Below are 56020 nucleotides of genomic sequence, written 5' to 3' on the forward strand. Positions count from 1 at the left end.
AAAAGAACGGCATTGACTCACTTCCTGTTTCTAGCTGAAGTCTGAGTCAGTCCAGCAACAGCAGGTAGCTGTGGCACCAGCCTCACTGTGACCCCTCAAAGGTCCCTCTGCAGCTGCATAATGTCCCCTTGGTGGCCTGAACATGGGTTGAACCCCGCCCTTCTTGAGAGTTCTAGCCCCATTTGGTACATGGTCAACTTGAATAAAAACTAGTAACACATTTTCCAGATTTTCTTATAGCTACATTAGGTCATGTGATGAAGTTCTGGCCAATGGCAAGGGAACAAAAGTGATGTGTGCAGGTAGAAGTAGCTTGGTGGGCTGGGCATGGGTGGCTCACTCTGGGAGGCCGAGGCTGGAGGATCGCTTAAGGTCAGGAGTTCAAAACTAGCCTGAGCAAGAGCAAGACTCCATCTCTACTAAAAATAGAAAGAAATTAATTGGCCAACTAAAAATGTGTAGAAAAAATTAGCTGGGGATGGTGGCACATGCCTGTAGTCCCAGCTATCCGAGAGGCTGAGGCAGGAGGATTGCTTGAGCCAGGAGTTGGAGGTTGCTGTGAGCTAAGCTGATGCCACAGCACTCTAGCCAGGGCAACAGAGAGAGACTCTGTCGCAAAAAAAAAAAAAAAAAAAAAAAAAAAAAAAAAAGAAGTAGCTTGGTGCCCATGTCAGAGATCCAATATACTACATAGGTTATACTTGCACTCATTCTTAATAGAGAGATGTGAACTTTTACTCACTAAAGCCAGGATTACTTTGAATCACTGTGAGAGCAGCTTGAATCTGTATCCTAACTAATATGTGGGACCCATGATAATTAGATGTGGTAGCCCTGGTTCCCAAGAGTGTCACACTCCCCGGGAGCTGCTCTTGCTGAGGTCACTGCTATGCTCCTTCATTAAATCCAGTGGGTACTTTTTTCATCTTACTCTCTCAGTGGCATCTGGCACTTGTTCCTTCTTGAAACCCTTCCTTCTGTTGGCTCTGTGGCATCCCATGTGCTTGGTTTTCTCCTTTGTCTGTTTTGGCTTTTTCTCCTGCCTGTCCCTTAACCATTTCAGTATGAGTGTCGGCTATAGTCGACAGCCACAGATGAATGCGCACAGCGACTTTAGCCAACAGCTATGATATGACTTTTCTAGTTTTTCATTTATCAAAATAAAATTGTGAGCATTTAAAAATAACATAATAAAAACATATATGTAAATGTTACCTATTCTGATTTACATTACAAGTAAAGCTGCCTGTAAAGTAAAACAAGCTTTCAGTGCTTTCAAGCTTTCCTCATCACACAAGAGCAAAACGGATTCATCGTCAATGCACAACACAAACTATCGTGCGGACTCTGAGTGCCGGCTGTGGGCAAGGTTTCGCGGCTGGTGAGCGCCGTACGGAAGTGGTTAAAAAAGTGGGTAAAAAAGGTCATGATCCTTTTTATTTCAGTCTACACACTCAGAGCCTGAGTGATTTAATTTACCATCTTGATGCTAAGAACTTCCAAAATGTTTGTCCAGCCTAGATTATTGTTCTGAGCTCTAGACTCTAGCCAATGGCTTAATGGAACCCCTTGGGATGTCTCATGGGTCACTCAAGCCCAACTTCTCCCTCATTGAACTTATCATCTCTCTTCTGTTCCTTCCCCTGTGTTCCCAGGCTTGGTGGTTGCACCATTGTCTATGCAGCTGCTCAGCCTGAGACCCGGGTCCCTCCTAATTCCTCTCTTGGTCTTATGGCCCATGTCCAGCCAAATCATCAATTCTATTGATCTCCTTACTCTCACAGGTGTCTCTCAAATCTGTCTGCATCTCTCTGTTCTCACTAGCACTACTTTTGGCGCCCCTCCTGCCACCCCCTTTCCTCCTCCAGCCCTGCAGCCTCAGTCCTCTTCTGTATCACAGGCATCCTTTTTTTTTGAGACAGAGTCTCACTCTGTTGCCCCTGCTAGAGTGCTGTGGGGTCACCCTAGCTCACAGCAACCTCAAACTCCTGGGCTCAAGCAATCCTCCTGCCTCAGCCTCCCAGGTAGCTGGGACTACAGGCATGTGCCACCATGCCTAGCTAATTTTTTCTATATATTTTTAGTTGGCCAATTAATTTCTTTCTATTTTTAGTAGAGACAGGGTCTTGCTCTTGCTCAGGCTGATTTTTGAACTCCTGACCTTGAGCGATCCACCTGCCTCGGCCTCCCATAGTGCTAGGATTACAGGCATGAGCCACCACGCCCGGCCTTCAAGCATTCTTAAAGCACCTCTACCAGCTCCCCATTGTCTTCAGGATTAAGCAAAAGTTCTTTGCTTTGGCTTACAAGGCCATTCATGATCTGGTCTTTCATCACCTCCCTTCCCCTGCAGGCTCCAGTCCTGCAAAACAACATGCAGTTCCCCAAACAAGCCCCCACTTTGCTTTCCACATGCTGCTCCTCTGCCTGGAATGTTCTTCCTGCTCCTGCTGGGCAGGCTCCCTGCAGCTCTCTCTCTCAGGCTCAGCTTGGACAGCTCCTTTTGAGAGCCTCCCCTACCTGCCCAGGCTGCCTGTGGACACAGAGCCCTCAGCATGCTGCTCTGCAGTGCCCTGTCTCCTGTCAACTTCCACAAGCCTGGAGTCCAGGGCCAGCAAAAGCTGCCCCATCTTTCTCACCCTGTCTCTCTAGCCACAGAGGTGGCTGGTCCTAAATTGGACAAGTTACTTTGATCTCTCTGACTCAGGACAAAATGGGGAGAAAGCTGCAAATTACCAGGGTTAGCGAGAGGATTCAATGAGATAAATATGCAAGTCTCTTGTCCAGGGGCCCGGTCTGGTAAATATAAGTCCCCTTTACTTATCTCCTTGATATAGTCATAGAAAGGTAACTGACCATAGAAGGAAGAGGGTTGACAGTCCATCCGTGGATCGCCGGTTGGGAGTCTAAAATGTCATAGAAATCACAGTCCTTAGAACTTGAAGCTGAGTATCATCTGGACAACTTCATGTAGATAAAACACCCACCTGTGTCCACTGCACAGCTAGAGACCCCAACAGAGAGGGGAGCTGGTAGGCGACCAGAATGCAGGCCCCTCCACCACTGCAGCCTAGCTAATGGGTTTTAGCTGGAAGCAGGGTAAGAGGAAGCCCTTTTTCCAGAAACATTGTAGGCCAGTGTTTTTCAAACTGTTGAGTATGATTCATAGGCAGATCATGAAATCAATAATAGTTTTGACCAGCATTAAAACAAAACAGAACCAGAATGGAAAACAGTGCATGGCCTGTACAACACATCGTGTAAGATTCTTACTCCATTTTGTCGTGTGACATCACGAAAGCCCCTGTCGTAGACTGAAGAGGGGTGGCTCATGCTTTTGGGTGGCTGTGGTTGGCAGGAAGGGAGCACCTCTCATTTACTTCTCCTAAGGCTTCTGGGAGGAGGGAGGATGGTGTCATCATCCCATTTTAGAGATGGGGAAACGGAAACTGAGGATCAGAGTGAGCTAGGTGACTGCCAGATCTAGAAGTAGCTGGGCGTGGTGGAGCCTGCTGGTAATCCCAGCTACTCAGGAGGCTGAGGTGGGAGGATCGCTGGAGCCCAGGAGTTCAGGACCAGCCTGGGCAACATAGTGAGACCCTGTCTCAAAAAAATAAAAAAGATGACAGATCCAGAAGTGGAATTCAGATGTCCTGGTTTCTAAATACTCTTTCCACGTCACCATAATCTGAGTGCTCTGTGTGTATAGTGTGGGTTCATCAATACCCATCAGAATCCCTTCAAAAATGTGCCAGAGCCTGCCTGAGCTCCTCAATCCAGTGAAATCAGAATTCCAGAGTAGAGCTTGGACTTTAGGATCTCTTCCGGCTCCACATGGAGAGTCTAGTGTGCAGCCAGGTTGGGTCCATCTCCCGGCTCCCCTAGCCTAGGCCCAGTCTGGCCAAGCTGCCCCCATGACCCTCTGGTGCCCCAGGGTCAGATGGGTGTTACTGTTGTTTTGTGGAATAACTTCCCAGTGGAGCTACCACCCAGGCCCAATCCTGGAAGCTGAAGTCTCCAGGGCTCTTGAGAGGAGGTGTGAACAGGAAGACAGGGAGGCAGGCGGCTCTGACAGACAGAAAGCAAACATCTCAAAGGGGTGGCAGGCTGCATTTTATTCATCGTTAATTTAAATACCCTTCAAGTCCTCTCGGAGTGCTGCTCAGAAAAATAGATGTATTATTTAAGAAACCCTGCAGGCTTGCCCAGCATGCTCTAACCCCCCTCCTGAGAGAACACAGTAGCATAAGAATGAGTTCTAAAGCAAGGGGGAGCCTACTTAGGGAAGAAGGGGGAAGGGGGGAGGCGGAAATAAAGGGGCAAAGGGTCTCAGGCCAGGTTAGTGCATCTTATCGCTTCTCTTCAATGCATGATGAGACTAGCGTGTGGGTGCAGCCAGTTGTGCTCTGGGGTGCCTAAAGGTGCCAGAGCTGCTGGGGGTAAGAGTCCAGGCCCCAGGTCCGTGCTGATCAGCCCACCTGGGGGCCAGGAATGGATTCAGCAGGCCCTTCCTCTGGAGTCACCGGAGAGCAACCCCTGCAACAAATAAAGCCCAGCGCCTCTTCTGGACTCAGAAGTGCCCTAAGCTGTCTGTCTGGATGTGTTTTCCAGACAGTGTGCATGTGGAATTGTGCTTTTTGTTTTTCAAGAATGTAAAAAGTTACAGTAAGACCGAACTGCATGGCTCGTAGTTCCTATGGTTTCCACCTAGCTGGGCTGTTGTCTGCCTCAGTTCCCCGGAAGCTTCTCTTTTGGTGGTGAGGGCTCAGTCACCCCTCGCCCCAGAGCCCACAGGAAGAAGAGCTCTGCTGGGAGGCCTGTGTGAGGGATGGAGGATCCTGGGTCAGTTAGCAGCTGTTTTCCAGGTGCCGGTCGGGTTTGGATGCTGGCTTCTGTGTAAAACAAATACATGCAAATTGGACATACAATTCCCCCAAGGAATTTCCCAGACCCTAGTAGATCTCTAGAGCGTTAAAAATGGGAAATCTTTCTTCTTAAAGTGGCCCAGACTGGGATTTTTTTCCTTGAGGAAAGGGCTAATATCTCTTTGTAAGGCTGGTGTGTGTATGTGCATATATGTATCTATGCACACACATATACATGATGCTGTGCAAATGCCCAGGGCTGTCTGGCATTTTCTACAAACTGAGAGCCTGAGACTGCCTAATCCTTTGACTCCTTCACCAGGCCTGGAGACTCTGGCTTCACTCAGAGACATAAGGGCCTGACCACCTGGCTTTAGCAAGCTTGGATACCAAGGGTGAATTTTTTTTTTTTTTTAGAGATAGGGACTCACTCTGTCACCCTGGCTGGAGTGCAGTGTTGAGATCATAACTCACTGCAGCTTCAAACTCCTTGGCTTAAATGATCCTCCTGCCTCAGCCTCCTGAGTAGCTAGGACTATAGCTGTGGGCCACTGTGCTCAGCTGATTTTTAAATTTCTTTTTGTAGGGATGGAGGTCTTATTATGTTGTCCAGGTAGGTCTTGAATTCCTGGCTTCAAGTGATCCTCCTGCCTCAGCCTCCCAAAGCCCTGGGATTACAGGTGTGAGCTACCACACCTGGCCAAGGGTGGCTTCTTTACCTTTCTGCTCAGTTCTGAGAAGGCCTGGCTGTTCCCCTAGACACTGGCTTCCCCAAGCCACACCCCAATGACAAGGGCTTCTTAGAGCCCATTCTACCTTTAAGGGAGCCCCACAGCCCTAGCATGAGATGAGTGAGTGTGGGCTTAAGGAAGCAGGTCCTGGAGCCTGAGGGAGTTGTGGATTGCAGTGAGCTATCAACTGGGCAGCAGACTGAAGCCCCCCCAACAGTGGGAGAAGCCCTGAGTCTGGGAGGATGGAACTCTTTCTTAGCCTGAGGCTCAGAAGAGCCTGTGCCAAAGAAAGGGGTCCCTCTTAATGTCATTGTTCCTGAAATGATGGGAGGACCCATCCCTGCCTCTCAGGGCTTACTCTCAAGCAGGGTGTCAGACCTCATGTCCTGTAGGCATGGGTCTAATGTTCCATCAAGTCCCCTGACTTTGGTAGCCCCAGCTTTTCAGGGCAGCAGCTGCTGGCATCTGGGGTACTGAGCCCTTCGGGCAGAGGTGAAGGATGATGACATGTTGTATCACGACAATGTGACTGAGATTGGGTCTGAGAATGGGGACCAGGGGAACACTGGCAAAAATACACATGTCCCATTGGGTCCTGAGCTATCATTGTACCCTGGAGGACTGGCATTTCTCTGGGAAATTGTGGGGAGAGAACGGAAAGGGTCTTCCTTCCCTGCTCCTCCAAACCATGTTTATGGTTCCTTTACAAGATTGCTCAAGCTGCCTCCAATTGCCTCCTTCCAAAGCCAAAGCGTAGGAAAAGTGAAAACAGCTAAGGCTGCAGCATAAGCAACTTAGCATAGACCCTAGGAAGCACTGCTGACAGAAGACTGCCAAAGAGTGTTTTGAGTTTTTCTTCTCCGGAGGCAGGTCCTGGTTCCTCCCACGGAGATAGGATTGCATGCGGTCCCATGCGCAGGTCAGGGGATCACCTGGCACCCTTTAGGCCTATCTAATTCATGGAGTCTGGATGGCCAGGTCTCAGGTCTCCTGTGTTAGTCCTGTGGGTAAGCTGCTATTCTGTCTGCAGCATAAGTCCTCACCATCTAGATGCCTCTATCTTGGGGATCTCTGCTTCCCCCTCTGGATGGCTCAGATCCCCAAGTTATTTCCTGTTGCCTAGGTGACACCTCTAATTGGATGCTTTTTAATCGTTCCTTCTTTTAAAGGGATAAGTGTGGCACTTTACTTCCAGGTCCTGTCAGAGGCCCCTGCCCTAGAGAACACATGCCCCTCTGAGTGTGCAGTCCCTTAGTGTGACCAGAGCCATTGCTCGGATGGGGGCTCCCAGGCCTGGCCTGACAGTCACAGTGAATCCCGGAGGTGTGGCTCACAGAGGCTCCGGGCCTTCAGGATGTAGCAAGCCTGAGCTCTGTCCTGGCTAGCCCTGCCTCGCCGGCTTCACCTCAGATTAGGGCCTGTGCTTAAAAACCAATCCCAACCCAAATTAGAAATTGCCCAAAGCAGCCGGAGAGTCACTGAGATCCCCAGCTAATGTTTTACTTCCTGCCATGAATTGGAAGGGGAAAGAGGAGTTTGACATTCAAGCGTGACTCTTCCTGCTGAGCATGTGCGCGTGCGTGCGTGTGCATGTTGTGTGCATGTGCGTGTTCCAGGCGCGTTTGCCAGAGAGAGATATTTCACAGCACGGCTCGGGCTGGCAGCGGAGAGGTAGTGCTTTTCTAAGACTTCCTGTCAGAAGCTGTGCATATTGGTGGGTCACACTGGGCCTGAATAAACTCTGGCATGTCAACTCTTTGGATGACAAAAGTGGGCAGAAAGAGTGTTCCTTTACAGTCCCAGACCCGCATCTTTTCAAAGAAGCCTGGGTATCTGGCACTCGTCCAGGCCGGGGACCCCTGTGCTGCAGAGGGCAAGTCTGGGCAAACCTGTCCCCTCAGCCTGCTAGTCACCCAGAACAAAGCTTTCAACCTAAAGTCACTTCCATCCACCAGTTCCACCAACTCCTTTCCTCTTGCCTTCCTCTGCCTCCAATAGACTGCATAGAGAAAACACATTCACTTGGCAAACAATAGTTATTAATAGAATAGGATTCTGCCATTCCTGACCCCTAACCACTATGGGCTCTGGAGCCAAATGCCCTGACATTGCAAGGTGGCTGCTTTGGGGTTCCTAGTGCTACAGGCCCTGGTTAGCTGAGGACAGAGCTGGCAAAGCCCTGACTCAGAGGAGGAGGATGGGCTCTGTAAAAGGGGAAAATGTCTGAACTGATCAATGGTAGTTAACAGAAAAGTAGTCCACACCAACAAAGAAAAAGCTTATCTGAGAGGACTCACATATTCCTGGTTAATAATGAAAAGCATCGCTGTGGGTGACACTTGTGGAAGAAAGGAGGGTTAGGGGGTTCAGGATGTGCAGGAGCTGGGAGATCAGCAGCTGAAGCAGAGTAGGTTCCTGCTGCCTTCCACTCCCCTCCCTGCAGGCGCCCTGGGCTTTCTGCCGCTGCAAGCAGCTGCCCCGTGCGCTGTGCTAACTGGACTAACTCCAGGCTGAGAAAGGCCAGCTAAGCCCCTCACCACTGCAATTTCCAAATCTGGGGGAAATGCCACAGTCCACGAGTTGGTGCTATGTTTCGTCTCATTGCATAATACTACACCATTCTCTGTGTGTAGTGGCTGTTCTATATATATACATCGGGAGGCAACATATGGCTCTCCCCACCCCCACCTGTCAAAACTGTGACTATATCACTTCTGACGACCAGAAGGAAGCTGCTAGGCTGGGCCAGGATTCTAAATGCTGAGGAGGTAATTCAGAGCCACGAAAAGTTGCACCATATGCTTTGGGGTTGCCGGCTGCTTGTGTGCATGGGGACGGGGTTTAGTGCCAGTCTGCAGAGCCCAGGGACCGCACTCTTTCCACTGCGGTATGCACCGCTGGGGGTCTGGAGGGTGCCACTTTTTCTCTCCCTGGGGGAGAATCTGCTGGGGGCCACGGTTCTCCAAGAGGGGGCTCACAAGGGAAAACAGGCTCCCCCAAACCTGCCCTTGATAACATCAAGCCTGGCCAAATAGTATTTCTTTAAAAAACCTTTTTTTTTTTTTTTTTGGTTTCATTTTATTGGATAAAGATTAAGAAAGCGCCAGCGTCTGAGAGAGGTGAAGCGGACCACGCCTGGCGGCCCCGCAGCCCGGCGAGGGTCCCGGCGCGCGGGCGGGCGGTCTACCTGGAGGCGCTGGTCTCGGCCAGCCGGTTGTTCATGATGCCCAGCGCGCCCACGCCGCCCGAGAAGCCGTTCTGGCGCGTGTTGACGCACACGCTGCGCGGGTAGCCGTTGGCCGTCTCGGACAGCTGCTTCTGCAGCAGCGCCAGCGACACCTTGTTGGAGGCGGTGAGGTCGCGCATGGAAATGAGCTCGCCCGACAGGCGGCGGCCCTCGGCGTCGCTGTCGCGGGCCGCGGGGTCGGCGCCGAGCGCGGCCAGGCGGCGGCGCAGCCGGGAGCCGGGGGTGATGGCGTTGCGCCGGGCCAGGGGCGCGCCGGGCGCCGGGCAGCAGCGCGCGCAGCAGCGGCAGCTCAGCTTGCGCAGCATCCAGTTGAGCACCTGCTTGATGAGGATGGAGATGACGTTGAAGAGCGAGTAGATGCAGCACACGCCGAGCAGGATGAAGAGGAAGTTGCCCAGGCGGTAGAGCCCCTGGTTCCGGTAGGCGGCGTGCTGGCTGCTCACCAGGTCCCCGAAGCCGATGGTGCTGAAGGTGACGAAGCAGAAGTAGAGCGAGTCCACGTAGTCCCAGCCCTCCACGCTGGTGTACATGGCCGAGGCGCAGCACGACAGCAGCACGGCGAACAGGCCCAGGATGAGCAGCACGTGGTACACCGAGGGCTTCCAGCCCGCCAGGCTGTCGGCCTCCGACAGCGCCGAGCCGCGGCGGAAGGAGGCGGGCAGCAGGCCGCTGCGGCGCAGCTGGCGCTCCCGGCAGGCGCGCATGATGAAGGCCAGCAGCGAGATGATGCGCTCCAGGAAGAGGTTGAAGAACAGGATGGTCCCGGCGCAGCCGAACAGCCCGTAGGCGATGAGGAAGGCCTTCCCGCCCACCGTCGCGGGGGTGGTCATGCCGAAACCTGCGGAGACAGGGCAGGGTCAGCGGTCCTGGCTGAGCAGGTGGTCCCCACCCGGCAGGGGCCAGCGTTTGCACGTGCTGGCATGGCTCCTATCCTGAGTGGCACCACGCCGGTGGAGGAAAACGGTTCTTAGACATTTCTCTCCCTTGGTGGCACCAGGAATGGTTCCTGATCGGCAACCCGGGAGCTGCTGGAGGAGACACCGCCCTTCAGGGGATCGAAGTGGGGCAGGATAGACACCAGGAGGGACCCTCAGGACACGCAAAACTGAAACAGCACAAAACAGATGCCCACAAGGCCAACAAGTGGCGCCTTCATTCCCATCCGTAAATTGGTTTTTTATGTAACCTGTGGCACACCCGGGAGACAGTCTTGTTAGGACGGAATTCCTTAAGGGCTTTGCCTTAATTGAGATTGTTCACTCTGGAAGCAGGTAGAGTGTGATCAGGTAGCTATAGTTAATGGTCTCTGAAAAGAGCTTTATGGAGCTGACAAAGGGATTTTTTTGAGTGAGTGTGGCTCTGCCCTTGGGTGTCAGCTCTTTCTTACCCAAGAACCACCATCCATCACCCTTGCCCTCACTTGTGGCCAAGGGGCCTGTGCTCTTGGTGTGTGTCTGGGATTGCTTTTGTTCCTGCACCGCTGCTTATTGCTATGGACCCTTATATATAATTCTTAACTTACCCACTTGTTCAAAGTACAGGCTTTAAGGGAGTCCTTATCGACTGATTTCTGTAGGACACTTGGCTGCCCACCCGTGTGCCCACCCCAGCATCCGGGGCAGTGCAGGGTGGCAGCTCTGCCCTTCTGTCCTGAGCTCTCTGCCTGCTGCTGGCTGTGGTCTCTCTGTGGGACCCACAGTTGCCTGACTCTGGTTATGGGAGGGGGGTTTAATCTCTTGATGGGAAGATTAACTTGCTGCTTGAAGTCTGAGCTGAAAACGTATCAGTTGAGCAGCCCCAAAGCACCTTTCAGCCCCTCTGGCATCGAGGGGCATCCCTGTTTAATCCATTCCCTATGGCGGGAGGCTACCTGTGTGATGCCAGTGGAGTGGAGTCAGCCCTGGGAAAGGGGTGGAGAAGGATTTGTCGCATTTGGCTTACTGTTTGCCTAAACAGACTATAGGAAATATTTCTTGTAATACTTTCAGATTAAATTCCTTAAGCCTGTGTGCTAATTTTCTACCTTTCCTGGAGGAAATGCCCAATTGCCTGAGCATAGTGTTCATTTTATGCTTAGTGACTCAAATTAGGGGAAAATTACCTGCTTTGAGGAAGATGGATTATGTCCCTAGATTCAGAATTTGGCCACAAGAGAGTGAAAAACACCAAAGTAGCAGTGTAACCAGGAACTTGACAGAGAGATTTTGCTACACTTTAAAGCCAAACTCAAGTTCGTGAGTTCATAAAGAGCTGATTAGCTCTGAATTTATATGGCTATATATGGAATGGTAGTGTGTGTGTATTTATAAAATATCCTAGATCAATAACCCAAATGTTCAGTAACACTATTAAACAATCGTCTATTCATACAGGAAATACTATAGAGCAATGAAAAAACACGAACCACAGCTACTTGCAACACCAGAGATGAATTTCACAAAAAGAATGTTGAACAAAAGAATTCATTCTGCGTTATATTATTCCATTAATATAAAATTCAAAACCAGGCGAAACCAAAGTATTTTTTAGGGATGGATATTTGGCTGGCAATATTATAAGAGAAAGTGAGGAAGTGATTTGGATAAAAGTCAATATTGGGGTTTCCACTGGGGAGTGGCAGGGGGTAGTGACTGGGAGGGGACACAGGGGACCTCTGGGGTTCTAAAAATGTTTTGTTGACCTTGGTGGTAGTGACATGTGTGTTAGCTATATAATTTATTAAATGTATATGTTTTGTGAGGTCTTTTGCACTCATAAAAACTTTTTAAAATCCCTAGATTATGAGAACTGTAAGTGACCTTAATTCCGATGTACCCCTCGCTGTATAGGTGAGGGAGTAGGGGCTGAGGGGCCATGACCTACAGCTTGTTGGGGACAGACTGCCATCGTTTTTCTGGCTTCAACCCTGGTGCTTAGACCAGTATACACAACACTGCTTCTACTAGTGGAGAAAAACAAAATCTCTTGTGGAGGAATCACTTTGCTATTAATAAATTCCTAAGGAAATTGAAACCCCTGAGCCTGGAAAATTAATACTTAGTCTAACTAAAAGAATGTTGAGTTAGCTTCTCCTGTTCTTTAGGATTTTCAGCTAAAGTCTCAAAGCTGAGGATAATGCGTGGTACATTACTCCCCATTATAAAGAGAAATTCTAGACATATCCATGCTGGAGTTACTAAAACAGCAAAACAGTTCTGGTGACTAGCAGCCCCCTCCCACCCAGGCTGTACTGAAAGGCTAGCTGGTATCCAAGGATGGTGGAGGGGAATGGTGCAGTGGGGGGAGTGCTTGGTGGGGGGGAGTGCTGTGGCATCCTTCCCCTCACCCGAAGCTCACTCCCCAGCTAGAGGCCCGCTGACTGAGCTGCAGACGCATGGTTGAGAGTTTTGGGAGAAACAGACAGCCTGACAGTGTCCCCTGGAGGCTGAAGCTGTGCTGGAGAGTTCTCTGGGTGGGAGGCTGACTGGGGCAGCCCACAATGGCAGGGGAGGGAAAGAGTGGTCATGGGAGCAGTCTGCACTGCTAGGACTTGCCATGCCAGGATGCGTGAGGGTGCCATAGGTCACTGGAAGGGGACCAGAAGAGACTGCCCAAGAGGGCTGCCTGCTAGGGAGGGGTCCCTAGTAAGAAGAGACCCAGGGCAGAGGACTGTAACAGCAGGAGGGGTAGTCACAGGAGGGAGGGTGGAGAAGGCAGCGCCCACTTAGGGAATGAGGCAGGACAGTGGTCCCGGGACAAGGGGGGAGGGGGTCAAGGACCCATAAATCGGCTCCACGAAAGCTCACATGCCTGGTCTAACAGTGGGCATTGCAGCCCGACCAGCAAAAGCCAAGAAAGAATGGTAGTGGCTCGAGTGATGTAAGACGGAGAGCAAATATTACCACCCTAACCCCAAACCCCTTTCAGAACCCTGAGCCACATGTTAGGCCAGAGCCGAGGGGAGAGGCTAAGCTTTGATTAGAAGTGAATTTGAAGATTTGATTTAACATCTGAGAATGAATGTCAGTCTTGAAATTGGTGCTAAAAAACAAAACAAAATAACTGTTTGGAAAACTCTAGCATCTACCCCAAGATGTTCAGAGCTCCAAAAGGGAGTTCTTAAAGACAATAGATGAGAAAAAGCCATTTCCTGTGTCAGCCCACTTAACAAACTGGTTCCACCTGGATTTGCTCTCTGCTGTGGTGAAGGCCACCACCACCAGTGCCAGGCCTGCGTGTCTCATCTCACTTCATCTCATCACCACCTGTGGGGGAGGCGCCTGCTGAGCAGATGAGGACACCGTGGGGTTCAGGGTGCAGCAGCTGGCCAAGGCCCCCCAGCTTAGAAATGGGGTGGGAAGCTGAGCCTGAGAGCCACGTCTGCTGGTGTCTAGAGTTTGTGCTGTTGCCACCACCCCAGACTGCCTTCTGCGGGCACCACCGGACACTTCACGCTCTTCAGAAACCAAACTGCAGTCCTCCCAGGCCGCAGCCAGGAAAGCATCTTCATGGGGGAGAGGCTACCCCTCAGTTGTGATCCCTGTTCCCAAAAGTCCCGTGTCCTCTGTGGCCATCACTGCTGCCTCCCGGACACGGGAGAGGGGCCGCTGCTCCTCCCTTAATGTTCCCGCCAAGGTAGACTCCTCACCTTCCCGTGGCACAGCTGAGACAAGCTGGGCTATTGAGATGAGGCCTGACGTCCCCAGGGCGTGGGGACAGCGCAAGCACAAGATGCAGAGGGGACTGCTGCTTCTGGCTAACATCTGCCCCTTGCCTGGCCTACTTCCGTGTGGCCAAGGCCATCTCCTCCATCCTCAGATTCCTCTGAACTCCTCCATGTCTGGACTCCTGGCTTCTGCCCAAGACGATCCATTGGAGTTTGGGACCTAGAATGAGGCCTGTGTCCCGACCCCCGATACCCCGTACCGGCAGGGCTGTGGCCTTATGCTAGGGCCTCAACAAGGCAAGCAGCACCAGATCTGCAGCTGTTCAGACCGACATCAGCACACATTTACTGAGGACCTAGCTCGGCAGCCTCGTGCTCAGCTCAGAGCTACAGTGGGAAACCAGCAGGTGCAGCTGTTGTCCCCACGGAGCATCTGGGCTGCCTGCTTAGAGTCCCCTCGCACTGTCTCTTAGGGGTTTTATACAGACCCTGCCCTCCGCTGCCAGCAGGCTCACCCCTGGGCAGGGCACAGTTCTTACCTGCTGTCCCAACATAGAATCTGGACCAGAACTTGTCCTGGGGTCATCTTGTGGCTCTGGCTAGCTTGCACTCAGCATAACCACTTAGCCAGGAGGTCACTGTAGGCCCAAAATGATGCTGGATGCTAGACTGGCTGTATGGGACTCTCTGCTCAGAATGAAGGGGCAGGCAGGTCAGGAGGTCCTCTGACAGCACAGTGGGTAGCCAAGAAGCCAGTGCCCTTCTTATGTCCTGGTTCCTGATCTGACTCCCGGGCCTGCCTCACTGCCCTTTGCTTCCCTGCAGACCACAGTCAGCTCCGCTTGGGAGGCAAGGTTGGGGGGGCGTGGTCCACCCACTTCCTATCAACATCAATAGGATCTGAGCTCTGGGGGATGCTGAGACCCTGGGGACAGTGTTCTTGCTGAGGGCAGTGGGGTCTGTGCCTGGTGTTACTGCCTAGCCAGGTGCTCACCAGAGTAGGGGTGCAGTCCCCTAAGCTCTGGCAATGTGTGGGGAGCCAGGCTGGCTCTGGAGAGGGGCCTCAAAGCTTCAGCCAGAGAAAAGGCAAACCAAGCCACCCTGAGAATCTCCTCCTCCCCCAGTCACACCCTGCAGAGGCGTAATCTGTCCCCGGCTTCACACCAAGCCTGCTATTTTGTTTATGCCACAATTGATCTGCCATCCCAGTTTGCAAAGAGCAGACACTTGGGGGCTTTATTATGCCACTTTGACAAAAGCTGTGAAGCTCATTCCCACAGCCTGTCTGGTGCCGCCTTCGCAAATGGGGCCCTGGTGACAGGGCCTTTGGAGTTCAGCTCAAAGAGCAGGGAAGCGAGATGGAGAGGCCAGCACCGATCTGTACCGTGCACCCCTGGAAGGCAGCCTCTGTTAGACACCCCCCATCCAGTCCCTCAATCGCCCTGTGAGGGAGGCAGTGTTACCCCCAGCTGCACAGCCACTCGAGTGGGCCCGGGCAGATGAAGGGACTCGCCGAGTTAGTTTGTAGGTGGCAAGGCTGACCCTGAAGCCCGTGCGCTCTCCGCTGTGCCAGACAGATGGGAAGTCTTGGCTCATTACCCTCCGGGACCTTTTCCTGCTGGGCTCTGCGCTGTCGACTCTGAGGGAGGGAACTATGATTTACTGTATTGTCCAATCGGGGATACTTTTGAGAGTAAAAGGGACCCTGCTAATAATTACCCCGGACAGCATGTGTAAACCAGGGCTGTTCCAAGCAACTGGGATGCAGGGTGGAAATGCGGATTCCAAGGCAGGTTTCCCTCAGAGGTTTATTTAGTGGGTCAGAAAAGGTTCCTAGGAACCTGCAATTTAACACTTATCTCCAGATGAATCAGATGTAAACGGGCTAAAACCATTCCTTTATGAAACAGCTTTAATAAGATGTCCCAGATGACCCTACTGCTTGGAATCTGTCCCATTGCAAATATTTTGATTTAAGTTCCCATCAACCTAAAACCCTTGTGGTGGACATTGTAGCTGTCTCCTTAACAGCCATTCCCCCAACCCTGTAGCGTGTAGTAGCCAGGCCACTTGGACAACTGAGCCAACTCCAGGAATGGGTTCTATTGGTGTCGGCCGGTCAGGATAATCCAGTTCCTCACCATGACTGTCAGCCTAAGTTAGTCAGTGTGGGGCAATCCCATGGCTACAGAGATTGGCTCGGGAATGGGCCTGTGACCCCATTCAGGCCAACGAGACGAGAGAAGAGCTTTTCTGAGCATTTCTGGATTAAAAGCTTCTCACTTTCATAAGAGCTGCCCTGGACAGGTAGGGAGCAGGAGGTGGTCCCAGGAGTGGTTGGCAGCCATCTGCAGCCACACGAAGAGCTGGCTCTAGGATGAAGCTGACACCACACAGGCTGAATGGAAGGAAGGAGATCCGGGTTACCCTAATGAGCCGTCAGATCGAGCCAGCCATGCTGCCTGCTTTACCTCTGGACTTGCACCTGCAGGAGCCCATGAACCCCTCTCCTGCCTGGGCTTTCTGTGACTTGCAACAAAACACACTCCAACTGGGGCCAGTGGTTAAGGGACCTGATTAAGCAGCCCAGTGACAAGGAAATGGTATCAGACTTAAATTCTGTTGTGTCCTCTATCAGCCAAGTGATTGAAGCAAGTCACGATCACTAACTTCTCTGAGCCTTGATTTCTTCCTCTATAAAGTGTAAACCTCCCACCAGGACCCTCTTTGCAAACTGTAATATACTACACCAAAGTGGGTTTCTTGGGATAATAGATGTAATGGGGATAGGGTGGGGAGAACGGTTTTTTTTTTTAAAAAGATAGGTCAAATAACATGAGACAAGTTTATTTACATCAGGACTTTGCTGAATGCTTACTGTGCTAATGTGACTTATGAATCCTAGCACTATTCTGCTTCCCCAGGCTACTGTGAACACAGAATGTGTCTGGCCATCTCAGTTGACTTGAGTGTTTCAGGGGGCTTGTCTGAGCTGCTCGGTGCAGCCCTGAGGTGCCAGGGAAGGCTCTGGCCAGTGTCCTCTTCCACGGAGCACAACCAGGAGCCTCCCTCCCAGTCCCAGAGAGTCACTCGCACCCTCCACCCCTCAGCCCACCCTGCAGCCCACCCCACACCTCCCACTCTCCCCTGTTTGGAGAGGGAGGGACATGGGAGGGGCTGGCTGCTGGCCTGGCCTTGGGGGAGCCTTGGGATCCTCGATTATCAAAGTGAGGCTCTTAATCCTGACGCTAGCCAGTCAGGAGGGATCAAACGAGATGGGGATAAAATACAGGATGCCCAGTTAGATATGACTTTTAGGTAATGAGAAATCTTTTTTTTAGTATATGTATGTGCCAAATGATGCATGATGCATGGGACATACTTATAGTAAAAACAGTTGATTGTTTGAAATTGAAATTTAACTGGGCACATTGTATTTTTATTTGCTAAACCTGGCAAACCCCTATTTGCTAACCCCTACTCAGGGTTGCCAGGTCTAGCAAATAAAAATACAACGTGCCCGGTTAAATTTCAATTTCAATCAACCGTTTTTAGTATAAGTATGTCCCATGCATCATTTGGTACATACTTATTCTAAAAAATGATTTCTCATTTATCTAAAAGCCGTATCTAACTGTGTGTCTTGTACTTTACCTGGCTACCCTAACGAGCCATGGGCCATGCCCAGTTCTTGAGTCCCTTCCCGTCCCCTGCCCACCGAGCCCACACCTCAGCCTTCTCACTCTCTGATATTTCTCACCCTTGGGATTCTTGAAATTTCTACTTTTAGTCAACAAATAACTAGTACTGCCTACTTTGTACAAGATCCCCTAGTTCATTGTAGAGAGTAGAAAGATTAATAATAATAAAAACCTTTATTAAGGGCTTATGGATGTACTAGGCACTGTCTTAAGTGTTTTATATATATTAACTCAATACTCACAAAAAAATCATTGAGGTAGGTATTATGTCATGATCCCCATTTTACAGATGAGGAAACTGAGGCACAGAGAGGTTGATTAATTTGGTCAAAGACACAGCCAGGGAGTGGTGGAGCTAGGATTCGAACCTAGGCAGCCTTGTTCCTTATAGCCAACAGGTTCCCAGTCTCATTGTGGAGGGAGGCCCCAAAACGACAAGATTCAGACAAGCCCGGAAACTTCTGGGAGCGCTGGTACTGAAAGAATGACTGGAAAAGTCATTAAAGCATTTACAGGGGAAGGAAGACGTGGGGGATAATAACAGCTGCCATGTATCCAGCCCTCACTATTTCCAGGCACCGTGCCAGGTGCTTCGTGCACATCAATTCATTTAATCCTCATAACTCTATGAGCCACTGAGTTCCATTGATTCCAAGTCAGTGCTTTTTTTCTTCACATTTTAACATCTCTGAAATCAGAATGTATCTTACAGTCAATGGCCTGACAATTTTTTTTTGGTCAGCATTTTAAATTCTTAAATGGTACGCACAGCAATGGTGCATTTATAATCGATGGTGTCTTAGGTTTGACGAACTGTCGTGGGAATGACTATCATCCTCATTTGTGAGATGAGTATACTGAGTCACATTTAATAGATAAAGATGTTGGAGGTAAGTAACTTGCCCAAGATCACAGAGCAAGTGGCAGAGTCAGGATTTGCAACTAGAGGAAGGAGCTTGAGGTGTGACAAGGGAAAGAGGCAAATCCGCAGGAATTCGGAAGAAAGAGTAGGTTGCTTTTGGCCAGAGCAGCAGTTCTCTCCTCTGGCTGCACAACAGAATCACCTGGGGAACTTAAAACTGGTCCCAATCCCCAGCTGCATTCAGTTCAGTTGAGATCCGAATCAGGGCTGAGGTCCGCCTGGTGGAATGGTCGGGAGAGGTTCATGGGGGAAGGGGTGTGTTCAGTTTTAAAGACAAGACGGGATTTCAAGAGCGAGGGAGTAGAGGCCCGGGCTTAAGAGAGGCGTCCCCACCCCGCAGAGTGCTGCTCCTGCTCGCGGGGCTGGCCGGTGGGGTGAGGGGTTCAGCCTGCTGGTGTCACATGCAGCGCTGTGCCTGGCGGTGGAAAATGTTCGGGAATCTGTGGAAGAAGGGAAGGGAAGATGCCAGAGCACCACTCAGCCACCTGTCACCTGGCTGAGCCTACACGAGCTCTATGGGATGAGCGTTGCCTGGCACCTCTGGTGGCTTCTTCAGCATCCGAGCCCGGCACCTGGTAGTGGGCCCTGCTTTGTAGAAACTTTTAAACTGTGGAAGCCTCACACTCGGAAGATAAACTCAGCGAGTCTCCACTCCTGCGGGCTTGGGAAGGGCCAACAGCACCTTCCTCGGAGAGCTGGGGCAGAGTTAGGAGCAGGGGCTGCGCTCAGGCGGCGTCACGGACACACGACTTACCCTGTCCAACCCTCGGCTTCTCCCACCAGAAATGGCCCAATGCCCCTGCCCACCTCTGAATGTCATGGTGAGGGTTAGATGAGGACGTGCTTCCCACGTGCCCAGGCACAGCGAGAGCCCCCAAGGCCCCAGCCTCAACTGGGAACCCACGGGAGAGGCATGGCCCTCACAGCTGAGGTGCCTCAGGCGGAGCACGCAAGGATGGGCGGATCACGGCATAACGGAGGAATTCTGGCGACAAGGGAACATGCCTGTGTACGCATTCAAGTCTGGCTCTGCCACTGACATGCCGTTCTTTCACGCCACTGGGCCTCAGTTTCCTCACCTCTGGGTTCACTTCCAGCTCTGGACCTGCTCTCGGTCGGAGGCCCAGCTAGAGGTAGGCGCCGTCTTTTCCGGTCCCCACGTTGAGCGTGTGTGTGTGTCAGGGGCAGGTTAAAAAATGAGACTGTTGAGGAAAAGCTGAGACTGTGGGCTGCTGCGTTTGTTGGCGCTGTGGATTTGTCTCGTTTGCAGAACTGGGTGGTCAAGTCCCTGAGGGCAGAAGCCCTGGGTTTCCCTCGCTCCGTGGCTGGGTGTGGGGTAGGAGTGTCTGTCGCAGGCTGGCTGCTCAGGGACCCGGACAGCGAGATGCCTGCAGCAAGTGGCCCTCCTCCCTGTCCTCCTGCTTGCTGTTGGCTTATTCTTTAGGGGCCTTTGGGGTGCTTTTCTTCACTTGGTGACAGCAGGAAGGGGCTTGGGGATGGCTGAGCGGGGAGGGGAGCTAGGAAAACAGGACCGAACAGCGATTTAAAGCGTTTTGGTAAACCATGAGTGCACCGCAAGCGAGTCCCTAGAATTGGCTTTGGAGCAGTTCGGCTCGGCTTTGCTTGCTGGTGGGGCCGACTTCCACTGCCCTCCCCTTCTGTACTTTATCTCTGGGATTAAGGTTTTTCTCTCCTCACCAGAAATCATTCAGCAAAATGAGTTATTAAAAGCCGGTTAACTACTCCTGCCTCCGGGTAGCTACTGCTTAACAACCTCTCCTGGGGAGCAGCTGTCAGGCTCAGGCCCGGGAGCTGGCGGGAAGATGACTCATTTACATAGAGCCCGGCTCCATCCTGGCCCCCAGATCCGTCCCTGTCGCTCTGATGACTAATCCTCTTCAGGGATGAGATCACTGCCCCTCCTGCCCCCGACAAAAAGAGCAGAGCCCTACCTCAGCCCAGAATTTTAGGAGAGGACTGAATCCAAGCCCAAGGACGGCCTCGATGGGACAAAGCCTGGTCGACAAGTCCCTGGAGTTAGGGGCAGCAAGACGAGGAAGCCCTGCTGCCCCCGCCTCAGGGTGCCCACACAGGGCTGTGGCCGCAGCCGAAGGCTCGCTCGGGGAAGAGCTCTGAGGTCACATCGCCTCTCAGGAGGGAGCCAGACACTGAGCCTGGAATGTAGCATTCGCATGACTTACTGATGCACAGAGGCCAGTCCCCAAGGCCCTGGCTCTGTCCCACTAGGTGCCCCCACACTTGGCCTCCCCAAAGAAGGCAGCCTGGTTGGCTGCTTCAAAGCTGTAATAAAGATGAGAAGGTGTGACAAAAACAAACCCATAATTGACAGCTGCAGCCAGGGAAGTGCCCTAGAGGGACCCAGAGAACTGTGTCTGCCCCTCAGCAACGTGGCCCTACCGTCTGGGCCAGTAGAGGGGCTGCCGCAGCACCTCAGCACAGGGCCCTGTCAGGCTGGGCTGGGGAGCACCCCTCCTCCAAGCAGGGCAGGGCTGGTCCTAACTGCACAGTCCACTCTCAGCACACAGGTGTAAGGGCCAGGGGGCACGGGGTTTGTGGAACCCCCACCCAGGTGGTGTCATTACACGAGGCTCCGAGAAGTAAGGCAGCACGGGTGAAAGGACAAGACACAACACAGGTCCCAGATCTCTCACCCACAGGCCTCTCCTTTCCGCCTCTCCAGGCCTGGCTCAGCCTTAGGTTCAGAGAACACAACTGTGATTTTGTTCTGAAACAAGAGTCCAGTCGTATCATGCTAGGGGACTTGCTGTGGCCAAAATGTCCATTCTGGATGAGTTTGTACCAGATCCCATGTGATAGAAGGAGATGGAGGCTAAGGTCAGAAATGTTAGTGACCTTGAAGGTCAAGGTCATAGAAAATGGCACAACCAGGGCTACAGCTCATCTGCCCAAGTTCAAACCCACCCTCCTTCCACGTCATTGCCATGCCTTTTGTCCTCTTTCCCTCATGTGCACAGAGGCCCTGATGACCTGGGACCTAGAGCCCTTGGTTTTCTGGAAACACCCTCTCTCCTTTAGGTGCATTCTGCACTGTCCCAGACCCGTGGTATTAAGGCACAGCGTTGCCCCATCACACTCCTGCCCAGGCCACTCTGAGCTCCCCGACCCCCCTTTCGAGATCAGGAATGACTTACTTCCTTTTCCTGTCACCTGTCTGGATCCCCTCCATCATCTGGTGCACTTTCAGCTGACCAGGCATTGAGTTCTGTGCTGCCTGTGACAGCGCCTGTCCAGTTAGCTATTGTCCTAAAGCAGTATTTAACCCTTTGTGTTTTTCTGTGTTCCTTGACAGTGAGGACACAGCCACGTTCTAGGCTTTCTCCCACCCTCTACACGCAGGTGCTCAGGGCATGGCTGCTAAGTTCCTGACAACCGGCAGTTTGTCTAGTAATCACCAGCAGACCCTATACCAGAAACATATTTCCATTTTACCATGTTTTAGTTCATTCCTTTCACATGTGTTTGAGACCTGCTGTGTGCCAGGCATGAGGGCAGGGGAAGGAATACTGTGATGAGTAATATCGTCCATGGCCTGCAGCCAACCACCCCCAGGAATACGGTAGCAGCCGAACACAACTGGGTTTACTGGCTCATTGCAACAAGGGAGACTGGCACCATGGGGTATAGCAGAGGGGACTAATGCTAGCATGTGGGCTAGAGTTAGGTGATGTGGGGAGGGCTCCAGGAAGCAAGGTTTTGCTCTGGATGGGATGCTGCCAGGGAGCAGGGGTGATTCTGTGATTGGGCATCTTAATAATTCTTAGCTAGAACATGGGAACAGTAGAGCGAGGCCAAAGCCGTGATTGGTCAAGAAGCAGCAGCTGCTCCTGTTTACCAGAAGGGCAATGTTTGGTTTGTGTCTGGACATGACTGTGGGGTGAGCAGTCTTGCTTTTCTTTCATGCCACCGCGGTCGTAAGGTGGCCTTATCTGCTGCAGGCCCCCATGAAATGCTTGAGCTCCACAGGAGAACCCCAGCCCTGCCATGGGTGCCAGGCCAGCTCCTGGCACTCGGGGGCTGCTTTTATCTTTCTCAAAATGCTTCTGCACACAGCAGCTCCTAACTGCATTTTATTGTATGCTGTTCATTATTTTTTATAAAAGAAATTCTTTCCAGCCTTCCAGTTTATGTGGCTATGTATGTGCATGTGTGTGCACACACACATACTGGACTCCATATATGGAACACACCTCTAGGTTGTAGAAATATGGGACATTTTTATTTTAAGTTTCTTCTGTATGCTTTTATAAATATTTCACATTTTCTGTGGTGTAAATGGGGTAGTTACTACTTTTGAAACCATAACTTCACCTCCAACAATCACTGTTATTTTTTTAGTTTATAAATAAAAATGAATAAGATATGGTTTCTGCCCTCAAGACAAACAATGACTATAATGCCCTAAGAAAATGACAGCAAGGGAGATGCCAGGGGATGCCAGAAAACAAGAGGCCTGGAAGGGCTTCCCAGAGCAGGTGCCATGGAAGCTGAGTAGTTAAGGTGCTTTAGCCAAGCAGGTGCAGGACGTGGGGGATAAGGGCTGGGAGGCCCAGGCATTCAGGGGTTCAGAGGTCATGTGGATAAGATTTCCCAGGGAGCACACATGGTATGAGAATGGGGACCCCAGCATTTAAAGGGCAGATGAGGAGCCTCTGAAGGAGGCTTCATTCATTCAACAGATATTTACTGAGAGCCAATTATATGCCAGGATTCATCAAAGTTCCCTGCCCTTGTGAAACTTATGTTTTAGTGTGGGAGATGGATAATAAACTGTAAACAATATGCAAGCAAATTATGTGGCATGTTTTAGGAAGTGGCAAATGCTATGGAAAAAACAACAAAAAAAGAGCAGGCTGAGGGGGTGGGGCATGGGAGGAGGCAGGTGTGGGCCAGAGAGGCCTCATTAAGAAAGTGGCCTTTTTTTTTTTTTTTTTTTTTTTTTTGAGACAGAGCCTCACTCTGTCACCCCGAGTAGAGTGCAGTAATCCTCCCACCTCAGCCTTCTCTTCTGAGCAGCCAGGACTACAGGCATGCGCCACCACACCCGGCCAACTTTTCTGTTTTTTGTAGAGACAGGGTCTTACTCTTGCTCATGCTGGCCTTGAACTCTGGATCTCAAGGATCCTCCTGCCTCAGCCTCCCAAAGTGCTAGGAGTACAGGAGTAAGCCACCGAGACTGGCCAGGAAGTGGCCTTTGATGAAGGCCTGTAAGGAGGTGAGATCTGGGATAAGAGTGCTCCAGGCCAGTCAGCAGCCAGAGCAAAGGCCCTGAGGCAGGGGGCTAGGTTTCGGACACAGAGAGGAAGAGGGACAAAGAAAGAAAACACTGGACAAAGAGATTAGCCAGCAAATCCCTCACGTGAATGATCAGGGCAATGTTTAGGCGACACAAATGCCCTAGAATGTGAGAACCCCTACCACTCTCATTTGATTGCAGTATGAGGGATAAACAGATAAACCAACAGTTTTATAAAAACCGGGAGAAATAAATACTCAAGTAGATTTCAAGCAACAGCAGAGATGCTGAATATATTTGATAACTGTCTTATTTTTCTCTGCCAGCAGAATCTCATGCAACTGCAGAAGGAAATTAGATTAAAAGAACAACCATCAACATGTTTAATAGTTCTGAACAGCATGGAGCAGATTTTTATGTCCTACCTAATTTGGTCATCACTATAACCCAGTAAAGACAATGTCATCGTTGTCCCTGTTTTGTAGATGGGGAAATTGAATCCATGGGAAATAATGTGGCTTACACGACATCTAACTTCCTCGAGTCTGAGCCAGAATTTGTTCTCAGCTTCATCTCTCAAGCCCATAATCTTTCAATTATAACAAGGGAAATATGTGAAGATCTATCAGTTTGTATTTTGTGGCTATTGTCTATGTGCTCTCAATCAAAGTTTATCTATTACAATTTTTTATGTGGCAGTAATGGAAGCCACAGTGTCTCTCTGGCTGCTGTGTTGAGAACAGATCGCAGGGCAGGATCAGCAAGTCCAGTGCGGAGGCTGTACACCGAGCAGGTGGGGGTGGCCCAGACCAGGGCAGTAGCTAGAAGGGGACAAAGGAAGGGAGGACACAGAGGGACCACAAAAGCAGGAGAGAATGAGCTTATCAAAATTAGAGGAGGCAAGCGGTTCAAGAAGGAATGAATGAAGGAGCAGGGGACCAGAAAATTCTAGGAGGGTCTAGGAAGTGGAAACCTAACAGTTCCCCTGGGATTTGGCAACTGGGAGGAGAGGAAGGGGCACAGCCTCGTGGATGCCAGACTGCAGAGGGCTGCAGAAGGTGTCCGAAGGGGAAGAAGTGGTCACGAGTGAGGCTGCCACTGAAGCCACTTCCCAGGAAGGCCAAGGACACCCACACCTGGAAGTGCTCAGGACCAAGACAGCCACTTCACTGTCTTTACTTCAGAGAGGCCGAGAGACTTGCCCATGTGTGGAGCACAGTGGCTAAACCTCAGGCCCTGAAGTCCAACATTCGTGTCTGTCCATCCCCTACCACTCACTGGTGACCTTTAGCAAACTACTCACTATGCCTCAGTTTCCCCAGCTATCAAAGAGAGACAGCACTACCTCACCAGGGGCTTGTGAGGATTCGATGGGACGGTTTGTGGACTTAGCAGAGAGCCTGGCACAGAGGGAGCACTCACTAGTACGGTTCGTAAGCCCCCCCTTAAGGTGAGACACCTGCAGAGGGCAGAGCAGGGAGCAGGAGGCCTCGCTGGGCAGACCTCTGCCTTGGAGAAGGTACAAACGACGGTCCTAGAATTTCACAGCAGTACGTCAGCTCCCTGTCAGTGCGCACTCAGCTAGTTACTCACTTTCCTAACACGAAGAGCTGACTCCGCACCCGCCGTGAGGTGTTGTCACTGTGCCACGGGGCTTTAGTGCCTGGCTGGGATGTCACAGGGTACAGGCAACTGTGGGCACTAAGTCCTCTTCTGTGGGAACTCCAAATGCCATCTTTATATGCAGACGGGTCATCAGAAAATAATGAGAGAAACATTCATTCGAAAACCACTCCTGTGTCTTGTGCAAAGCCAAAGAAAAACCCTCACTGCCCATGTCCCTTATTTAAAGATCCGTGAGCGTCCTTCCTCCTAGAACCCTGTATCTGGAGTGCTGGTTTCCTAGAGGCACTTGTTCAATTTATTGAGCTGAGTGCCCCGGTGCCCAGTCTGACTGTTCCAACGGGAAGCTCGGAGCCAGCGTGGCAGCAGTCGCTGCAGTGCCGCTTCCCGGCACTGGGACCTCTCACCTTGTCTCAGTTATTTTTTGTCTTCCTTCACCCCTTGTCCTCTGCCTCCTGTCTGCAAGGTCTCTCAAGCACGTGCTGTGTGCAAGCGCTGTGCTAGGGCACAGTCCTGCCCCCTTATAGCTTGCGGGTCAGCTTATTCTGGTTTTAGCACTTAAATTTGTTCAAACCCTTTGTGGAAACAAGCTGCCTTTTAGTTGTACATAATCAGCAACAGCAATTTCCAAAATCATCCAGGTCACGGTAGTCTCATAATATATGTGGAATCCCTTTCTCTAAGGTGATCTCCTTCACCCAGGAAGGTTCAGGCGAGTTTCAGTCTGAAGGCAGGAGGGGGATGGTCTCATTGACCTCCTGGGTCCCTGGATGGGCTGAAGTGTGTCCCCCCACAAACTCATATGTTAAGGTCCTAATGCTCCAGTCCCTCGGAATGTGACTGTTTGGTAGATAGGTCCTTTAAAGAGGTCATTAAGGTAAAAGGCCATTAGGGTGGACCCTAATCCAGTATGACTGGTGTCCTCATAGGAAGAGATTAGGACACAGACACGGGGAAGATCACGTGCGGACCCGGGAAGGAGATGGCTGTGCACAAGCCCGGGAGACGGGCCTCGGAAGAAACCGACCCTGTCGGCACCGTGGTCTTAGACTCCTGGCCTTCTGAATTGTGAGAAAATAAATTTCTGTCGTTTAAGTCCCCAGTGTCTGGTGCTTTGTCATGGCAGCCGCAGCCGACCAAGACCGAGTTTGTGTTTGCTTGTGAGGCCCGCGTTGCTGCAGCCCGGCTCTTTCTGCGTGCTGCAGTGGCAGCGGCGGCACCGGCCCGGATGCAAAGCATAGTCTCTGAGCCCTGGTCAGGAGGCTGTATTTATATTTATCCTGCTAACTGCAGGGGACTGTTCATTCCCAGAGAAATAACCTCCCAGGTGGGATAAGGGCAGCCAAGGAACCAGATGCTTCCTCCAGGCCTGCTGGGCTCCTGCAGGTCCTCGCGATGCCACCTCCCTCTGGGCTCTCCTGACCCCACTCCGGCTCGGGCCCAGGGGCACAGCCCAGAGACTGGTGCCTCTGCAAACAGGTCACAGTTCTAGTCTCTCTCGAATTCAATGCAACACGGGGCACTTAGTAGGTACTCAATAAACAGAATAACAAGGGGCTTTTTGGTTATAAAAAAGTCATACCTTGATAAAATGTAAAATGCCTCTACCACCCACCTTCCCTTCTTGCTCTCCTTTCTGGGAACTCTAAGTGAGGGTCTCCTGGGGTGTGTTCCAGCAAACCCCGGGGTCTCCGGGGTTTGTTCTGGGGTGTTGCAGCCAGGGTGGGCTTTCAGGAGCAGAGAGCTCTCAGGAGATTTCAGCTGGGCCCTGGCCACACTGCACAGATATTTGTTTTATCAGAGAAGTCACCGCCACACTGTGATTCTTAAGGTCCTCAGCAAGGACGGCGTGAGGCGAGAGTACCAAAGCCAGGTGGAGGTGCCCAGGCTGCTTCTGCCATCGAGTGTGCGGGATGCCAACACATGCCAGAGCAACAAGCAAGAAAAGACAGGAAAGCTCATAGGTTTTCAGCACTGGCCAGTGGGAACACATTTTATGCTTCTGGGTGAACAAGTACATGGGTCAGTTCACACATTGACATGTGAGTGTGGGCTTTTTATTTTTAATTTTTTAGAGCTGGGGTCTCACTATGCTGCCCAGCCTGGAGTACAGTGGCTATTCACAGTCATGATCATTGCATGCTACAGCCTTGAACTTGTGGGCTCAAGTGATCCCCCTGCCACAGGTACATGCCACTGTGCCCAGTGAATGTATTCCTTTTAAAGGAATTATTTGAGGTGGGAACTTTAACTTACTTAAGCAGATGTGTCAATGTAACTGTGAAAAAAGAGCTGCCAGAGCCTTATACTGCAGCCCCTGACACAACCACTGCCACCACAACAAACAGCAGCAACCACCACTAAAGTCAGCACAAATGACAATTTTTTTTTTTTTTTAGCTCTGATTACATGCCGTGTTGCTTTCCTTACTAAGGCTTATGTGGGTTTTATGGTTTTAGTGATCATTTGCACACAATTTATTTACCTTGCTCCACAACCACCTAGTGAGACAGTTTTTATCCTCAGCTTTCAGATGCACAATCTGAGGCTCAGAAAGTCATGGTCTAAGGTCCCTCCATGAGTAGGTGATAGAGGTGGTGTCAGAATCCAGGTCAGAGGCTCCACAGTGGCTGACCCTGCCTTGTGGCTCTCTGGCAATGCTGCCTGGGACTATCAGAGTAGAAACCCACTGGAAGCTCAGACACACTGCTGGGTGTTTCTGTTCTGTTCCTGGAGCCCCCAGAAGGCAACAGCGTATATTCCCCGGGACAGGTGCTCCTTGGGAGAAAGGACAGAGTACGGGATCAGGATGGTGATGTGACCCTCGACGCTGCCAAGGGACAGGTGTGGGGGCGGGGCTGGGTCAGTCCCCCTCCTCCTGCTGTCACTACGACTCCAGAGATCTGTAAAAGGATGTTTAACATTTTTAAAGTCTCCCATCCATCTGCCAAGAAGTGAGGCATCACCTACCCAGCTTCAATTCTCATAGTTACTTCTGCCACTGATGGGAGGAGGCAGAGGTTCTTCCCACCAAGGGGCCAGGAGGATGCCCGTCCCTGCTTCTGGGAGTTGGGGGTCCCCAGATGTGCTGCTGAGTGGCCAGGGCCACCCTCCCTCACCTCTTGGTGGCAGCGAAAGACCAACAACATTCTAGAAACATCACCACCCATCTCACCTGTCTTTCTATTGGACTGACTTTGCTGCCTTAGACCTTCACCCCAATGTCAGGCATGCAGACACGCATGCACTCACGTCTCGTACTGCCCTGGGGTCCCTACTTCCCCCTCAACACATGCCTGGCGTCTCAGGAATAAAGCTACCCGAGAGGATTTCTTGGAGCGGTTCTTAGTATAGTCTCAACCTGTAAAGCTTCCCTTTGGCAAAATTGTCCCTTTGGCAAGGCCTCTTAACTCAGGGAACCCTTGGTATCTCTGCATGGGGCATAAACTATACTAGCTCTCAGTTACAGGGATTGTTTACTGAGAACAACATTTGGGAAAACCTTTCTCTTTTAAACCCTTCCTTCCCAGGCCCTAGTGATGGCTAACAACATTGTTCTAACATCAGTGTTCCCACTAAAATACATCAGTCGTCTGTGAGTAACACATAGACTGCAAAAGCTATAATTTCCAGGGATTTGTTTTAAGTGCCCTTTGTTGGCAGACGTGGGCTCAGTCTGAGCACTCTGTAATTTTCCAGCCTCCTAATGGCCCCCCTGTAGCTAACACATACCACGCACCAAACATAACCCACCCTCTTTCCACTCCTGAGACAAGCCGATTACTCACACAGTCTTCACCAGGGCCCTCCTGGGTGGGTTCCCAGGCTAGGTCCCCTAGGGGATGCAGTCATGCTCATGACGAACTATGGCACATCCTCTCCAAGGAGTACTACGCATCCAGCAACAGGGATGCTTCAGAAGTTTATATCAGGCCGGGCGCAGTGGCTCACGCCTGTAATCCCAGCTACTATGGGAGGCCGAGGTGGGCACATCATTTGAGCTCAGGAGTTCGAGACCAGCCTGCGCAAGAGCAAGACTCCGCCTCTATCAAAAATAGAAAACATTAGCCGGGCATGGTGGCGCATGCCTGTAGTCCCAGCTACTCGGGAGGCTGAGGCAGGATTGCTTGAGCCCAGGAGTTTGAGGTTGCTGTGAGCTAGGCTGATGCCATGGCTCTCTAGCCCAGGCAGGGGACTGTATCTCAAAACAAAAGTTTATTTCAGCATCATATGCCAATACACAATAGGCAAGACCCCAAACTTTTATCTAGAAAAAAGACTCAAAGGCAAATAAATCTTTGTAATACTGTTTTAGTAGTGAAACTATGGGGATTTTTCTCCCTTCTCTCTTCTTTGTGCTTCATTCTTTTTCAAATGTTCTAAAATAAGCACATATTAGTGAATTAAAGAAAACTCATTGCTCAGATATGAAGCTAAACAAAAAAGAAAACTCATTCTGTCAATATGTTTTAAAGGCAGGGTCTGACAGTTGGGTGGGCAGGGCAGTCACACACGAGTGAGGAGTTAGCAAGGTGGCAAGAGGTCAGGCCATCACCGGCAGGAGCCAGGGGAAGGAGGCGGCGCAGTGAAGCCTGGCTGGCCAGGGGGCTCTGCAGAGGCAGTGGACCTGCAGTGCCACGTGGATTTTGGACACGTGAAGGGCAGAGGACAGGCGCGGGCACTCCAGGCAGAGTGAAAGCTGTGAGAAGGCGGACGGTCCAAGGTCTTACTGACTGGTTTGGCTAGAAGTGAGGCTGCAGTTTGGAGAGGCTGGGGATGGTAGTAGGAGCCTGGCTTCTCCCGGGGGAAACCAGGGAGGCTGCCGCCAGGGGACAGACCCTCTGGCAGACCTGGGTACAGATCCATGTTTTCTCCCAGTTTGGTCATTTAGAAGAAGTTTGCATGTCTCCAAATTCCTTGTCACTCCTGCAGCACCAGCTTTATGCGGGGGGTGGCAGGGACTAACTATGGAGTCGGGGACACCTGGGTTAGCATCTCAGCTCTGTCGCTTGCTGGGTCTTTGATCTGAGAAATCCATTTAACTTCACTCAGCTCACTTTTGTCATCTGTAAATGAGGATATGAACTGTACCTTCCTCTTCAGGATGGTGACGAGGATTAAATGAGATAGTGCCAAAAGCACTTCGAATAGGGCTAATAGCACAAACAACTGAAACGGCCGTTTGTGCTACCTGGCAGAGAGCAAGGAAGATGGAGAATAAGAAAGAATGGAGAAGAGCAGGTGGTAGAATAAAAATCCCAGACTGAATTTCACTTAACTTCCTCTGTTTTCTTTGGTCAAATAATTCGCTTGGGGCTAGAGCCAGCTGGTGTCATTTGCGTGTTCCCTCTCTTGGGGAAGAACTCACCTAGCACTAAACTCCCAGAGAGACACCTGTGGGCAGGGAGACGCTGGACACGAAGCAGGTGCCATAAGCAGGTCAGTAGCGGCACCTCTCCCATTCAGAAACCTTCAGTGGCTTCTTCCCAGGGCCCAGAGCCTCAGGTCACAGTGATCTGGTTTGGAATCCTATAGCAACTCTGCACTTATCGCAAAGACGTAGGAATCTATTTTTTCGTTGAGCTTTGTTCACAACCTCAACCTTCTCCTACAGACTTGTGCTATTATTTTCCAAAAACATGTAAATGGTTTTCTGATGAGGAAAAGATACACTTAAAAAAAAGCATTATTGAATTAATTCAGAGGATTTTGTGTGTCGATATGCATTTTCCCTGTTCATTGATGGATACTGGACGTATACAGAAATTCTATCACATAGGTGCTGTGAAAATATTTCTAGCCTTTTGATTGACGCTCACACTTCCAAAGCTTGGGAGACTTCTGGTTCAAGATGATCATCTACTCACCCTGTTAAAATGGTGGTAAAAGCATATGAAGGTGTAAACTGCCACAACACAGAGAATGGGCAGAGGGTTTCCAGTGGATGAGAAACCTCCACATACTTCTGGAAGATGGCCAGCTGGAGGGAGCAGGGACTGATGAAGGTGGGTCGAGGAAGCCGCAGCTCAGAGAGGGTACTGCTGAGGAGGGGAGGGAGGTGACCTGCCACAAAGAGCCCTGGAGAGACCTGGGTCTGGGAAAGGCCATGTGGATGAAGGCTGGCTGCCCGCCCCTGACCCAGAGACAGCAGTCCACACGCCTGCCTACGCACTGAGCTTCAGTCAGACTTGCTATTTTTGATTCTTCAGTGTGAATGGACAGCCACAGTTCAGACATTTGAGGAAAGCCTATGTCCTCCCTCCCCTCCCTCCCTCCCTCTCTCTCTCTCTCAGATCTCCTAGCTCAGCCTCCTTGATCTTCAAGGGTGCTGCTGCTCAGTCTTCAGAGCTCTTCTCTTCTGGCTCCCATGGTCACACCCTAGGACTCCAGGTTCCAACCCTGGCTACAGTGGGAATTACCCTCAGGAGGAGTTTTACAAATTGCTAAGTCCCCACCCCAGGAAGGATGATGCAATTAGTTGCAGGGGACAGGATATAAGCTGGGCAGCAAGACTTTCAAAAACTCCCCAGGTAATTTTAACATGCAGCCAGGGGTGACAGCCCTAGCTGATCTTTGCTGGGCTTTAAATAACACTTGAATAAATAACACCCCTGGCTGCACATTAGAATCATCTGGAGAGCTTTTAAAAATATCATTTCCCAGCCCTGATCCCCAGAGATTCTGATTGAATTGGGCTAGGATCACATCTGAATGTTGATTTTTTAAAAAGAATATTTCTTGAGTGATTATATTGCTGTAGCCAGGGTTAAGAACCAGTGGTCTATAGGCTCGCAAATCCCACATTAGTATCTCAAACCCAACCTGTCCTTTGAGTTCTGGACTCACACATCCAACCATCTAACTGGCATCCAGCTTGGATGTCTGAGTCATCTCAAAACTAACATTTCCAAAACTGAGCTCTTGGTTCTCAGCTCCCTCCCAACCACCCTCTCCTTCATTCAACTTCAGCCTTCTCTATCTCAGGAAATGGCAAATCCATTCCTTTGGTTGCTAAGGTCAAAAGTCTTAGAGTCCTTTTGGATTCTTTTTCTCTCTCACACACCCTATATCTGATCCATTAACAAATCTTGCCACTGTACTTTCAAAACCTATCAAGAATCTAACCACTGACTTTTGCTTCAGGCCATGAGGGAGTAGCTGAATCCAGACCTCCCTCCCACCATAACCAACCAGAAAAATCTATGAGATAATTATTTTTAGACATTGGAAAACAGGTAATTCAGGACCATGGTACCTGAGAGAAGGGAAATAAACAGGAGAGCCCTTCAAATGCCTGGGGTTTCTGCCTGGCAGTTTTCAGACAGCAATAGTGGGAGGGGGGCATGCAAACAGAGCCAAGCACTCTTGATGAATTGGGGAGAAAGATTTGAGTTCAGGGAGGATAAGACAGTTATCGGCTTAACTACTATAACTGCTACAATTGCTATAACTACTATAGGGGAGAGTCCTGGAGAGGAAGGAACTACCCAGAATCAGAGCTCCAGAAATCTGCACGGGGCTGAATAATAATCTGTGCAAGTATAGGGTAAAACCCAGTTAAAAACAAAACCAAGCTAAAAAACAACTTCCAGGAAACAATAATTGTCCAGGAGCTACAAACTACACAGTTCCCAGAGCATTCTCAGAGCCAGGAATCACTTGAGTCTCCACCACTTAAGGTGGGAAGGCTTTGAGCAATACAAAAGACATTCAGTAGAGACTCCGGAAAGTTTATGCCTTAATTACATGGCTAAACTAGTCCCAGAGAAAATGCTCATTTAGATATGCCTTTAAAAAGCTTAAAACAAGCCTGGAAAAGATCAAACAGATCTATGGGTAACTCAACTATCTGGCGTAACAAAGTCCTTAAAAGAGTACAACACAATCAAGCATCAACAATGTAAAATTCATAATGTTCTGATCTCTAATGAAAAATTATCAGACATGCAAAGAAGCAGGAAGAAGTGACCCACAAATAAGAGAAATATTAGTCAATAGAAACAGACCCAGAAATGCCAGAGATTAGGGAATTAACAAATACATTGCAATAGCTGTTATAAAAATATTAAATATTCTCAAGAGTCAAAAGAAAAGATAAACATAATGAGTAGAGAAGTGGAAAAAATAAAGTATCTAGTAGAATTTCTAGAGATAAAAAATATAATGTCTGAAATGAAAATTTCACTGGATAGGATTAACAGCAGATCACAGACTACTGAAAAAAGAGATGGAACTTGAAGACATAGTGATAGAACTATCCAAAATAAAGCACAGCAAGGGGGAAAAAGACTGGGGAAAAAAGTAAGCAAAAGAGCCTCAGCTACCTGTGGGACAATATAAATTATACTAACATATGCATAATTGGAGTTCACAAAGACAGGATGGGCTGGGTGTGGTTATGCATATCTTTAGTTCCAGCTACTTGGGAGGCTGAGGCAGGAGATCACTTGAGCCCAGGAGTTTGAGGCTGCAGTGAGCTACGATTGTGCCATTGCACTCCAGCCTCGGTGACAGAGTGAGACCTTCTCTTAAAGGAAAGAGAGGGTGGGGGTAGCAAACAGAATATTTGAAGAAATAATGGTTAAAATTTTTCCAAATTTGCTAAAACAAAAACAGATCCAAGAAGCTCAATAGCTTCTAGATAGGATAAACACAATGGAAACTACACAACAGCACATCAAAATCAACTTGCTGAAAGTCAAGGATGAAGAGAAAAATCTTAGTCAAAGAAGAGTCACATTAGTTATAGATAAAAACAGATTAAAAATATTCACAGACTTCCTATCAGAAACTGTGCAAGCCAGAAAACAATCTTTAAGATTCTGAAAGAAAAACAAAAACCCACCCTTCAACCTAGAATTCCATACCCAGTGAATGTGTATATACAGTTCTCTTCTGAAAGATTTAATGACTTCTGCCTGGCTCTACCAATCACACCTTGATCCAAGTCACCATGGAATATTTTTAAAAGCTTGCTAACTGTCTCTATACTTGCCACTTATATTAATAGTTCATTATTGGATGAGATCGGGTGTGTTCAAGGTGGTATGGCCATAGACAATAGTTCTTTATTGGAACAGCAGCCAGAATGATCTTAACTTATAAGTCAGATCATCTCATACCTCTTTCCAAAATCCTCCAGTGATTCCCCATTTCACTCACCTAAAATCCAAAGGCCTTGCCATGGCCTGGGAACCCTGCATGAGCTAGTATCTGGTTATTGTTCTGACTTCGCTTTTTATTTTTCTTTCTTTTTCTTTTCTTTTCTTTTTTTAGAGACAGGGGTCTTACTGTGTTGCTTAGGCTGATATTGAACTCCTGGGCTCAAGGGATCCTCCCACCTCAGCCTCCTAAGTAGCTGGGACTACAGGTGCATGCCACCATGCCCAGCTTGACCTCACATTCTAACACTCTCCCACTTGGTCTTCCTCCAAACACTACTCCAGCCACACTGGCCTCCTTGCCACTCTTCCAGCAAACCATGCGACCTCCTGCATAAGGGCTTGGCACTGGCTGGCACGTGCTTCCTCTAGGTAGACTGTTCACTTAAGGGTCACATCAGAGAAACCCTTTCTGACAACCCCATCAAAAATAGCACCCCAATTCTATAACTCTATTCTCTTACCCTTCTTTTTCCTCTTTGTAGCATTTTGTAATCTGACATTTGTTTATTTGCTGTCTCCCCCAACTAGTATGTTAGCTCCATTCAGTGGGGACTTTATCTACTTGTTCACTGCTATATCCCCATGGATTTTCACTTTCTTGCACTGTGGGATGCTCAATAAATATTTGCTCAAAAAATAGATGAATGGGGATCATGTTTTCTGGATTCCAAATTGGAATACAGGGCCTGCTAAGTGTTCTAGAAAATATAGAATGTTAACTCAGTTTTACCCCCTTATCCCCCCGCCACTGCATCCATACTTCAATTTTTTCTGGACCTCTCTAGTTCTAGATTCCTTGACACATAAAAACATTTTGGTGCTAATTCTGGAGAAGGTATGCTATTGGTTTAAGCTTCAGCTCCAGGCATAGGCTGCCCTGTGCATAGCTCCAAGGGGCTGCAAGGAGCTCTGAACTACATGTGTCTCACTACAGTAGCATTATAGGAAAAGCCTGGAAACATTACAAGGGAGAAGAGCTCAGGACCTTACAGATACCAGCTCATCTGATCCTGTAACTTAGACAAGTTGGGCCTCTTCCTGCCAGGCCTACATTTTCTCCTTCCTCCCTGCCCAGCCCTGGGGAGGGGGAAAAGGTCAGGAACTGGGTTAGAATTAATCAGAATGCTGTACTGGCTCCAAGTCTGCAGCTAGGGTGCCCTGCAGTCATGAACGCTATAAAAGAAGTTTTTATGGAAAAACATTAAAAAAGAAATAAAGCAGTAATTCAGATGGAAGTAAAGGAAATTCTAGGGACAAATATGCCATGATTTAAGGTCATCACTACACCCCAATCTCTGCTGCCTTTCCCACCTGCAAGTGCCTTTCCCACCTGCAGGGTATAGGAGGATGCCCTTGGTGATCTCTGAGTAGGGAGGGCGACCAGGACTGACCTGCTGAGCCCAGCTTTGGAGGAGGGGCTTCCTCCAGCCTCAGCCTGCTTCCCTTCCCAGCTCCTATGTGGCTGCAGCATCCTCAACTGCCTTCCTCCCACTATGAGACACGTACACGAATCTCCAGGCCCTTTCCCTAGATATTCATGGGTGGACCTGATGTCAAGAAATGGGAGAGGAACAGACAGCAAGAAGAACCAAGGTTAGTGGATGTCATGTTAATTCTTGGTGAGTGCCAATCACTGAGCCCTGCCATTCGGCTCCTGAAAACGTATTTCTCGCTCCTTTTCTTCTTCTTCTTCTTTCCAAAGTCCACATGACCCCCCAGCCCATCGCTACTTCCCTCCACCCAATTCACTCTGCACACAGATATTCGGCATCCTGGGCTGCCACATAAGCAAATGAACAAACGTTTACTGGCTATCAGGCTATTATAATACACGAGGGTCCTCCCCACGATCCTGGGAGGCAGACGTTATTGTTAAAAAGACCTATATACAGCTCCTAAGTCTAATGTGCCAGAATCTGCTAACTCTTTGTTTAAAGTGCGTACACTAATAGCTGTGAAATTATAACCACCGCAGATCGTGAGCCACTTAGAGCTCGGGAGGAAACAGGACACATTGGCAACTGCTTGACTGAGTCTGGGATCATGTAGCAGTTCAGAGCTGAATATACAAACTAAGTACGTATTCATCAAGGACTGACCACCCATAGAGACATGCAAGCTCTTGACAAAGGGTGGGGACATCTGACAGCGGTCTGACTTAAATGCTTGAGGCGAACAGCCAAACAAGAGACTTCACAATTGTCTGGTCATTCCCCGGCAGTCTAGAGACCAACAATTTAGACTAATGAGATCGACTGACTTAATGGCATAACTATATAGCAACTAAACAGCCAGAATGTTCTTCTAAAACACTCGTCCTCACACTGCACCCCTGTTCAAGAGCCACAATGGCTCCCTATTGCCCCATCCCGAGTCTAAATGCTTCTGCCTGGTTTTCAGTGTCCTCCAATATGATCTTAACCTCCTGAAGCAGTTTCACCTGTCATTGTTCCTTAACATGAGTAAGGCAGGCTGGTCCTGACCTCCCTCACGCTGCTCCCCAGGCCCACCCACCCTGCAGCCTCAGGGGTGGTGGCAGACATGCTGGAAAGAGCAGAAGATTTGGGGTCAGAGAACTCAGCTCAGGGTTTAGCTTTGCCACTCACTGTGTAACCTCAGCCAAATTATTTATTAATATTAATAAAAACATGAGCCCACATTAGAGTGCTTATTAAATACCAGGGCCAGACTAAGCACTGACATTCACTGTCTCAATTCTTCCAAAAACATGTGATATAGGTGCTGTTATTATTTCTATTTTATAGATATTAAAATGGAAGCTTGGGAATTTCATTTTTTCAACAAACACAAGGTGCTGTGCTAGGCAGTGGGAATATAATAGCGGATAAGAGAGACAAGAACCCTGTTCTCGTGCAGCAGGGAGTGAGCAGAGGCCAGGCAACAAACAAGGAAACACTTGAACAGGATGATTTGTGAAGGTGGTACATGCTCCAAGGACAATAAGACACGGTAGTGTTAGAGACAGCAAGTGGGGTCAGTAGGGGAGCCTACTGCACTCAGGGGACCAGGGAAGTCTCCTCAAGGGTGACATTTTGGCTTTAAACATTGAGGCCTGAATGTGATTGAGAAGAAATCAGCCATGCTACAATTCATGGAGCACCACTCCCAGCAGCTGGAACAGCAAGTGCAAAAGGCTGGGGTCCAAGAAGAGGTCCACTGTGGCTGGAGTGAACTGAGTGGGGCAAGGAGTGCCAGTGAGGCTGGGGGGCGGGGTGGGAGCAGATCATGCAGGGCCTTTGGGTCATGGTGAAGAGTCAGATTTTGTGCAACGGGAAGTCATTGAAGAGTTTCAAGCAAGGGAAGGATTTGACCTGACTTATACTGTTAAAGATCTCTTTGGCTGTGTAGGGAGAACAGGTTGTCAAGGAGCAGAGAGGAAGCCACAGGTCGGTTAGAACACTGATGTAGTTGCCCCAGTGAGAAATGATGGTGATGCTTGGATAGTGATGGGCAGGGAGACAAGTGGATGGAATCAGAATGCATTTTGGAGATTGAGCTGATTAAGATTTGATAATGAATTAGATACAGAAGTTCAGGAAGAAAGAGGAATCAGGCCAACTCCTTGTGAGAGTGATATTTATTGAGGTGATGAAGACCAGGAGGGGGAACAGTCACAAGTGGGATAGGGCAGGAATCAAGAGTTCTATTTTGGGCTTTTTTTTTTTTTTTTTTTTGAGACAGAGTCTCACTTTGTTGCCCAGGCTAGAGTGAGGGCCATGGCGTCAGCCTGGCTCACAGCAACCTCAATCTCCGGGGCTCAGTGATCCTCCTGCCTCAGCCTCCCGAGTAGCTGGGACTACAGGCATGCACCACCATGCCCGGCTAATTTTTTGTATATATATATTTTTAGTTGGTCAATTAATTTATTTCTATTTTTGGTGGAGACAGGGTCTCGCTCAGGCTGGTTTCGAACTCCTGACCTTGAGCAATCCGCCCGCCTCGGCCTCCCAAAGTGCTAGGATTACAGGCGTGAGCCACCATGCCCGGCCTATTTTGGGCTTTTTATTTTATTTTTTTATTTTTATTTATTTATTTTTTTTTTTTGAGACAGAGTCTCGCTTTGTTGTCCAGGCTAGAGTGAGTGCCGTGGCGTCAGCCTAGCTCACAGCAACCTCAAACTCCTGGGCTCCAGTGATCCTTCTGCCTCAGCCTCCCGAGTAGCTGGGACTACAGGCATGCGCCACTATGCCCGGCTAATTTTTTATATATATATCAGTTGGCCAATTAATTTCTTTCTATTTATAGTAGAGACGGGGTCTCGCTCTTGCTCAGGCTGGTTTCGAACTCCTGACCTTGAGCAATCCGCCCGCCTCGGCCTCCCAAGAGCTAGGATTACAGGCGTGAGCCACAGCGCCCGGCCTATTTTGGGCTTTTTAAAGTTTTGATATGTATTAGATATCCATGTGGAGATGTCTAGTAGGCAGCTGGACCTGTGGTTCTGAAGCTTAGTGTGGAGGACTAGGGTCACTCATCCACAAAATAGATGGGGCTTAAAACAGTGGGGTTTGTAGGGGATCAGAACATGACATCCCCAAATATGCCACTTTGGCATAAGGATTATTTTGAGTTGTATGCAATAAAGAAGCAGCAGATACAGGAAAAGCTCCTTACCCTCCCCGTCTGCCTAAAGGCAGGGCATAAATCTCCCTCTGTGAAGGTGCCCCAGCCCCTCTCTCATACTCTTAATCACTGGAGAGAGAGCTTGAGACTGAGTGTGCATAACAAACCTTATGAAAATAGCTCTTATTCTCCATTAATTTCCCACCATATTCACCTTCCCACAATTTACAACTCTTAGAAGCCCACAGTCCCCTTCCTTCATCTCCATTTCTGCACTATTTACCACTCTTGGTTAAAATGCCCCTGAGGTATAAGCCCCTGAGTCTAACCACTTCTTTGAGTCTTCACTTTTTTTCTATGAAGGCCTCCCTAAACTTTTTCTTCTGTTAATCTGTCTTTTGTCAGTTTAATTTAGGGCCACAGCCATTGAAACTAAGGAAGTGGAGGAAAAAAGTTTTTCCTTCCCTGCAGGTGAGATGAGATTGTCCAGAGAGCAGGGTCTGAGGACTGAGCATGGGGCCCTTCAACAACGGGAAGTCATGGAGAGGACCCAGCAAAGGACACTGAGGAAAGCAGCGTGGGGGTGGAGAGGATTCTGAGGGGAAAGCGTCAGTCACACCAGATGTCGCTGAGATGCTACGAGGACAGGGGGTCACTGTGGATGTTCTGGAAGGAGGCTACTGGGCTCTCACAGCAACACACTCACTGGAAAGGGGGTGCTGGATTCCGCTTGATGTGGACCCAGGAGACAGGGGGGTGAGGAAAGGAAAATGTCAGCTACTCTTTTGAGAAGTTTTCCTATAAAGGGGAGCAGAGAACTGGGGGAGTAGCTGGAGGGCAGTGCAGGGGGCAAGGGTGGGGTCTATTAAGTAGGAGGAAAATACACGTTTGTGAGCGGACGGAGTGTGAGCTGATGATGCACAGGGGAGTGGGTAATGGCAGGAACTAAGTCCTTGAGAAAGAGGCAGCAGGACCCGGCGAAGCAGACATTTGGGAGTGGACAAGTCCTCCACTGCCACGGGACAGAAAACAGTGCCACACGGGGGGTGGATTCGGGGGTGTAAAGATGAGGGAGTCCCTGTCTGATTATTTTACTTTCTCAGTGTGGTGTGACGAAAGGTCATTAGCAGAGGGTGAAGGGTATGGGAGGCTGAAGGTGGGAAGATGGGATCAGTGGGGAATTGACTAGTAGGAAGTGGGGGGGGGGGGGCTGCCAATGTGGTGTATCCTGGTACTCAAGGTCACTAAGTTAAAGTTGGACCAGTCAGCATCAGTGCATGGTTTTCTCCAGCCATATTCAGCTGCTTGGAGGCAGGTGAGGAACAGGTGGGAAGTTGGCATTTTGATGGTGGCAGAGTGGGGACAGGGGTGCAACAGAGGGAGGGAGGGGCAAGGCAGTTAGGGGTCCCTGCAGGGAGAGTGAATCTAAGCTGGGTTAAAAAATTTAGAACAGTACCTTATTGCTAAAGAAAAAAAAAAAATAAATGAGGGCCCAAAGATGGGGGAAACATAGGAGTGGGGTGTTAATGATCTGCAGGTCCTGTGGCTGAAGGATTATTGAATTGGGGACAAGAGAGGGTGGAAGCTGGAAGCATGGGAGGTGACGGTCAAAGGTGAAATGCTTGGAGTTAAACACTTTGAAGGCAGCGCAGTTACTGGTAATAGCAACAGCACAGAACCATGTGACCTGCTGGCACAGGACAGAGAAAAGAACTGTTGTGGATGAGATGGTCAAGGAGCCTGAGTCTTGGATGGGTCACTCATGGGAGACTGGAGAGGAACTTGATGAGGTGGACTTCGGTGAACGGGCAGAAGATGTGTGCTGGCAACCCCAACAACAGAGCTCTCTATGGTCTGAATGTCTCCTCGAAAGTCATGTTGAAATGGAATTGTTCTTGTAGCAGTATTAAAGATGTGGAACTGACCGGGCGCAGTGCCTCACACCTGTAATCCTAGCAGTCTGGGAGGCTGAGGCGGGCAGATTGCCCAAGGTCAGGAGTTCGAAACCAGCCTGAGCAAGAGCGAGACCCTGTCTCTACTAAAAATAGAAAGAAATTAATTGGCCAACTAAAAATACATAGAAAAAATTAGCCAGGCATGGTGGTGCATGCCTGTAGTCCCAGCTACTCGGGGAGGCTGAGGCAGGAGGATCACTTGAGCCCAGGAGTTTGAGGTTGCTGTGAGCTAGGCTGATGCCATGGCACTCTAGCCCAGGCAACAGAGTGAGACTCTGTCTCAAAAAAAAAAAAAAAAAAAAAAAAAGAAAGAAAGAAAGATGTGGAACCTTTAAGAGGTGATTAGGTCATGAGGGTTCCACTGTCATTGAAGTATTAGGTCATTCATTATCCCAGGACTGGGTTGGTTATCCTGGGAGCGAGCTAGTGATAAAAGGATGAATTTGAGCCGATTCTTGTTTCCCGCTTGCCATGTGATGCCATCTGCCATGGGATGTCCTCCTCCAGATGCCAGCACCCTCAGTCTCGGACTTCTCAGCCTCCAGAACCATGAGCCAAATAAACTTCTATGAATTACCCAGTCTGTGGTATTCTGCGAGAGCAGCAGCAAACAGACCCAGAGCTAAAATTCAAACCCAGGACCAGGGCCCTCAGCACTCTCTCCCTAAGCGCTATATCACACTGCAAATTATTTCCTGGCAATGCAGATTTCTCCATTCTTAAAATGGAGACATGAATAATGCATCCTTGCCGGTCAAGGAGCTCTGCAAGGCAATTTCCATATGTTAGGCCTACAATCCAATCTCTGCTTGACTGCTCAGGAGGCCCAAACAGCTCTGGTTAATACAGGGTATGCGACCCACTTCAGCTCTTGTCATGCACTCTTCCGAATCATCTTCTGGTCATGTGTATTGCTTACTAATGTGACATTAGGGACTGGGCTGCTGTAGGGACTTGGGGCTCGTGGGAAGGTAGAATTGGCAGCAAAGTGGACTATGTGCAGCGGCTGGGTTCCTGACCCACTGGTTGCAAGTCACATCCCGCTCTAAATGCTCTGCTATACCTGGCTCCCTACAGAAGCCCTGGAGTGAAGCCCTTCAAAAACGGAAGCTTGCTTTTACAAAGTGAATCATCATCTGATTTGCAAGTGGGGGATTTCATATTTTACTTTTTTAAAAACAGGTGTCTAGGTAGAGTTGAGAATCTTGGAAACAGCCAAGATTTCATTCAAATGTACATTTATTCCAAAAATATTTCTGCAGTCCCTCCCATGTGCCACACCCTGTGTCAGGCAGTGGGAGACCCGGGGGGACAGAGGAGACGGGGTGCTCATCTTCCAGGAATCCAGACTCTGGCAAGGCAGGCAGATGCTAAACAGTCACGCAGATGATTCCATGCCGTTCCAGTAGGAAGTGTGGGGAGTGACGGGGAAAGGGTGCTGGCAGGGCCAGGCCCTGCAGCCTCAGTTCCGCACTGACACAGGCAGGGACCTCTTGCCTGCCTCCCACCAGCACTGCCAGACCTCCTTCACAGTTGGCTCACATGTGATCTCAGCTTTCTTTCCTGGCCTTCCGTTTTAGACAGGAACCCAACAATCAAAAACTGCACGGCCTCCAAAATGCATCCTGGCCCTATAGGAAATGCCAACAAACTCAGCATGGGCAGAGGTTTGTGTTTTCCTTTCCCTCTCGGGCCTCGGCTGTCCCTGCAGCATTTCTGGCAGGTCCTGGTGTTAGCAGCTAAACAGGCTCACACGAGGCGCTCAGAACACTTGGCAGCGGGGAAGGAGATCATGGCCATTTGGAAAGGATTAGGGAGAAGTCACGCGGCGCGTGATTTAGGGTTTGCGTTTATCTCAACTGAAACTTTCCAGAAAGCTAGGACAACCGATTCTGATAAAAGCTTCCCCAAGTATTTTTGGAGGCACTGTGATGGTGCTGGGCTGTGTGGGTGGGGGCGGCTTTTCCTGGTTTGTGGAATTGCATTTCATTACTGATAAAACTTCCATCGGATTTGTGAGCCAATGTTCAGTTTCTAAGGGGTGTGTCTTGGGCAGATAAAGGGAGAAGGTGGCACCCCTATGCTGAGGGGCAGAATTCAGCGGGGCCTCCGTACAGCTGACAGATGTGGCCACGGCCAGGGCCAGATGGGCAATATGAGCCAGCGGGAGAACTGGGACCAGAGCTTCCTTGTTCAGGACTGAACTTTGCCTGCCACTTCTCGGGGATGACAAAGAGCTGAGGCTTGGGGTTGTCTAGTTTGGTTTCACTCCAAAGATTCTGGTTCAGCCAGGCACCCTTATTCCGCTGAACACCCGGCAGGGTCAGGGCAAGGACCCAGCTGACTCAGAGAGCCACACCGACAGCACTGTCAGGCAGGGGAGCCCCAGACAGAACAGGCTGGCTGTCCCGCTGCACACCTGCCAGCTGCTGAGAGATCATTACAGCCATGGTCCAGCGGAGAGGCCAGTGCGCAGCCAGCCCTCCTGCTGCAGGGCGGGCAGGGGCCGGAGGAGGCGCTGGGAGGTTCCTGGAGCACAGCCTGGGTGCAGCTTGCTCAGTTTTCTGTTGTTGTTAATTTCCAGCAGTCCAAAGTTTTCAGTTACTCATTCATTCATTCCATCCACTCAACATATGTTGATTAATCACCTACTTTGTGCCAAGCATTATGCTCCATGATTGACAGAAACTACAGCTTTGCCCCACTTCAAAGCAGTCATTCAATGCAAAGCTGCTACCATTGTGGTTATTACTGTTTTATTGATTGTCGCAGTGACAAGCTCTACTAAGACACAGCTGCTGATCTGGAGGAAGAAGAAAGGAAATTAATTTTTCTGCACACCTACTATGTGCTAGGTCCTGTGCCAGCTTTGGACACATCTTATCTCCCTAAACAGAGGCTTAACATCAGAGCTGGCAGAGAAATAATTAGCACATGTCTAGGGGCAGTAAGAGAGATTTCATAGAGGGTCCCTCTCTAGTGGCACCATTCAAGCTGAGGCTTGAAGATGAAGTTCACCCAGTAGAAAATGGGGAGAGATGGAAGAGCATTCCAGGTGGAGGGAACAGCATAAGCAATGACCTAGAGGCTTAAAGTCCCTGGAGTGTGGGCCTGAGGGCTGCAGGGAGGGTGGGTGGGGATGGGGTGGAGGGTGGCTAGAGAGGGGGTGGCATTGTTAGGTGCTTGGTGTGTTCCCCCAAGGTCTGGGCAGAGTCTGTCCCTAGGACATGACCTTAGGCGGTCTCCCTCAAACCAACCAGCCCCTGAGGGGCTGAGTCCTGAGCTGGCCATGTCCTCAGACTTTCTCTGCTGGAAAGTGAGGACCTCTGATCATTTGGTTTTCTGTCCCGCCCCTTCCCATCCACTGCTGCTGTTTCAAGTGCAAGGCTGAGGGACCTCGGGTCTGGGCAGGAGCTCTGTGCAATGGGCCTCCAAAGTTCCCTTTGACACAAACTTCCAGAGCTCTAGTGAGCTCTGCAGGAAGCACATGCTGTCTCCCTGCTCCCCTCTGAGCGGCAGCCTCCTTCACAGAGAGGCGCTGGGTGGTGGGGCATGCAAAGCAGGCAGCCCTCACGTCAGCGTGGCCATGAGACTGCAAGGAGCACAGCACAGCCAGACCCCAGAGTCTCCGAGCTGTGCTTTAGTCCTTGCTGACACCTCCTGATCCTCCTCCTCCACCTTCACAACCCGGCAGACTCCAGACTGGACTCGGATTCTTCCCCCTCTATGGAACTGCACAGTTCAGGGCCAGCAGAGATCCTGGGCAGTCAGGAGCCCTGGATCCTCTTTTCTGCCATTGATTGACTTTCTGTGTGATGCCAAGAAAGTCACTTAACCTCTCTGAGCCTGTCTCTTCATCTGTGAAATGGGATATCATCTTTGCTGTCCTAGGGTTTGGGGCAGGTTCCTGAGTAAACAGATAAAAACATAGTACATTGGTAAGCAAGACATGTGGCAGGGAGGGGAGCCAATCTATGAGACCAATGGTGCCCCGGTCATCCCCCTTGCTCCCCAGAACAAAGGTTCTGGCTGTTGGCGTGGTGGAGCCTGGAGAGGGGAGACGCTGGCAGGCTCTGCAGCCTCCCTGGCCCCAGCTCCCTCCCGTCCTGCCTCAGGGGCTATGCCTGGGAATGGGGCTTGGTGCTTTCTCCACCCACCCCAGGGAGCTGTGGTAGCCGCAGGATACAGTGGCCTGGCTCCCACCCAAGCAGGGCTGCTTGCTACAGCCAGTGACCTCCACCCAGCAGTCCTGACACTGGGTCTACCTCAGAGAAGCGTGGCAGGGCCTGACCTCAGAGGGCCAGCCTCTCTGCTGCTCTCAGCTCCATGACATTCTCCTAAGCTCCAGCAAGGAGGGTGGGCAGAGGGTGGTCGCCCGGGGCGCTGCTCTGGGATGGGGGCAGAAGCACCGAGTTATTATTTACCGTGCACGTTCTTTATGATGAATAAATACCATCGCACACGTGAGGAATGATTAATGATTTCTTTGAGGACCCAAAGAAAAAGGATCTTGAAAAGCACCCTTCTAGGCCAATTATGTAACAGCAAAGGACAGCAACATGCCCGAGAAGGAGTAGCCAACTAGACCGTGGCAGATGCCACACTGCAGGGTGGCTGCAACCAGAGGGCCATGCACAGGGTGGTGTGGCCAGGTGAGCCTCAGGGGATGAGAGGTGTCCCTCCTGCACCAACGGGGCTGCCCAGCTCTGGGGAGCTAATGCCACTCAGGGTTACCAGACACTGCATACATAGGTTAGTGCCTTCAATCTTTAAGTAACCCTGTTGGCAAGAATCATCATGAGCTTCACTTTACAGAGGAGGAAACTGAGGCAAAAAGAAGTACAGCCGCTCTCCAGGAACACACAGCTTCTAAGTGGCAGAACTGGGACTGGAACTCAGGCAGGCAGGCTGCAGAGCTGGCATGGTGGGTCTACACTAAACTGCACTGGGAGGATATGAGGGAATAGGTCTCCCAGACATGAGAACGTCAGAGCTGGGAGGGGATCAGTGATCTCAGGCACCCCCTTCTTTTAGGAATGGAGAAACTGAGGCACCAGATGGTGATGCATCCTGCCCAAAGCCACGCAGCTGGCGAGTGGCAGAGTTGTGTCTGGGCTCCCAGTGCCTGACTCACCGCTGCTTCTCTATAGTCTGGCTCCCCCCCCCCCCACCCGTGGCACTTGCAGGGGGTGGTGAGGAGCACAGAATCTCAGATTCCACCCCAGACCTTCCGAACAGAAACCTTCATGGAACCCAGATGCCCAGGGGGCTCACACGCACACTACAGTGTGAGAAGCGCTGCTCCACACTACCCTGCCTTCCTGGTCTGCAACATCTGTTACTATGAGTAAAACTTGACATTGTATCCAGACATTGTAAAACTTGAAATTACAAGATGCTCCATCCTGGGGTCACTTCAGAATGAGTCCTCTGAGATTTGGAAGCAGCAGATGGAGCAGGTCTCCCAGAACTTGATCCTTCAGCCAGCCCAACCACACCAGTTATCACTGACCTAATGAGCCAGGAGCTTAGCCATGAGCTGGGGGTCAGCCAAGCCTAGGGAGGGGGTGACACTCCCAGACAAGGTCCAGAGTATCCCTCACCACAGCGACTGTCTGTGTGGGGAGGGGCCTGGATCCCCCTGAGGAAGAACTAGACCCAGAAGTTGGCTAGGGAATGGCAGGGTTTAGGGTAGAACTTCCTGGGGCCAGAGCCTCAAAGCAGTGGTGGCAGCCAACAGTTGGCTTGGGGTGAGGGCCAAGGGGCTTCAGTACCCCTCTTCTTATAATTTTTTTCTTTTTTAATTTATTTAACTCTTTTTTTATTTTTACCTTTTTTAAAATCCAGAATATAAGCAGGAATACAGAAAGTATCCCTCTTTACTCTCTACTAGCATCCCCCAACTCCATGGTAAGTGCTATGTTACTGTAGTTTCAAGACCTTCTAGGGCTCTTCAGAGAAGACTGTGGGGAGCGGCTGGCATTGAGGAGAGCCCAGTGGTCAGGGCTCCAGCCCCCACCCTCAATTAGAGCAGCTCTGCTGCTGCCTATTTTGTATAATGGGCTGCTTCTTCACTTTTGTTAACAAAATGGTTTACATGCTTGGGGAAAGTTCTAGAGGATTTTTATGGTGCTTCTCGCTGGAATACTCTAGGTGTATCTTTGCTCTATTTGGCACAATTCTGGGTTGTTCAAGGTTGGGGCCCTTGGGCATAGTCAGGGCTAAGTAGAAGAATGGCTCCCTCTTGGCTGGCTGGGTCCAGGAATAGTGGCGGACCACTCCCAGGAGCCCAGGGCATAGGAGGGATAGGGTCCAGATGCCTTTCTGGTCTTAGTCTTTTATGGCCTGGCAGCTGCCCACATGTGTTTCTCCATCTAGCCCTTCTCCACTTACCCAAAACTTCACAAAGGAAGCAGCTCTCATTAAAGCAAGGAAGGCTGAAGACACTAAAGCCACAGCCTTGTTCAGCAGGCAGCTCAGCTCCTGGAACTGAGTATGATCCTGGAGAAAACCAAGTGGATGTGTGACCTGTTCCATAAGCGATTAGCTGAATAACTGTCGAATCTCTGCTAGGCTTTGTAGAGGCGTAGGCTCAGCTAGGGAGAGACCAGTCTCGCTCCAGCGCGGCTGGCCACGAGCTCCATGAAGACAGCAGCACCCACTGACTCAGCAATTTCACTGCTGGAAAGTCATCCCAAGGAGATATTAAAGAAAAGGCCACATGCATAAAGATGATCACTGTGGCATTACTCAAAATAGCCCCACACTGGGAAACACCCGGCTACAGAGCAATGGGGTTAGTGAACATCAACTAGATGGAATATTATGCACCCACTAAAACCAGCCTGTGAAAGCTCTGTGAGAATGTGGGAACAGCATTGATGACAAGAACGTTAACAAAAGGAAAACAGCTCAGCATGTATCAGTTAGTTCCTTTTCTTTTTCCTACAAAAGGTATAGACAAGGAACTGCAGGGGAACCTGCAAAAATAAAGAGGTTATGCTGGGGCAGTGATCCTGTGAGTGACTTGTTCTCTTATTCATTTAATTATTGAGTGTTTACTCTGGGCTGGGTCCCATGCTGGATGCTGAGGATGGAGTAGTGAATGGAAATGCATTTTCTGCTTTCTTCCCAGAGCTTCAGATCTAATGAGATAGTTTTTCTCCAAATGTCCTTCGAAGCTGCCATAGCATCATCTTTCACTAAAAAATAGCTGATGAGAGAAATAAGTGAGGAAAGGTACTCCTTTCCTTCTGGATAATGTATCTCCGAACAAAACCACCTCCAGCTGGATTACATACATGTTAGAAGAAAGCCCAATGTAAATGTGGCAGTGACATTCTGAGCTTATAATGTCTTAGCTTCCTTTGTAGCAAAAACATTTTTCAAAAATCCATGTTGAAAAGGGGGGGAAAAGTTAGGACTTGTTACTAATCTCGTGGCTGAATAATTAAGTGTGCCTAATTCTGAAAGTAGCAAGCTAAATTATGCAGTGCCAAAAGTGACAGCTCTTATACCTACACCATCCCGTCTACAGCGGCATGATTTTAGCTTTATAGCTGAAAAACGCTGCCAGAAAACCTAATAAAAGGAAGCAAAAATGTTTCTGTTTATATCAAGCTGCCATTTGAGAAAGACTTTTAAATATGTTCTTTCCTATGTGTAAATCTGACAGCAGATGCATAATTAAAACCCCAGTGGAGAGTTTCCTTTTAATCTTTTCAAAGTAAACCAATAAAACATCCTTTAGGATGTGAAATGATAGGTTAATACTCTTTGGATGGTTTTGAATATCTCCGAGCTGGAGTACTGCCTCCAGGAATATTATTTAGTGCTAAAAAACCACAAGCCACCACCCTTATCTATAGGAGTTCATGTAATCACAGGAGACACAGATACTGTTGTGCCAACGGCCACTCATACATCTATGATGAGTTATGCTCGTCTTGGATATTTGTTAAATGGAGAAATGAATAAATGGATGCATTCACATTAAAACAAACTTGATTTCAACCCCTAGGGACTATGTCATATAGCATAAATGGGAGAAATAATAATTACCCAGAATTTCAGTTCAGTGTAAGCAATCAGTGTAAATAATTTAGACCACAAAGTGGATTTTTATTTTGCTTGAGCTATTCGAATTGACTTTTTATAGAGTCTCAATCACTGCTGAATAATCACAGGTGAAATTTTCCCACCGGGTCTGTGTTGTGTGGACATATGTGTGTCTGTACATTTGCAAACTGTCCAGCTCTAGACATGGGGCCCTATTCAAACCAAATGTCAGGACAAATATTCAATCTCATTGTGGTGTCCCATCTAACCTTGAGTACGCACAGCCATACCTGAACTTTCTTTATGTCTTCCACGCATTGAAAGCCTATTTCTGCCCCTTCTCCTCCTCTATATGCACTCTTAAGAGCACATGTGAATGCACAAATGAGCATGCGCGCATGCACACACACGGTGCAAAAAAAGGCAGAAAGTGGCTTCTGTCCTTGGACCAGAGTTTACCAGAACATCTCCTTGCTAGCACCCCTGTCTCTGACCTTCTGTATCCTGGCTCTTGCCTACCCGCCCAGCTGAGACCTGCTAGATGCTTCTAACCTGTATGACCTACAAGATGTGTCTGATTCTTCAAGTTTTCCCTGAGCCTAATGATTTGATAGCCCGAACATCAGACCAGTCCCTCCCTTGTGTCAGAACACGCACGCACGCGCACACACACACAACCTTTATCAAACTCTTCAGTCTTAAACAAGAATGTTCTCACCAATTATATGCATGAAATTGGGAGGAACATACTCTGAATGCTTGGTTTCTGGACCCAGCTGAACCCCTCATTAACTATGTGACCTTGGACAAGTCCCTTAACACTGTGCCATATGGGATTATACCAAAGGTCCACTTCTTCTAATAATACTTAGTGAGGGTGGCCAAGACATGCTGCTCATAAATGCTGCAATCCAACTGCTTGTGTTAGAATATGCTTTAACCTTTGCCATGTAGAAGAAGCTTTAACATTTCAAAATATAGCACTGGGCTTGACATACACAATACATCATATTTATGGAATGAATGAAGGAAGGATTTTTCTATGCTAAAGTCTAGATGAATCATTTAGCTGGGTCTACATACACACACACACACACACACAAATGTCCTGTTTGATTAGGCAGTATAAATAGCTGAACCAAATCATTTTGGTCCCCTGAATTCCCACTACTATATGAATCAAACACACTGTGATATTCACTCATCAAATAAAACCAAGTATATGCTAATTTTCCTCTTCACTGGATAAGGTGGCAGATAAAGAATCCTGACTGCCCATTTGGGACTGAGCTCTGGCTCCCTGAGCTGTTGAATCCATAAAAGCATCAGTAATAATAATAATTGTCTCTGAAGACTCAGGGAATTTAAGGGAAAGAAACTATGTAAGCAGAAGAGAAATGGACCTATGTAGGTCTTTCCTCAAATCTCATCCAAGTGTATTTTGCAAAGAGAAGGCTGAAATGCCAATCATGCTACTTGTGGATTCAGCAGAACTTATCTGACTGACAGAAGTGACCAATTTGAACCACTGCCCCTCCCAACGCCCCAGCAGGTGGCTAACCAGTAGAGCCCCTGCTACTTGTATGGCTCTCTTGGCACCCTGCAGAGGGCTAGTTCAACCCTGAGTTGTCCACAGGTTCGAATGTTTCCCTGCAGATTTTGGAAGCAACATGCTGGGTCATTCGTAACACTGCTACATGCTTCAGTGTAGCCTTCCCACATTGCTTGCCTACATCTGAAAACACAAATCAAGAAAGAGAATGTAGTTTCTTTCTGCTTGACTAAAGAGCCAATCCTGCCAGTAGATTAAAGGTTGGGGAATAGAACAATTTCCCAACATGCTGACTTAATTTTGTGCAAAGAGCTGAGAAAGAGAAGCTTTAGAAGCCATGTCTGGCCTCAGAATCTCTGCATCCAAAGTGGCAGTGAATAAAAGATTGATGGAGCTCATCAGAGAGGCACAAAGACCATGGGTCACTGGAATGAGGCCCTATTTGGATGGACTGGGGCCTGAAGGGGAAGAGGACACTGCAAACAGCTTCCCCTTTAGCCTGTGGGTTCCATTAGGAAACCAGAGCATGGAACTGGGAAAAAAAACGTTGTGACCACCCAGTATGTGCATAGGTGCTTCTAGGTGGAAGACGGCAAAAGGGTGTGTTTACAAGAGGAAGAACACAAGTCAATAACAAGCTACGAACGCATGATGTCATCCTCCAGGACTAAGCATCCTTAGTACTTTTAAAGCACTTAAAAAAACTCTAGTTGCTATAGCAACTTGATGCAGCTCTTAAAAGGGGATTTTTTTGAGGGGGTCATTTTATATCTTCTATCACCATAACAACATGATATAGCTTTTAAAGGATATTTTTATCCAATTTGTGTGTGCCTTGGACTTGGGCCATATTTGCCTTTTCTATTTAAAATAGATCAAGCATGACACATGAAAAATCATAGAAGGCAAGGAAGCCCTTTCATAGACTATACATATACACTCAGAGACACATCTCTAGCTGCTCATATTCTGCACATGGATGCAGCCTTGCTCCCTGCCTCCAACAGCCATTTGCCGTGGCTCACACTGGTCAGTTACAGTCCATGCCCCGTCTCTGAGCTGGCAAACCAAACCACCCCAGAACCCACCCACGGAAGGCGTGTCTATGACATCCCTCTCACTTCTCAGCCCAGCAAATCCAGCCCCCTCCTCCAAAACTGCACCACCAGGGACAGTGCCTTGGGATGACTGGAGGTGTGACCAGCCAAGTGACTTCTTCCACCCTGGGACTCCAAGCAGGAGTGGGGGACACACACGGTCTGGCCCAAGTGAGAAGCTTGTATTTCTTCCGCTCAATGCAGGTGAGTAACTGCGGTGGGGGGGTGGGGGGAGGGGAGCTGTGTTTCACATGGCACCCAGGGCCCAGGGAAAGGGGGACATGGGAAAGCCAGTGAGAGGAGAAGAAGGAAAAGGAGGGAAGTGGTGGGGTGGACAGCAGTGGCGGCTCCAGAATTTCTCCACAGGAGCTCAGAGGCAGCAATCTGGCCAAAGAGGGAGGAGTGGGGGGGGGGAGGGGGCTGAAGGAGTTTTACACAGCATTTTTTGTCAAATTGAAAGAACATGAACTGTTTACGCCAAAAAGAGGGAAAAGGGATGATGGAAAGTAGAGGGAAACTATCCCTGTTCTCAGCTATCCCTCGGCACTACTACTGATTGGAAAAAGTGGCGAGGGAACAAAGAAAGAGGTCACGAAATTGGAGAAGAGGCTGGGAGTGGGGGGTTATCAAGAGAGGGGGCAGAAGTCGGGGTCTCTGACTAACAGGCTTTACTTTGGAGGGGAGCAGTGTAGCCTGCAGGAGAAGCGGGTGGGAAGGAGATCTAGGAAAATGCTCCTGTGGAAAGCGGTCGTCTCCCCAGGGTAGAAAGGTTAGAGGGCGCTGAGGGGAAAACGCAGGGTAAAGAAGCAAGAGGAAAATGGTGTGAAAGAGGAGGAAATAAACATGCAGAGAGTGGACAGAGAAAGGGCTTTCAAAATCATCTGGATGAGGAAACTGAGGCCAGGGTTGAGGGCTGGTGGGGAATAGGAAAACAAAAACCCTGACACGTATCTTCACATTTTCTCCTCTTTTAGAGGAGAAAACTGAGGCGCACCAAGGTCACGTCACGGAGTCTGCAAGAGTGCTGGAGCGCAGGCAGCCCCGGGCTGCCGGGCGCCTGGGTGAGGCTCTCCCCATTGGGCTACACTGCCAGGCGAGTCACTGCTGAGTGCGCGCCAGAGCTGGGCTTTCCTCCTGCGGCGAAAGCCGGGGAAGAGCGAAGAGGCAGCAGGAGGGGGACGGGTGGAGGGCAGAGGGAGAGACAAAAGTCCGCAAAGGGACATTAGAAGGGAAGGGAGGAACCGAGGGACGCGGACCGAGCCGCCGAGCAGCGGAAAACACGGCTGGTGAAAGGCGCAGAGGGGAAAGACGCGCGCAGGGCGCGCCGCTCACCTATGGTTGACACCACGGTGCCCACGAAGTAGAAGGCGCCAGGGAAGTCCCAGCGCGGGCGCAGCGCGTCGGCGCGGACGCCGGCGGCCAGCGCGGCCTCGTAGTGCCGGAGGAAGGCGCGCAGCTCCGGCTCGGCCACGCCGTGCGCCGCGCTGAAGTTGCGCAGCGTGGCGCCCCAGCGCGCCCGCGCCTCCGCCTCGCCCGGGCTCTCGAGCGCAGAGAAGACTGTGGCGCCCGCCACCAGGTAGAGGCCGATGAGCGCTGCCAGCAGCACGAAGCGGCCGGTGTCCTCGTTGAGGTGCGAGCGGCGACAGCAGCAGCAGCAGCAGGAGGGGCGCGGCAGGCGGCGGCGGCAGCGGCGGGGCGGGGGCCGGGGGCTGCGAGAGGACATGGTCCGGAGCTCAGCCCCGGGGCCGGGGCGGCGCTCGGAGCCCGGGCCGCGACATCCCCCCCGCGGGAGCAGGAGCGTGAGGATGGTGGCCGGGGGTCGGGGGCCGCCGTGGAGCCCCTCGCCGCTTCCCCCAGAACCCGGACGGAGGGGCGCCTCCGCCTCCTCCCCGGCGCTCAGGCCACACACGAGTCCCGCGGCCCAGCGGGCGCCAGGGCTGGGGCGCTCCTCTGCGCACCCCGACGCCTCGCCGGTTCCCGCGACTCCTTACCCGCCGCCCTCGGGCGCGGGGCTCCGCAGCTAGGCCCCTGCCGCCCTGTGGCCGGCGTCCGCGGGGCCCCGGGCCTCATACTCTTCTCCAGACAGGCCGCGGGCTGCGGGCGGGGCGGGCCGTGGAGCCCGGGCGCCTAGGACAGGGACGCGGCAGCAGGGCGCTGAGAGAGCCCCCGGGGGCGTCCCATAAGGCGTTCCGGGCTCGGCAGCACCCAGGTGCAGGCTGCTCGGACAGTCCTGCTCCCGCCCCCGGGGCTGAGCTGGCGGCGTCGGCTTCGGAGCCTCAGAGCTGAGCCGAGTCCGGGGAAGCGCTCCCTTCCCAGCTCCAGCCGAAGAGCCGCCCGGCACCGAGAGGCGGAGTCATCGGCGCCCGGGGCGGGGTGTTGGGGAGGGGTGAGTAAGGAAGGAAGGGAGGGGGTGGAGAGTTGGGCTGCTGCGACGCCTCCCGGTGGCTCTGGCGGCACAGCTGCGGGGCACCGGAGCAGGTTGTCGGACTGCGGCGCTGGCTACTACCCCGCCTGGGAACGCCGTCCTACCCCTCTCTGCGCTTCGCCTCTGCCATCCCTCCCGTGTCTCAAGCCGCGGCGAAACTTTGCTCAACTTGATGGTGCTCTGCGGTCTCCAGGGCTGGGGGCCGCACGACGCGAATCACCGACACTGGGTTGTCGGGCTCTATCCGAAGTTTAAGTTCCCTTCTCTTATTCCTTTGTCCTGGATCCAACTGCAGCGCCAGGACTCAGGCTTCCTTTGGGAAAATGGTACCGGTTGAGAAGTATGGAGAGGCGGCCACTCGGCTCCCGGCGACCCGGGAACCAGGGCGTTTGCTCCCCCTCCCGACCGAGCGGGCGTCCGGCGTCAGCACCGCGGACAGCGCATCGGTGCCGCAGCCGCGGGGCGGGTGGCGTTGGGGCTGCGGGGGCTGGAGGCGCGCGGCGAGGCCACTCACCCCGCCGCACCGTGCTCCCTAACCCTCCCCGCTTTCCTCTCTACCTCCCGCGTGCCCCTCCCCAACCCGAGGCAGGTGCAGTCGCTGAAGCAGGGTGCTGACAGGGCGGGGACGCTGCGGAACGGAGACAGGGGAGGAGTCAAGAGCGGGTGGGGGACCGAGGTGCCATCGGAGGAGAAAGCTCCCAGGCCTGGCGGGCTGCCTGGTCTCTCCTCTAGCTACCCCAGTTCACCTACCCCAGCAGCCCAGGGGAGGGAGACTGAGTAAGACCTTCGCTGCGGTAATGGGTGGGGGAATGGAGGAGGTGTAGGGGAAGCTCACTAGCCGCGCCCCCGGGCGGCGCGGGGACCGGTACGCTCTGGAGCGCCTCGGCGAAATGGTGGCCCCTCCGCCCCACCGCGGCAGGAAAAGACGGCGGTGCTCTGCGCTGCCACAGGCGCTTCTCTGCTGGACACTTGCCGGTTTTGCTGGGGCCACAAAATTTTGTGGCGAGGAACACCCTCGGTAAAGCCAGAAAACCATCTTTTTGGGGGCAGACAGCTCCTTCTCTGTCCTCTTCGCTTCTACTGGCTGTGGGAAGGAGGACCCTCATGATGATGATATGATATAGGTGGCAGAAAATAAAGATAACGATGGTGACTGTGCTTAGATACCCCAGGTGGGTGAAGTGTAGCGAAATGCGGAGCGCCCCCCACAGCCCACTCCATCCATCCCCAATCCAGGCTCTCTGGCCTCCAGAAATAGGAAGCCCTCCAAGCTAAGTTCAACCCAAAACGTGGGTGGCAGTAGCATCAGTCAGCTGGGTCAGGGTGCTCAAAATGTTCCCTCCACCACTCACTGAGCGTTGCACCACTTTGAAACCAGGTTCCTCTGACCCCAGCCCGACACAGACTGCGAGGTGGGCTGGGGGCAGGAGAGCTGCAGAAAAGCTGAAAGGTGTCTGACTTAGGACGTTGATTTGCCAAAACGAGGGTGTATTGGAGACTTAGGGCTTGTCAGAAATGCTGCTCCAGTTTATAGGTGGAGCAAACTGCACTCCCCCTCTGTGTTTGGGAGGGGATAGAAGAGGAGAGATGCCACCACCACCGTATTCAGAACTAGGCTTCCTAGCACTGGGTGGCAGATGGCTAGTTTTACACGGTTCTTCTTAGAATGGGGCAGGGGAGGTTTTGTGTGAGAGGAAGAATATCTCATCCACCCAGAAAGCTGAACCTCCTCCTTTTCTGGAGCACAGTGGGAGGCTTATACAAACACAAATTATTGTCATTGCAGACTATTATTATTATTGTCAAAATGAAGTCAACTGTTCTTTCTCCAAGTCTTTGCTTCCCTTGGACTCTGCACAGATGCTGCCCTAGGCTCTGTTTCCCGTATCCCCACCCTTACAAGCTTCTGCAGGCAGCCAGGACAGCCCAGCCATGGACCTCTAGGGCTGGATTCCACTTGGCTGGTCAGCTCTGACAGCTTTGAGAAGTGTCGTTCCAGGAGTTGGCCCTGGAGACTCCAGATCCAGCTGAAGGGCATTGCCAGGCCTCTCAGAGGCTGTCTCTACCCAGACTTCCCAAGCAGGGACAGGGTGCTTTGCTGCAGTGTTCTGTGCCTCTGGGACAAGCTCCTTGCCCAGTTGGCAGAGAGCCTGCCTTGTCCTCCAACTTGTTATTCTAG

The 56020-nt window shown here is 50.5% G+C and overlaps 1 protein-coding gene across 1 annotated transcript; it reads right to left on the reverse strand.

Annotated features, from left to right (window-relative positions):
• Positions 1–699: 699 nt before the first annotated feature.
• KCNK12 (potassium two pore domain channel subfamily K member 12) lies at positions 700–53139 on the reverse strand. The gene is made up of 2 exons (XM_012755608.3): positions 52749–53139; positions 700–9681 (listed from the first exon to the last, which is right to left on the reverse strand). Exons 1-2 carry the CDS (start codon positions 53137–53139, stop codon positions 8780–8782), a joined length of 1293 nt encoding a protein of 430 aa, XP_012611062.1. The 3' UTR covers positions 700–8779.
• Between the last annotated feature and the right edge of the window lie 2881 nt (positions 53140–56020).

The sequence above is a fragment of the Microcebus murinus genome, chromosome 3 (genome assembly GCF_040939455.1).
Source record: "Microcebus murinus isolate Inina chromosome 3, M.murinus_Inina_mat1.0, whole genome shotgun sequence".
Classification (NCBI taxonomy): Eukaryota; Metazoa; Chordata; class Mammalia; order Primates; family Cheirogaleidae; genus Microcebus; species Microcebus murinus.

Coding starts and splice junctions, on each gene's coding strand:
- KCNK12 (XM_012755608.3), bottom strand. CDS start 53,139: ATGTCCTCTCGCAGCCCCCGGCCCCCGCCCCGCCGCTGCCGCCGCCGC. Junction 9,682..52,748: donor CACCGTGGTGTCAACCATAG/GTGAGCGGCGCG, acceptor CTGTCTCCGCAG/GTTTCGGCATGACCACCCCC.